The sequence below is a fragment of the Girardinichthys multiradiatus genome, chromosome 22, assembly GCF_021462225.1.
Source record: "Girardinichthys multiradiatus isolate DD_20200921_A chromosome 22, DD_fGirMul_XY1, whole genome shotgun sequence".
In the NCBI taxonomy this organism is placed as follows: domain Eukaryota; kingdom Metazoa; phylum Chordata; class Actinopteri; order Cyprinodontiformes; family Goodeidae; genus Girardinichthys; species Girardinichthys multiradiatus.
In genome coordinates this window covers 23880898-23952986 of record NC_061814.1, presented here as the reverse complement: position 1 = coordinate 23952986, position 72089 = coordinate 23880898, and the positions used below count along the sequence as shown (strand labels likewise).

At 39.3% G+C, this 72089-nt stretch overlaps 4 protein-coding genes across 8 annotated transcripts in view; 1 reads left to right on the top strand and 3 right to left on the bottom strand.

Moving 5' to 3' along the window:
* cuedc2 (CUE domain containing 2) overlaps positions 1-1767 on the top strand; it is a 5812-nt gene extending 4045 nt beyond the window's left edge. For all 5 annotated transcript variants that reach the window (XM_047350614.1, XM_047350618.1, XM_047350615.1 and 2 more), the window contains exon 9: positions 1-1767. This exon is cut by the window's left edge and continues 456 nt beyond it. The gene's annotated coding sequence lies outside the window, so the exon portion shown is untranslated.
* Positions 1768-2556: 789 nt separating this feature from the next.
* hif1an (hypoxia inducible factor 1 subunit alpha inhibitor) lies at positions 2557-19653 on the bottom strand. The gene is made up of 8 exons (XM_047352391.1): positions 19218-19653; positions 11069-11319; positions 10519-10667; positions 5874-6019; positions 5676-5782; positions 4633-4696; positions 4440-4550; positions 2557-4137 (listed from the first exon to the last, which is right to left on the bottom strand). The coding sequence occupies exons 1-8, from the start codon at positions 19371-19373 to the stop codon at positions 4081-4083; spliced, it is 1041 nt and encodes a 346-aa protein (XP_047208347.1). The 5' UTR covers positions 19374-19653; the 3' UTR covers positions 2557-4080.
* A 29260-nt stretch (positions 19654-48913) lies between these two features.
* On the bottom strand, positions 48914-56695 carry wnt8b (wingless-type MMTV integration site family, member 8b). The gene is made up of 6 exons (XM_047352092.1): positions 56495-56695; positions 55210-55243; positions 54165-54303; positions 52332-52457; positions 52095-52237; positions 48914-50063 (listed from the first exon to the last, which is right to left on the bottom strand). Exons 1-6 carry the CDS (start codon positions 56563-56565, stop codon positions 49494-49496), a joined length of 1083 nt encoding a protein of 360 aa, XP_047208048.1. The 5' UTR covers positions 56566-56695; the 3' UTR covers positions 48914-49493.
* Positions 56696-61070: 4375 nt separating this feature from the next.
* Positions 61071-71315, bottom strand: scdb (stearoyl-CoA desaturase b). Its single transcript, XM_047352107.1, has 6 exons — positions 71165-71315; positions 69049-69281; positions 67284-67414; positions 65673-65878; positions 64963-65195; positions 61071-62565 (listed from the first exon to the last, which is right to left on the bottom strand). The coding sequence occupies exons 1-6, from the start codon at positions 71296-71298 to the stop codon at positions 62366-62368; spliced, it is 1137 nt and encodes a 378-aa protein (XP_047208063.1). The 5' UTR covers positions 71299-71315; the 3' UTR covers positions 61071-62365.
* Between the last annotated feature and the right edge of the window lie 774 nt (positions 71316-72089).

Genomic DNA, 72089 nt, shown 5'->3' with positions numbered 1-72089 from the left:
GGTCTGATGTCGCACTGACAGCTTTGTTTTTTTTGGGGGGGCGACATAAAAACTTGTGAACATTTCTATCATCTTGTGGTGCTGTCCAAGTGGTGCTGTCGAAGTTGGTTTTGGACATGTCTTAGTATTTGATTTCTTTTAAGCTTTCATCAATTGATTTTTTAGTCTCATCATATACCATCATTGCTCCAAGTTCTTTCTTGTAGTGATGAAGGCTTTACCAGAAAGCTACATTAAAAAATGTGTAAGTTTGCTGCCCAGCAAGTAGATTTTTCTAGAAGTGAACAAACTATAACCCCTTCTTGTGTAGAATATCAGAATAGAGGATTGTGGGTTTCCCCAAAATACTCAGTAAAATATGATCCTGATGGGCTTCATTTTAAAGATCAGAATATTTATTTTTGATATATAAATGTTTCAATTTGAAAAATCTTAAATCCTGTGGAACTGAATTTCTGAAATAAGTTTCTTGGCTTCATAAAATGTACATGGCAATGATTTGCAAACCAACTCTAAGCCCTTAGTTTCATTTAAAATAGCAATGGAAATGGCACATCTGATTTCCACATTCAATTTGATCTATCTGTAATATTTCAACAGACACCCCAACAACTGTACGTGCTAAAACATTATCAGGTGTTACAATTTCCTTAGCCTCAAGAAAACAGTAAATCTTCATAACTGATAATGCTGTATGGGTGAAGAAGTAACCAATGCATCTAGTAGCATAAAGGAAAGATAGTGTTAGGCACAGGTGCGTTTAGGACAAACAACCTGGATTGCATATTTAGAAATCGCTACGATCAGTGAAAATAGTTTATGGTTGCAGATATAAATAAAAATTTAAACTCTACATGCAGTAAAAGAAGTACATACAAAAAAGATATAGAAATATTACTTAAGACATTTAAGTTATTCTAAAAAAAACACTACCAACATGGGAGGCCCTTTGTTGGCAGCTTAAAATAAAAAGCAAAATTAGGATAATGTGCGCAAAACAGCAGTTTGAGCCCTTGGTCTCTAAACACATTTCTGCGTCACGATATGTAAACATCAAATCTCTATCTATAGGGTTTCTACAGGGTTTGCAAATCATTGTTTTATTTAGCTTGGAAATTGGACTGTGTTAGCAAAGATTTAAGGTAGTGTGCTTTCAGGTAAAAAAAAATACAGCTGTGGTTCTCATCTCATTCGTGTCTGTGTGTGAATTTTGCTTCACTTGCGACTGTAAAAATGGGTGAACTCTTTTAATGTTAATTGTACCTTTAGCTGATCTGATTTTCTTTCCCAGGATTTTACCTATTTAGTGTAAGTAATACACAGCTATTTGAAAACTGTGATATATTGTTTCCCTGACTGTAGTATAACAGAACTGGATGTTAAGATGATGTGATGTTATATTTATCATGCAATGGTGTTACTGTTGAGCTTGGAGTGGACCTCTCTGAAACTGTTAGCAGATTTATTTTCTATCATGATTTGAAGAAATGCCTGATAAACAGTTAATAGTAAATCCTAATTTTTGTAGGCTACCATCAATACAAGTTATTCAGATAAATCGGAGTGAAACATTTTACTCTGCATATTCAGTTGTTTCCAACTGACAGGGTTCCTACACAATCTTGGAAAGTATGGAATTAGCTTTTTTCATTTTCAAATCAAAAATCGAGTTTGGAGAAATTTTTTTCAAGACTGTTTTTCCTCCTTCCATTTTCTAAACGACAAAGGCCTATTAATGCTTAATAAATGCAGTTGTTTTACATAAAATCTGCATGCTTTCTAAGTTTAATTTTTTAATTTTACCCATCACTATTTTTGTTTTTGACTTACTGACTGAATGCCATTTTACTTACAGTGGGGAGAACAAGTATTTGATACACTGCCGTTTCTCCAGGTTTTCCCACTTGCAAAGCATGTAGAAGTCTTTAATTTGTATCATAGGTACTCTTTAACTCTGACAGAATCTGAAACAAAAATCCAGAAAATCTCATTGTGTGATTTTTAAGTAATTAATTTGCATTTTATTGCATGACAAGTATTTGATCACCTACCAACCAGTAAGAATCCCGGCTCTCACAGGCCTGTTAGCTCTTCTTTAAGAAGCCCACCTGTTCTCCACTCATTACCTTTATTAACTCCCCCTGTTTGAACTCTATCTGTATAAAAGACACCTGTCCACACACTCAATCAAACAAACTCCAACCTTTTAGGTTGAACTGGGTCTGAGATAACAAACAAAGCACTAAACTGCTATATTTACAAACCAGAAATTCCCAAACTTCTTCAAAGAATCTGCATTTATCGTAGGATACTACATTTCCTATTTGACAGATCCAAGTCCAGAATCCAATCTCAGTATTGTGTTGTTTTACTGCAAGAAAACATCTCTCTAAAAAGGTTTAAACTTAACATGTTGTATTCAAATGTTAAGGATTTTATAAAGAAAATCTAGAAATGTGGCATTGCCTAATGTAGTGGTAGACCGGGCACTCCATAATCAGAAGCTACCAGTCCTTGAAAGGAGATTGCATATTCCAAACTGTATTAATGAAACAATTTCAGATTTAAAGCTTTTTAATGCCATAAAAAAGTTTGAAATTAGCTTCCTTTTTGCCATGTAAGCATCAAGCACATGCATACAGTAAATGATTCACCCTAAAAATAAAACATCTACATTTTTACACATGATTTAAAACTCTCTAAAGAGAGTACAATTAGTAAATACATATGCACGCTATTAAGAGGTTAAGAATCTGTTTCAACCAAATGTTTCTGAATACCAATGAGTCCAATTTGCATGGTTCAATGTGAGTTTGGCGCACAACACAATATTCTGCTCTTTTGTTTCACTCTGCTCTGCCGCATGCAAAAACTGCTCAGAAAGGTTTCAAGAAAGCCATAAAGAAACTCGGATATCAACCTGTCCTTTGGATCTGAGGGACGTTTACAGTGTCTGGCTGCTGGGCTTTAAGTCAGTGTTTACCTTCACACAGGCATGAAAAGAGTTCAGTGCATTGATAACTGAAAAAATGACAATAATTTAGCTTTTTTTTTTTTTTTTAAACAGGAATTGTATTTTTGTACACACTGCTTTTATCTTAGTTGCTATTCTAAAAAAATGGGAGAAGCTTAACAAGCAATTTCAAACCGGACCACTAGATGGTGCTGTAAACCGCACAGCAATGGCTTTTACAAAGCTACATTCCAGCAGATGGCCTTACTAGTTCAGTCAACTGGTAGCATTTAATAATATTTATCATTTGTACCATTTAACCCGCTGTAGTTTTGTTAGATTTTAACAGTGACTTGTACTAGCAACTAAAGTTGCAACGCATTTATTTTCAGCACTCCACCTTTTACTGGATTGCTTGACTCCAAACCCAGTAAAGCTATTAAAATACAAATTAAACAAGCAAAAACATTTAGAAAAAGCAATCACACCTTCAGCTACACCCCACTGTTTTACATTCATACCATACCATAACTGAGATTTTTTCTTATTTTTAAATCATGACAAGTCTTCCTGGTAAATGACTGCATATTAGTATGAAATTACACAATGTAGATAAATTACACTAAAGAACAGTCATTTGTGAAGTTGTTTTGTGATGAAATAGAAGAATTTAATGTTGTATTTTTAAATTAAGTGGCAACTGTATTATTCCTTGTAGATAAAAAAAAATCTCTCTATAGGTCCTCTTTATAAGTTATATTTTATCCCTCATCTAATCCACTAGTGCTCCAAACACTGAGGTTTCCTTGAAGGTACAAAATTAAAATTTAAGGCCAAAAGCAAAAATTGTAAGACTTGATTCAAGGAAATATATCTTCATGTCTTCACTCCAACGGCAAAAAAAAAAAAGAGCTTCTTCAAGTTGGTTGAAATCCCAATGGTTTAATTCATTTCCTTCCTCCTTAATTGGTGCAGTTGTTATGGCAACGGCATTCTGAGACTGAAGCAGAATTATTTCATTATGGCTGATTGCTGCCGTGCACTGCCACTTATCTCCAATGACAAAACACTCTTCACATGCAAACAGTTTGTGGAGCAGTCCATTCAGCAGCTGCAAGGCTGGAGCTCTAACTGGGGCCCTGGTCATATCTCCCTTTGATAATTGTTTTCAGTAAAGGCCCAACCTGCAGGGGACAAAAAACAGGATTTTACTGCAGGATGAGGTTTATCATGGAAGCTCTCTGTCCTAAATGGCGTCCTCTGTACAAGATTAAATTAGCCATGAATATTCACAGTAACTGGGTTGTTAGGGGGGTGTCAGCATGCCTGAGGGATTTCAATGTAACGTGACCTAAAGATAGATCCTATTGAAATATTCCAGAAATAGACAATGTGACATTCATGTGCATAAAGTACTCTTGATAATAGCTGTAATACCCTGCTTTTTTTGATGGCAGTAAAAAAGGGCTTAAAAGTACGCTTTTACCTCATGGGGATCTCCAAGTGCTTCTCCAAGCATCTTTTCAATATTCCTCATGATGGCAACCTTTTGATGAGCTCGCAGAGGGTATTCTATCTTCTTAGGTGTGGGAGCACCCTAAACAAAAGACAAACAGGTTAAACAGATATGAAGTGGGAACATTTTAAAAACAGCAACATAATGACTCAAAGATACGTACTTTGTACCAGAAGTTAACAGTGATTGTCACGCCGCCATTCAACAATGACTCAATGTGATGCCACCTTCAAAACAAGAGAAATATGATATGACCTGAGAGGTGAGATATAAAAAAGGTGGGTTTTTTTTAAATATGTGCTTGGAAAATGTTAACATAAAGGTGGAAAGGAAACATAAATAGAATTAAATGTAGAATTATTTGATTCATTTTTTAATAATCTGAAAACTGAACATAATCTGAAGAATTTTAAACAAGATCTCTCAACTTTTACAAAATGTAAGCTTTCTTATTTTAGCAATTTTAAAAAACGTATTTCAGTTGTGATTCATGACAAACAGAAAACAGATCTGGACTGCAAGCAGAACAGTAAAGCTTTTCATGATACCGCAATGTTAGAACTACATGTTATCTGCACTACCCTGTTAAGAGGTCTGCAGACATTTAAGGAAAACAGCAAACCGAATGTGGTTTTAATGATATTTACACAAATTTGGATGTCGAGAACACCAAGGACTCTCCACCCAAACTCTATCTCAGAAATGTGTTTTATAGCACCTAAAACAGCTTGGATGGTCTCCTTTATTTGGGCATGTGGAACATCTGGTTTTCTTAAAAAAGCAAGACGAAATATGGACTTGTCTGATGCAGAATTAGTGCCTTTTTGTCCATCTAGAGTTAGCTTGTGCTAAGTGAGCTCAGCTGTGTTTTTTTCCACAGAGTTGCTACATGGCTTCCACCTTTTGTGATCCATTTTCAGGTAACACCAGACTCTGATCACAGAGAGTAAACAAAGCAAAAGCTATTTTTAATCCAGTGCTGCATATTCTGTATATAACGTAAGAGCTGAGCTGATGTGAGAACTCTTTCTCAGCACAATTCCAACAGTGTTAACAGTTTGTTTGGTTGCTAAATGCAGAGAACATAAAGACCAACTCAAATAGGGTGTAAAAGAACTTTGTGGTTGTGGAACAGAGGAAAGCTGCTACTCTGAGTTAATAATGTTGCATAGTTTTATAGTAAGATCAAAGAGAATCACATCTTACCAATACATAGGGATGTAGAGAACATCTCCAGGTCCCACAACAGCTTCATAGCCAACAACATTTTTAAAATTTGGAAACTTCTCATAGTTAGGGTTATCAAAATCAACCTAAAAAAAAGAAAAGAGTAAATGGAAAAATATGAATGTATCTTTAAGCAAAATGACCTGAACTTAAAATCATGTAAACTGCATAACTTACTTGGCTCTGTCTGTCACAGGGGTGATGGACAGGGTAGGGATAGAGAAACTCAAACTGGTCTGGAGGGAAGAGGATGCATCTTTTATGGCCTTTTATCTGTGCAAAGAAATTCTGCTGCTCATCATAATGTGCTGGTGTCACATTGCCTGAGAAGATAAAAAACATATTACATGCAATTCTATGTGTAGTGTGGTATTTTATGTGACACAGCAACATAAACTTGTGTTTAATTCAAAGCTGAAGAAAATGAATCATTTTATTCAAAATTCCTTACAAAAAAAAAAACAAATCGCCTCTAACGTCACCTGCAGTCCTGGGGCTTGTCTGGGATGTGTCTCTAAAAGCTTTGGGGTGTATCTCTACCAGCTTTGGGGTGTATCTCTACCAGCTTTGGGATGTATCTCTACCAGCTTTGGGATGTGTCTCTACCAGCTTTGGGATGTGTCTCTACCAGCTTTGGGATGTGTCTCTACCAGCTTTGGGGTGTGTCTCTACCAGCTTTGGGTTGTGTCTCTACCAGCTTTGGGATGTGTCTCTACCAGCTTTGGGATGTGTCTCTACCAGCTTTGGGATGTGTCTCTACCAGCTTTGGGATGTGTCTCTACCAGCTTTGGGATGTGTCTCTACCAGCTTTGGGGTGTATCTCTACCAGCTTTGGGTTGTGTCTCTACCAGCTTTGGGATGTGTCTCTACCAGCTTTGGGATGTGTCTCTACCAGCTTTGGGATGTGTCTCTACCAGCTTTGGGATGTGTCTCTACCAGCTTTGGGATGTGTCTCTACCAGCTTTGGGATGTGTCTCTACCAGCTTTGGGGTGTGTCTCTACCAGCTTTGGGTTGTGTCTCTACCAGCTTTGGGATGTGTCTCTACCAGCTTTGGGATGTGTCTCTACCAGCTTTGGGATGTGTCTCTACCAGCTTTGGGATGTGTCTCTACCAGCTTTGGGATGTGTCTCTACCAGCTTTGGGGTGTATCTCTACCAGCTTTGGGTTGTGTCTCTACCAGCTTTGGGATGTGTCTCTACCAGCTTTGGGATGTGTCTCTACCAGCTTTGGGGTGTGTCTCTACCAGCTTTGGGATGTGTCTCTACCAGCTTTGGGATGTGTCTCTACCAGCTTTGGGATGTGTCTCTACCAGCTTTGGGGTGTGTCTCTACCAGCTTTGGGATGTGTCTCTACCAGCTTTAGGGTGTATCTCTACCAGCTTTAGGGTGTATCTCTACCAGCTTTTGGGTGTCTCTACCAGCTTTGGGATGTGTCTCTACCAGCTTTGGGGTGTGTCTCTACCAGCTTTGGGGTGTGTCTCTACCAGCTTTGGGATGTGTCTCTACCAGCTTTGGGTTGTGTCTCTACCAGCTTTGGGATGTGTCTCTACCAGCTTTGGGGTGTGTCTCTACCAGCTTTGGGATGTGTCTCTACCAGCTTTAGGGTGTATCTCTACCAGCTTTTGGGTGTCTCTACCAGCTTTGGGATGTCTCTACCAGCTTTGGGGTGTGTCTCTACCAGCTTTGGGGTGTGTCTCTACCAGCTTTGGGATGTGTCTCTACCAGCTTTGGGTTGTGTCTCTACCAGCTTTGGGTTGTGTCTCTACCAGCTTTGGGATGTGTCTCTACCAGCTTTGGGATGTATCTCTACCAGCTTTGGGATGTGTCTCTACCAGCTTTGGGTTGTGTCTCTACCAGCTTTGGGATGTGTCTCTACCAGCTTTGGGATGTGTCTCTACCAGCTTTGGGATGTGTCTCTACCAGCTTTGGGATGTGTCTCTACCAGCTTTGGGGTGTGTCTCTACCAGCTTTGGGGTGTGTCTCTACCAGCTTTGGGATGTGTCTCTACCAGCTTTGGGATGTGTCTCTACCAGCTTTGGGATGTGTCTCTACCAGCTTTGGGATGTGTCTCTGTCTCTACCAGCTTTGGGGTGTGTCTCTACCAGCTTCGGGATGTGTCTCTACCAGCTTTGGGGTGTGTCTCTACCAGCTTTGGGGTGTGTCTCTACCAGCTTTGGGATGTGTCTCTACCAGCTTTAGGGTGTATCTCTACCAGCTTTTGGGTGTCTCTACCAGCTTTGGGATGTGTCTCTACCAGCTTTGGGGTGTGTCTCTACCAGCTTTGGGATGTGTCTCTACCAGCTTTGGGATGTGTCTCTACCAGCTTTGGGATGTGTCTCTACCAGCTTTGGGATGTGTCTCTACCAGCTTTGGGATGTGTCTCTACCAGCTTTGGGATGTGTCTCTACCAGCTTTGGGATGTGTCTCTACCAGCTTTGGGGTGTGTCTCTACCAGCTTTGGGATGTGTCTCTACCAGCTTTGGGATGTGTCTCTACCAGCTTTGGGATGTGTCTCTACCAGCTTTGGGATGTGTCTCTACCAGCTTTGGGGTGTGTCTCTACCAGCTTTGGGATGTGTCTCTACCAGCTTTGGGGTGTGTCTCTACCAGCTTTGGGGTGTGTCTCTACCAGCTTTGGGATGTGTCTCTACCAGCTTTGGGATGTGTCTCTACCAGCTTTGGGGTGTGTCTCTACCAGCTTTGGGGTGTGTCTCTACCAGCTTTGGGGTGTGTCTCTACCAGCTTTGGGGTGTGTCTCTACCAGCTTTGGGGTGTGTCTCTACCAGCTTTGGGGTGTGTCTCTGCCAGCTTTGGGGTGTGTCTCTACCAGCTTTGGGATGTGTCTCTACCAGCTTTAGGGTGTGTCTCTACCAGCTTTGGGATGTGTCTCTACCAGCTTTGGGGTGTGTCTCTACCAGCTTTGGGGTGTGTCTCTACCAGCTTTGGGATGTGTCTCTACCAGCTTTGGGATGTGTCTCTACCAGCTTTGGGATGTGTCTCTACCAGCTTTGGGATGTGTCTCTACCAGCTTTGGGATGTGTCTCTACCAGCTTTGGGGTGTGTCTCTACCAGCTTTGGGGTGTGTCTCTACCAGCTTTGGGATGTGTCTCTACCAGCTTTGGGATGTGTCTCTACCAGCTTTGGGGTGTGTCTCTACCAGCTTTGGGGTGTGTCTCTACCAGCTTTGGGGTGTGTCTCTACCAGCTTTGGGGTGTGTCTCTACCAGCTTTGGGGTGTGTCTCTACCAGCTTTGGGGTGTGTCTCTACCAGCTTTAGGGTGTATCTCTACCAGCTTTTGGGTGTCTCTACCAGCTTTGGGGTGTGTCTCTACCAGCTTTGGGGTGTGTCTCTACCAGCTTTGGGATGTGTCTCTACCGGCTTTGGGGTGTATCTCTACCGGCTTTGGGGTGTATCTCTACCGGCTTTGGGGTGTATCTCTACCGGCTTTGGGGTGTGTCTCTACCAGCTTTGGGGTGTGTCTCTACCAGCTTTGGGGTGTATCTCTACCGGCTTTGGGGTGTATCTCTACCGGCTTTGGGGTGTGTCTCTACCGGCTTTGGGGTGTATCTCTACCGGCTTTGGGGTGTGTCTCTACCGGCTTTGGGGTGTATCTCTACCGGCTTTGGGGTGTATCTCTACCGGCTTTGGGGTGTGTCTCTACCAGCTTTGGGGTGTATCTCTACCGGCTTTGGGGTGTGTCTCTACCGGCTTTGGGGTGTATCTCTACCGGCTTTGGGGTGTGTCTCTACCGGCTTCGGGGTGTGTCTCTACCGGCTTCGAGGTGTGTCTCTACCAACTTTGGGGTGTGTCTCTACCAACTTTGGGGTGTGTCTCTACCAGCCTAGGGGTGTATCTCTACCAGCTTTGCACATCTACAGACAGAAAAGGTTGCTAATTCTTCTTTAATTGTCCAATCTCAGTCAATCTGTATAGAGAGCATCTGTGAACATCAGTTTTCCAAGTCCTGCCACAGATTGATTTGAGGCCAGTACTTCATGTCAGACAAGACTGAGCTATTCTGACATGAATATGTGATCTAAACCCTTGTTGTATGTTTTAGGTAATTCTCGTGCTGGAACCTCCAAGATGTTTTCTTCTAGTACTTTCCTACAGTTAGATTCATCTATTTTCCAATTAACTGTGACCAGCTTCCCTTCCCCCACTGAAGAAAAGCATCCCCACAGCATGATGCTACCACCAAGTTTCACAGTAGACATGGTGTGTTTAAGGTGATGTGCAACATGGGTTTTCTGCCACACAGGCCATCACCTTCAGTGTTGGTCTGATCTGACCAGAGCACCTTCTTCCACATTTTCTTGCCGTGTCCCCTACATGGCTTTTTGCAACCTGCAAACCAGACCTCTTATGGTTTTCTTTTAGCAATTGCAGTTTCCTTTCCACTCTTCCATAAAGGCCAGATTGGCAGGGTGCATTACTAATAGTTGTCCGGTCAACAGATTCTCCCACTCGAGCTGTAGATCTATGCAGTTCCTCCACTGTTGCAACCAATCTCTCGGCTGCTTCTGTGATTAATGGTCTCCTTGTCCAGCCTGTCAGCTTAGGTGGGCAGCCGTGTCTGGTTAGCTGTGTCGGGTTTGCTGTTGTGGTACACTATTTCCATGACTGAAATAAGCTATGTGAGATGTTTAAACTTGGAATATTGTTTTATAACCTAACTGCATAAAATTTCTCCACAACCTTATCTCTAACTTGTATAGTGTGTTCCTTGGACTTCATGTAATATGAAGAAAATGGGAAAACCTTAAGGGGTATGGGTACTGTTGCATTACAGTTGCATTACAGAAAGGAAATGAGAAGCTCACCCTCCATGCCAACAAGCAGCAGGTTGGATGTCAGCTGTCCCCAGTTCCTCTTGGCTTGCTGCTTGTTGATCCAGTTCCAGTTGAAACCAAGGAAATCGAGAACAATCTTCTTTCCTACTGTGTCATTCAGCGTTTGCTGCAAATAGACTCTTGAAACACACAAGGAAAGGGACATGCTTTAAGTGTGAGTGACGTCATTTCACAATCAGAGGGCTGAAAACAAGCCTTAGTCCTGCTCATTTTAAAAGTGCAGCAAATAAGACTGTAAAAAAAAACAACAAACTGAGGGGAAATATGGCATTGAACGAGGCAGACAGTGGAAATCCTACTAAATAACAGCCACTTTGAGGGTCACCAGGTTTAACAGCGATGTCTCTTGGGTATCTGATCTGAGTATGGGCTGCCAGATCAGTCAGGTCACAGAAATAAGCCTCCCACATGTAGCTCCTGTATAACTGCTTAGTCACAAGCTCTGTATAACAGAGGTCTATATTTTCCTCAACACTTTGCAGTACTGTGCATTTCTTCTGTCTCATTCCTCAGACCTTACCTCTCATCTTCTCCCGCTTCTTCTCTTTTATGCATGCTATCCACAAAGTCAGAAAATTTCATTTCCATTCGACGAGACTTGGGAACAAAGTCCATAAAGTGGCACATTTTCTTCTCGTCATAGTAGAGGAACTTGTGGTTTTCTGAGGTGTAAACAGAGAAGTCTCCATTTCCAATGTTCTCCAGGAGGTATGGGATATCCCACTTGAGAGCCGGATATACGAGGTTTGTGTCCGTTAAAACCACTGGTTCCTGGAAGAAGATCAGGAATACTTAAACAATTAGTTGCTAATCCTTAGATAACTGTTTTATATGTAAGAATTCTGGAAGACAGGCTACATTTTCATTAAATGATAAACAATGTATAATCATAAATAATGTTAACAATAACAAATATGGATCAACAAGAAATAGCCCCTTGTTTAGCGCCTCAGTTTACGATGCACAGAGGGGGAAATGACAAGAATTTAAATCACAAAAGCTTTTTTTTTTTTCATCCTCTTGCTCTCGGTGGAAGACACGCGTTTTCTCTCCCTCCCTCCCTGCTGATCCCTGCTTCTGCTTTTTGTCTGTATTTTTCTCAGAGCCTTGCTTTGCATATCCTCCAAACTTTTAAATTATGGATTTGGTCAGCTGGACTCTCAACGTGATTGATCTAATTTTTTTCTCAACGGGAAGACAGGGTAAAGGAGACCCTTTTGTCCAGGCGGGACGTTCTTCTCTGGATACACAATGGATTCTTGGCAGCAGTGGAAGATTGTGTGCCTGACTACGATGTCGGTCGAGGACATAGAAAATGTGTACATATTTGAACTTTTGATAACAGGATTTCTGCTTTTTGGAGTTAGTGGTCACCTGGCTTATCGAGTGATTCGCAAAACGTGGGCGGCTGTTCAAAGCATTCCGAAGCGGCCTGCAATGTTGGATGGAGTCTGTAGAGCGATCAACACTCGGACTGAAATGTTAAGAGAGCAGAATCGCAAGCTGGACACGATTCTTAAACAAAATCGCAGCCTGGCAGCGGTTGGACTCAGAGGTTAAAGGATATAATCTTGGAGAAGTCGTATGCTCCAGATCTGCGGAAAATACCAGAAATTTGGCTATTTGAATTTGCAATTGAGACATACCAGTAAAACTCTTAAGGTACAGGTCCTTCTCAAAATATTAGCATATTGTGATAAAGTTTATTATTTTCCATAATGTCATGATGAAAATTTAACATTCATATATTTTAGATTCATTGCACACTAACTAAAATATTTCAGGTCTTTTATTGTCTTAATATGGATGATTTTGGCATACAGCTCATGAAAACCCAAAATTCCTATCTCACAAAATTAGCATATCATTAAAAGGGTCTCTAAACGAGCTATGAACCTAATCATCTGAATCAACGAGTTAACTCTAAACACCTGCAAAAGATTCCTGAGGCTTTTAAAACTCCCAGTCTGGTTCATCACTCAAAACCCCAATCATGGGTAAGACTGCCGACCTGACTGCTGTCCAGAAGGCCACTATTGACACCCTCAAGCAAGAGGGTAAGACACAGAAAGAAATTTCTGAACGAATAGGCTGTTCCCAGAGTGCTGTATCAAGGCACCTCAGTGGGAAGTCTGTGGGAAGGAAAAAGTGTGGCACAAAACGCTGCACAACGAGAAGAGGTGACCGGACCCTGAGGAAGATTGTGGAGAAGGGCCGATTCCAGACCTTGGGGGACCTGCGGAAGCAGTGGACTGAGTCTGGAGTAGAAACATCCAGAGCCACCGTGCACAGGCGTGTGCAGGAAATGGGCTACAGGTGCCGCATTCCCCAGGTCAAGCCACTTTTGAACCAGAAACAGCGGCAAAAGCACCTGACCTGGGCTACAGAGAAGCAGCACTTGACTGTTGCTCAGTGATCCAAAGTACTTTTTTCGGATGAAAGCAAATTCTGCATGTCATTCGGAAATCAAGGTGCCAGAGTCTGGAGGAAGACTGGGGAGAAGGAAATGCCAAAATGCCAGAAGTCCAGTGTCAAGTACCCACAGTCAGTGATGGTCTGGGGTGCCGTGTCAGCTGCTGGTGTTGGTCCACTGTGTTTTATCAAGGGCAGGGTCAATGCAGCTAGCTATCAGGAGATTTTGGAGCACTTCATGCTTCTATCTGCTGAAAAGCTTTATGGAGATGAAGATTTCATTTTTCAGCACGACCTGGCACCTGCTCACAGTGCCAAAACCACTGGTAAATGGTTTACTGACCATGGTATCACTGTGCTCAATTGGCCTGCCAACTCTCCTGACCTGAACCCCATAGAGAATCTGTGGGATATTGTGAAGAGAACGTTGAGAGACTCAAGACCCAACACTCTGGATGAGCTAAAGGCCGCTATCGAAGCATCCTGGGCCTCCATAAGACCTCAGCAGTGCCACAGGCTGATTGCCTCCATGCCACGCTGCAATGAAGCAGTCATTTCTGCAAAAGGATTCCCGACCAAGTATTGAGTGCATAACTGTACATGATTATTTGAAGGTTGACGTTTTTTGTATTAAAAACACTTTTATTTTATTGGTTGGATGAAATATGCTAATTTTGTGAGATAGGAATTTTGGGTTTTCATGAGCTGTATGCCAAAATCATCCATATTAAGACAATAAAAGACCTGAAATATTTCAGTTAGTGTGCAATGAATCTAAAATATATGAATGTTAAATTTTCATCATGACATTATGGAAAATAATGAACTTTATCACAATATGCTAATATTTTGAGAAGGACCTGTAGTTGGAAATTCACAACTGCCTGAACCACAACATTTATTGTTTTTCTAAATCTGGCTGCCCAATGTGGCCTTGGCAACTTCTGCTAACTGGCCATCGACAAAATATCTCCTGGGTGTTATATAAACATGATGCTCTTCCTCAGCACCCCCCCTACCAGCTGTGTGCTGATAGGACTATGCGGCCAATTAATAAAACTTCCACCTCTCTTCTCAAGGACAATTGAGCTTCTATCAGTGTTGACAGTCTAATTCTTGCAAACACACTCAGACTTACATTTGCACCCTCAAGATTCCACCGTACCCTTGCTGAATCTTTACTTATGTGTGTGTTGCTTACCCCTGCTGAGGTTTTTTGTACTATTTCAAACTGAAATATGATTTTTTTTCCTCCTATCTTACTTTACCTAAATGTGTGATTTCATTACGTTTCATAGATTTTCAGATTTCTCAGAAGGATTACCAGTAAAAGCAAATTATTAGTAGTAATTTGGACTTTAGCTGCTCTTACACCAATGACCCAGCTTTCTTAATTAGACTACAATGGACTGTTATTACTTAGTTCAACTTCAGTACCAGTAAAAGCAATATATCATTAGCACCTGAAAATGTGGATCAAAGCTGTTTTGTACCAGTGACTCAGCTTCCCTAGTTAGAATTCAGTGGAATGATGAGACTATTAGATTTCTCAGGATTCATAGATTTTTAGATTTCTTAGAAGGATTGTAGCTGTGTCTGTATCTGTTTATTTTCTTTGTGATTGTATTGTAATTGTATGTACAGCACTTTGAGTGTCTCGTTACTGAAAAGCGCTATATAAATAAACTTACCTTACCTTACCCATCAGGATATAATGCACTGAAGTGAACATATTACATTTAAATAATGCCCCTGCTATCAGCGCCTTGCAGACATCACACAAACAGCAGCTTACAGGGCTACATTACGTTATCAGATAATGGCGCTTTTAGAAATGTAACTATATTTTGATAACTATTGGACTTTATTTGTTTCATTAAGAAGTAATGATGTCACAAATGTATGCAATAAAAAACAGTTGGAAAAGAAATACTAGCTTTTAAGACCGAAATTCTTTCATGCAGCCAGCTATCGGTGAGTGCTTCCATTTTTGCTCTAATCACTCTTTTGGTGATTATACTGCATAGACCCCTTAAAGACGTTTTGGTTTATTGGTTATTGCTACTTGCAGTTCGAAAAACTCCTAATGACATCCTAAAAGAAACATATCCAGAAAACTTTTTTGTGACTATTAAAGACATATTGAATTTCTCTTTAGGGTTAATTAACTATTTTTAAATTAAACTGAACTGAATAGTCAGAGATTGCTGCTGATCATGGCTGTATTTCCTTTACCTGGGAACATGCAGAATTTTAAATTAATATTTTCAGGTAGATACTAAATCTGGACTGATTTCATAGATAAGCACAAGCTTAAGTAGCTCTTGCAACGTTCGGATTTCATGAAAAACTGGAAATATATATATGTTTTTACTGAATTTAAGGATTTGCCCATAGTGTGCTTCAAGGCAGAATGTTCTCTGTGGCTGTTTTTAATAGTAGAAATATCATATTCCACGGTAATAAATGTCAACCTTTGTATAAATCTAAATAAAATAACCTTTACAAGTAATTAACTCATTTATTGAAACCACAAAAAAAAGCTCAAAATCATTTGAACTTTAATTTTCAAAATAAAATAAAATTAAGCATTTTTTCCTGATTTTCGATCTCTACTCTTTTACAAGTTTCAAAGTAAACTAAGGGACATAAATTTCTCCAGAACGTGTGCTTTTAAAATGCATTACATGCTTCGTTGTGGAACCATATGAAAGTTCTTATAAAGCTCTCTCAGGTGAAATTATTATACATAAAACTCTAAAAACGCACCTAGCACACATTTTTACATAAAAACAGCAGCAAAGCAAAAACATGCATATGTGGCATACAAAATACAGTGAAGACTCTTTTGGGGAGATGGTCGATTTAATATGATAAATTATATATTTTTTAAAAAGGTAAAATCATTAAATCATGTTTTAAAAAGTGTAGTCTCGCGATCTACATGTACGTGAGCCGCGGTCACGCGCGCAGAGCTCCGAGGCCTACGTGACTAACTGAACGTAGGCCGCTGTGCGCGCTCCCGCTGCCTGCACCGGCTCTTTTCACTTTCGCCGGAGGACGCTGAGCTCTGCGCTGTGGAGGAAACGTGCGATGCTGCTCCAGGACCATTTTGACGCACCGGTCTGCGTTCAGTTCGTCTTTTCCGTTTATTAGCAGCAGTGATAAAATATTACATTTCCCGACAAGTCAGTCTCGTTCATATTAGGTGATTAAATGTCGCAGAGGTCACCCCAGATGCGAGCATCGTACCCATTAATGTGATGCATTTATTCAACCTGCATGTAGAGTATCGCAGGTGTTCAAAGAAGCTTTCTTTCCGCATACCGATCTGATAACAATCAATTTGGGTGTGCTTTCAATTATTAACGAAAATAAACAGCTTCTCCTGAAATGAATGAATGTCTTGATGAGAGAAAAAAAAAACAGCTTTCAGCTTTAAAATGCATCCTTCAAACCTAACATCTGTTATTCAAACTACTGCTGTTGCCCTTTAAACACAGCATTACCTTATAGGTGTGGAAATTTAAAAACTATCTCCAACTGTATTGCTCACAAGAAGGATTTCAGAGAAAGAAGTTTAACATACAGGAGTACACAAGAAAGGCTCACATTCAGCCAAATCAGCACCAGCTCAGGTTGCTTTTCCATCGCTTGTGCCATTTTCTGAAGGTCATTTAGAAAGGAGGAGTTCACTATTACGCAGTGATAAATGCTATTCTTGTAAAACAGTTCTCAGGAGATTAACATTGTAGTAGGTTTGTGTAACTGCACAATTAAAGCAGGGTAGGAAAAGGAAACCTGGTCCGTTTTTGAGAAGACACAGATGTTGAATCTAATTTGCAAGGTTACAACATGCATCTCAGTCAGTACTTGGATTACACAAAAGATGAAATCTTAAGCAACATGTAAGCCTTGGGAGAATGCAAACAGCTCATGGATGCCAGGCAGACTGGGGTGTTTATTCGGGTGCTAAAACAGGACCAGTAGTGTCCTCTTAATTTTTTAAGTAAATGATGTACTCTCTTTAAAATGCGAAGAAAACACTGCCCCTTGCAGAGAAAGTACCATTAATTCATAAAGCAATATCTTGGTGCATCAGAACAAAATGCCAGAAATCCCCCCCCCACCCCCCACCCCCCCCCCCCAAACAACAGCCCAGTCTTGAATAATGAAAGGGAAATGTAAACAAAAGCTTTAAGTTGTCTGTCCTCAACTGGCACACCTGCCAGATAAAAGTGCTTTTTTTTTAAACAGACGACAAATGAAAACAACACATAAGGTGTGTCTATAAATGAATGTTTTAACAGCTTTGTGTTAGGCATGGGCCGGTCACCAGTAGCCAGGTATATCAAAATGCTGTTAAAAATGGCTAAAAGTTTAATCCATACCTTTCTTATGGTTGAAAGTGGATTTTTTGAGATGCCAGAGATCAGGTCGGAGAGATCATCTGTTGATGTGCACAGCTAGTCAGCTGGCTGAAAGAAGGGTACTACCTTCTTCCCTAATATACAAGGAAGACCAACTCAGCTATTTGTAAATATTTCTAGCCACAAATAACACAAAGTCAAGATGTAGAAACTAAAGGAGTGCCACCCATCACAATTATTAACACAATGCTGTTTTGAAACTACAGTAAAGCAGCTGACTGCAGGCTGGCAACCCGTGCAGATGGACTCACTAATATAACCAGCTTGTTTGAAAAAAGAGCAGGACAACAAAAGTTGCACATTACTGGGTGCAATAAGAATGTCTATTTGAAATCCAATACTAAGTTTAGCTCATGTTCATTCTAATACTTTGCTTAAGTCTACATTAAAGTAATAAATATCTGCTATAGATGATTTTTATAAATATTACAATCCATATATATGTTTTTGGCAGTAGAAATAATTAAAGTAATTACACCATGCTAAACATTTAAGGTTTTTTATGTATTACTATGGTACTGTTGGTGTTAACTCTTACTGGCCAATGCTTGCTTTGTAATCCTCTCCTTTATACAGAGGACAATACCATCAATCATACATTAATAACAGATGGATCAAGCATTTACATTTGCTTTCCATGACCTATTTGGTTTATTTGGCTTAATGAAAAAGGTGACAATCCTCCCAGATCTGCTACTAGTTGTTCTGTGTAAACTCTTCAGGATTTAACATCAATGTGGCCCCACAATGGTGCCTACAGGTGCATTTAACCACTTGATGTGTAATCAATACCCTGGATTTTGCTGGCCTAGATACTCAACAGGCTTCAGTTTTCTCTATATGAAAGAAAGTTAAAACAATCTGACTTTCCACACATTTTCTAAATTCCTTCATTCTCCAAACTGAAAATGGCCAAAATAAAATGAATTCAACCCAGTTCAACAGTTCAGAACATTTACCTTTACTTCTTTGCACAGAATATGGGTGTTATTATGTGTATGTTCCCCATAGTATAAAGCACCAATGCAGAAGTTATCTTCTGACTCAGATCTGCAGCACCTATATTTGTCAAATCAATACTGGAATATCTTACACCAGTGCTCCTCAGACTTTTGACCCACAAATATAACAGCGTGTAAGACCTGTGACCCCAACTACTGATTTACCTACTTACTTGTAGGTCAATTTCACAAGGACGTAAAAGAAATAGCAGAAACAACAAATATATAGTTTATTTATATTAGTAATTTTGTTATAATCTGATGTTAGATTTATGGGATTAATATGATATTTGTGACCCAGGCTTCGGGGGCCACTGTCTGACATGACAGACCTTTCAAAGCACAGTTCAGATCTGTGATATTTTTATTCGGTTAGTAAAAAAATTTTAATAAAACACCTATTTTAGTACAGTGCTCTGCACTAAAAACGAGACCTGTAGTTGAGGTACCCCAGGTCCAATTTAAAGGGGGTGAAATGCTATTTTTATTCTAACTATGAATGAGGTTTAGTGTCAGTCAAACGATAAACCCAGGGTGTAAAGAGGCAAATGAAACATTAATATACATTTATAAATAAAACATTTTTGTATGTTTTTGGAAAGATGGACAGGGAATAAAGTCTGAAAACTTGTGGGATTTTTTTCTTACTACTTTCGCTATCGTTACCCTCAGTTTCCGTATTTAAGCATCTTTATATTTAGCCATACAGTAAGGTTTACGGTTCAAGTTCACTTTTTGCAGTTTAAAACATTAAATGTTCGAGAATCCATTCAACTACAGTGAAAACAGGATTTGTTGAAATCAAAAGTTCCAGCAGCTGTGTTACCTCGTTGTTTATAAGCATCTCTGCCCTGGGATCCGTGTAAGACAGCCGGGGAATGGACTTGGTTGGGAAAGGGTATTTCCGGAGCTGGGACTCATCCCAGCCCCGGCTCTGGATGCCGGAGAAAGCCGCTCCGCAGTCGCTTGTCGCCGCTGCCATGGTCGTTCAACGAGCCCCGCTTTAGCTGCTGATGTATCGGTCCACCAAACAATGACAGCGTCCAACTGCTGCTGCTTTCTTTCCTTTTCTATGTAAATATTTAGAAACAGTTTTGCTGCAACGGAACTACCAAGACAGCCTTCTGCCCTGCTCACGTTTATTAGTGAATAAATTAAATTAATGGGCTCCTGCGGGGTTTCACCGCAGCTCTGTTCCGTGTGTGAATGTTTACACGCTGGTGACAGGCAGCAAACAAAACGACACAAGCTCAAAAAAATCGCAGGAAGACGTTCAGATGAGTAGCCCAGAATATTCCACAGCGACACCTAGCGGCCCGGGTCATCTGGTGCGGAACACAGATTGGTCCTAATAAGTTATAAATAATTAAAAAGTTAAATTATTTCAGCTATTCAGCTAAAAAAAAAAAAAGTGAAACTCATACATTTTAAACATTTATTACAAACCGGGTGATATATTTCAAGAGTTTATATCTGTGATTATTTTGCGGTTATGTCTTAAAGCGGATGAAAACCCAGAATAAATTTCTGAGAAAATAACAGTATTTTACACAACCGAAAATAAAAATATTTAATATTTGGAGTATATGCCCTCAACACTTTTGAGTAATTAATGCAACAATTTCGCATTAATTACTCCATCAATGTGGAGAGGCCTACAGGTATGGAAGCATATAGCTGCCACCCAGGCCAAAGAAACAGAGCTCTATCACATTATAAATATAAAACTTAATAGTTCTTACAATATACGTTTCATATTAGTATAATATACCATCAGGTTATTGCAATATTTACGTTTGAACCATATAATATCAGGTTATTACAATAAACATATTTATCCCGTTATTACAAAATATGTTTTCACATTCTTGCATTATAAATATTATATTGTATTATATATTGTTGAAACATGAAAATTAAAGAGATTTCACCCTGTTGTCTATGCCATTTGCACAACATATGTTAAATTGATTGTCAATCAGTGTTGCTTCGTAAGTGGACAGTTTGATTTCACAGAAGTTTGATTTACTTGCAGTTATATTGTGTTGTTTAAGTGTTCCCTTTATTTTTTTGAGCAGTATAAATGTAGCGTCTGATATTGTTTCGAAATGTGAAAGGTTTTTGATTGTAGCCAGAAATTATATTGTTCTAACAATATCTATTTGACATTTGCACTAAATGAAAAATATACATGTAAAAACATGTATATTGTAATGACATGATAGTATATTGTACTAAGATGAAAAGTATATTGTTACAATAATAAGGTTTTCTCATTATAATGTGACATAGCTCAGTTTTTCTTTTGCCTGGACAGCAGTTTTATGTAGGAATCTGATCAGCCTGTGGCACAGCCGCACTGCTTAAGTATTAGGGAAGCCCAGGTTGCTTTAATAGCAGCCTTCAGCTTATCTGCATTGTTGGGTCTGGTGTCTCTCTCTTGACAAAGCTCCTAGATTCTCTAAGGTTGTTGACCAATCAAACACAGTGATAAATAAATCGGATAATAGTACTTTTGGCTGTGTGGTGAGATGGTAAGTCCTGCTGGACAATTAAAACAGCATCTGCGTAAAGTTTGTCATCAGAGGAAGCAAGAAGTGCTATAAAGTTTTATTGGAGATGACTGTGCTGAGTTTGGACTTAAGAAAACACAGTGCCAACACCAGCAAATATCATAACTCTCCAAGTGATTATTAACTGACCACCGGACTTCAAGAAATGTGTGAAACTGCAAAAGAAATCATTGTAATTTTAGCCAGTCTACTGTGAACATTTTGCCCATTGTTTGTTCTCTTATTTGTTTTTATTTTTAACTCTATGCAGTATTTTGCTTTGTTTTTGTTGAATTAAGTTTTGCCATGGCCAGAATCTGCATCTATGTATGTCTGCAAAAATAAACAAAGCATTTATTCCGAAAAGGTTTCTGGGTAATAGATCCGATTGTAATAGTATATTATTACCACAAGAGGGGGCCATTTCTTATTTTTCCTTGTCAGTTACAATAAGTTCATGATTTAATATTACAATGAGCTGGTCAATAAAATACTTATTTTCATCTTAAGATATAAAATGTATCAGTGAATGTTTATATTTAATATAAAAAATAGAGTTCTTTATTTTGTTAAACCTTATTCTTTTTCTTTAAAAAACAGTGAGGCATGTAGTCAGGGGTGAAAATAGTTTTAAATTTTTGCCGGTACTAAGGGGCGGAGCTAGAGGGGGTCTGGGAGGCACTGGGGGTATATATATATATATATATATATATATATATATACAGGGGTTAGACAATGAAACTGAAACACCTGGTTTTAGACCACAATAATTTATTAGTATGGTGTAGGGCCTCCTTTTGCGGCCAATACAGCGTCAATTCGTCTTGGGAATGACATATACAAGTCCTGCACAGTGGTCAGAGGGATTTTAAGCCATTCTTCTTGCAGGATTGTGGCCAGGTCACTACGTGATACTGGTGGAGGAAAGCATTTCCTGACTCGCTCCTCCAAAACACCCCAAAGTGCCTGAATAATATTTAGATCTGGTGACTGTGCAGGCCATGGGAGATGTTCAACTTCACTTTCATGTTCATCAAACCATTCTTTCACCAGTCTTGCTGTGTGTATTGGTGCATTGTCATCCTGATACACAGCACCGCCTTCAGGATACAATGTTTGAACCATTGGATGCACATGATCCTCAAGAATGGTTCGGTAGTCCTTGGCAGTGATGCGCCCATCTAGCACAAGTATTGGGCCAAGGGAATGCCATGATATGGCAGCCCAAACCATCACTGATCCACCCCCATGCTTCACTCTGGGTATGCAACAGTCTGGGTGGTACGCTTTGTGGAAATATAAATGCCTTATCATTAGTAACTAAAGCTAAGATATATTTGGGATTTGCTGCTTATAGATTGATTATTATTAAGAGTTTTTAGTTATGCTTTTGAGAGTTAGAAAAATCCTTAAACAGTATCTTCTAGTGTGGTCACACAATGAGTGTTTATTATTTAAGGTTAAAGCTTGGAGGTGTTTTCTGTCTGTATCGTGAGAAGCTGGCAGTGTATTAGGGAGGCATGGTACTCCTCTCCCTGAAGATTCCTGAAGATGTGTGAGAAAACTGACTTCAGCAAAAGAATGTGTGAGAAACTGAGAAGGGCTGCACAACAAATGTAAAATGTATATTTCCTGTAGTATGTGTGTGTTCAATAAAAGAACGGTGCAGGGGAGAAAAAAAGCAGAAGTGTTCCTGACTACACAGAGACAGCACCTCTCTCCCCGGCCGGGTGAATCAGCTTCAACCTCTAGTCCGTGTTTTGTTTTCTTAAACATTTAAGTTTAGTTCTTCTCGCACAGAATTAAGATGCTTTGACCAAATAAACGAACGCGCAGGAGTTTAGAAGGACACAACTCCAACAGCTTCTTTGGGGCTTCTCCACACCGTAACTCTCCCGGATGTGGGTAAAATAGTGAAGGTGGACTCATCAGAGAACAATACATGTTTCACATTGTCCACAGCCCAAGATTTGCGCTCCTTGCACCATTGAAACCGACGTTTGGCATTGGCAAGAGTGACCAAAGGTTTGGCTATAGCAGCCCGACCGTGTATATTGACCCTGTGGAGCTCCCGACGGACAGTTCTGGTGAAAACAGGAGAGTTGAGGTGCACATTTAATTCTGCTGTAATTTGGGCAGCCGTGGTTTTATGTTTTTTTGGATACAATCTGGGTTAGCAACGAACATCCCTTTCAGACAGCTTCCTCTTGCGTCCACAGTTAATCTTGTTGGATGTGGTTCATCCTTCTTGGTGGTATGCTGACATTACCCTGGATACCGTGGCTCTTGATACATCACAAAGACTTGCTGTCTTGGTCACAGATGTACCAGCAAGACGTGCACCAACAATTTGTCCTCTTTTGAACTCTGGTATGTCACCCATAATGTTGTGTGCATTTCAATATTAAAACTGTGCTCTTACCCTGCTAATTGAACCTTCCCACTCTGCTCTTACTGGTGCAATGTGCAATCAATGAAGACTGGCTACCAGGCTGGTCCAATTTATCCATGAAACCTCCCACACTAAAATGACAGGTGTTTCAGTTTCATTGTCCAACCCCTGTGTGTGTATATATATATATATATATATATATATATATATATATATATATATATATATATATATATATATATATATATATATATATATATATATATATATATATATATATAGAAATGTGTGGTGTTGTAATTGTTACTCTCATCTGTGGCCCCTTCGAGATATCTCTCTCTCAGCAAAGTCCAAACTCAAACTAATAAAAATGTATTAATATTTTACTTTACTGTAGGCTGTCTGTATAAGGCAGATATTAGAATCACTTGCCATGGTACTCGACCGGAAAAGGGTGGCTTGTCCTCTTCAGGTTGGAGGGGAGTTCCTGCCTCAAGTGGAGGAGTTTAAGTATCTCGGGGTCTTGTCCACGAGTGAGGGAAGAATGGAGCGGGAGATCGACAGACGGATCGGTGCGGCTGCCACAGTAGTGGGGACACTGTGCCGGTCCGTTGTGGTGAAGAGAGAGCTGAGCCGAAAAGCAAAGCTCTCAATTTACTGGTCGGTGTACGTTCCTACCCTCACTTATGGCCATGAACTTTGGGTCATGACCGAAAGAACGAGATCCTGGATACAAGCGGCTGAAATGAGCTTCCTCCGTAGGGTGGCCGGGCACTCCCTTAGAGATAGGGTGAGGAGCTCGGCCATCCGGGAGGGGCTCGGAGTAGAGCCTCTGCTCCTCCACATTGAGAGGAGCCAGTTGAGGTGGCTCGGGCATCTATACCGGATGCCTCCTGGACGCCTTCCTTGGGAGGTGTTCCAGGCACGTCCCACCGGGAGGAGGCCCAGGGGACGGCCCAAGACACGCTGGAGGGACTATGTCTCTCGGCTGGCCTGGGAACGCCTTGGACTCCCCCTGGAGGAACTGGAGGAGGTGTCTGGAGAGAGGGACGTCTGGGCGTCTCTGTTGAGTCTGCTGCCCCCGCAACCCGGTCCCGGATAAAGCGGAAGACGACGAGTACGAGTACGAGTAGAATCACTTGACAATGTAATATATCAATTGTCAAAGAACTGCCATGTATGAAACAATGATAAACCATTTTCTGATGCGCAACTTTTCATCTTCAGTTTCTGTCTTTTCTTTTGAACAAAGAAGTTATTGTTCTCTGCTTTGTGGTCAAGTTTTGATTTCATTTAAATCAAAAATTTGACAGTTCGGTTGTTTTCTGTAGATTGTAAGTGATTTATTGTTCGTCCTGTCCTAATACAAGCGGAGGATGGGCTGGGACCGACGTTTGCTGGAGAGGCTGTAGTCGGTCTGAAAATACCGGACTCCTTAGAATCCCACAGTGTCAGAGATTATTTACTTATGGAAGTAGCAGTAAAAGGCATAAACTGGTATGTGAATGGTTCAGAATGGACACACAGAAGGACAATATGGACTTTGATGAATGGACGCCAGTAAGTAGAGGGAGAGGACGCGGAAGAGGTAAAGCAGAAGAAGGGAAAATGTTAGACAGCCAAAGGAGTAAAAGGGAGCTGGAAGAAAACAGTTCTGAAGAAGAGAGAGTAGTTAGGAGGAAAATTGGACGGGAAGAATGTAAAATAATATTAAAGATAAAAAATGAAGAAGAAAAAGAGAACCTGAGTCCTATTTCACTATCTAGAGAAATAAAAAAAAAAGATAGGAGATGTTGAAATGGTGAAGGTATTGAGAGATGGAAATATACTGGTGTTGTGTAAAACCGAAGAACGAAGAAAAAAGGCTTTACAAGTTGAAAACATTTGCAAGAAAACGGTGACAGAGAGGAAGATTATAGGAGAAAATAAAATCATTAGGGTGTAATTTATGGTATTCCTCTGGAGGAAGATATAGACAAGTTAAAAAAAAAAGCATTGTTGGTGCAAAGATAAAAAATCTCAAAAGACGGACTAAAAATGTAAATGGAGAAAGAGTAGGAAGCCTGTCAATTTTAATAGACTTTGAAGAAAAGATGTTGCCACAAAATGTCAAAATAGGATATTTGAGTTTTTCTGTGAGGCCTTTCATTCCTCCACCACTAAGATGTTATAAATGTCAGAGATATGGTCATATAGCAGCTGTATGGAAAGGAAAACAAAGATGTCCAAAGTGTGGAGAAGATCACAGAATTGAAGATTGTGGGGAAGAAGTGCAGGAAAAATGTTGCAATTGTGGAGGGCAACATAGAGTCATATTCAGGGGATGTGAGGCAAGGAAGAAGGCAAAAGAAATCCAACAAATTAAAATGACTAAAAACATAAGCTATGCTGAAGCAGTCAAAAATGTCCAGAATGAAAGATCAAGGGATGAAGGTCAAATTAGGATTCCAGAATATCAACAAAGAAAAGTAGAATCAGAGGAAAATGTTACAATGTCTGTGGAAAAACTGATATTATACATAGCTTATGTCATTAACTGCACTCAACAGGCTAAACACAAAACAGAAAAGATTAAAATAATAGTCAGAGGAGCAGAAAAGTTCTTAGGGTTTAAAGAAGGATCTTGGGAAAACATTAATAAAAAGTTGGAAACAGATGGAAGGCAAGGAGGAACCCCAGCTGATAGAAACATATGATAATATTACAGTGGAATGAAAGAAGCTTAATAGCTAATGGACAGGAATTTAAATGGTATATAGTTGGAATTGAAGAAAAACCAGAAATTATATGTATACAGGAGACATGATGATAGGTATTATTTAGTCAACTCAGAGGTAAGGAAACGACACAGTCAGTTATACTTGCGGCAAGGGTAGGTCACACTCTGCAGTGCAAAACTACAAAGTATTAACACTCCTCCCTCTTTATTTATACATGCTTGGTCACACACAGTTCAAACAACATTCAAGGTGTGTGTGTGTGTGTGTGTGTGTGTGTGGGGGGGGGGTCAGAAAGGTTAGGGTTCATGTGTCTTGATTTTAGAGAAAGGAGTGAGGATTGGTGCCAGTCCCTAGATGTTGCTGATAATAGCATAACTCACCCTTCTCTCTTATCTCTTTGTCTATGGCATGTGGGGCAAGAAAGCACTTAGAGCAGACACAAGTGATAAACAATATAAAAAGTCATAAAAACCCTAACAGTTCCCCCCTGTTTTATCACCAATAAGTCATGAGTAAATACATGTAAAATGAAACACTCTGTGTAAGCACAAACCCACAGGACGGAAAACAGATTATTTCGTGGGAAACACTTACACGGTTCCTCCGCCCTAGGCAACCACCAATCATGGCAGAGTGAAACAATATAATAAAGCAAAGAAACAAAATGTAATAAAAAAAAAAAATAAAAGAATTAAAACAAGCCTTGTTCATATCATCATTGCACTTTTTCTCATTTCACTTAAACAGCAACTTCTTTCGATTTTCTGCTATAAGGTCATTTTATGAAGTACAAGTATGAATACACTCAGGCATTGAATATATATTCATTTACAGCATGTCATCATAATCATCTGCTTTTTGGGTCCAGTGTTCATCTTGTCCATCTCTTCTCGTGTGATGTTACATCCTGTGGATCCTGTCTTAAACAGAGAAAGAGCCCTGCTACCAGGTTTAAGCTCAGGCTTATCAGTCCTGTCCACATATCACAGAAAGCCATGCTAAATTGGGCACAAGTCAGTTGTTTTCTTCGCTGGTTTGAGATGTTAGACCATATGGATCAAACCCCTTTGTACCCGGTCATTCCCCTGTTACCCCGTCGGTTGGTTTGGCTCCTGTAACGGTGATATTAGCTTACAGTGGCTCTTGTGGATCCAGGATGGTCTTTCTGCGATTTTCAGAGCTGTTGGTGTGGTCAGAAGAACATGGTATGGCCCTCTCCAGCAGGGGGTGCTCCAGTCCTTTCTGTGAAGTGTCTTAATCAGGACCAGGTCCCCAGGCCTCAGGTTCTCCTGTGAAATCGGAGCAGAATTTACTGGCAGACTACTGGACAACTGTACTTCTTTTGTTTGTAACATCTTATTCATCCATTCAGCTAATGATGTTTCCTGCTGTGCTTTTCCTATGTCATCCATTTCTGATGGCAATGGAAAAGGTCTGCCATGTACTATTTCAAATGGAGTGAGACCAGTTTGATTTGGAGTTATTCTCATCCATAATTTAACCAGAGATAGACATTCAGGCCATGGCCTCCCTGTTTCTTCCATTGTTTTCTTTAATCTATTTTTTATTGTTCCATTTGTTCGTTCAACCAGCCCAGCAGATTGTGGGTGGTAAGAACAATGGTTTTTTAACTGAAACCCTAATGCTTTAGAGCACAGTTCTATTACATTATTTACAAAATGAGTCCCATTATCTGATCTTATGATTTGTGGGATACCATATGTAGGGAAGTAATGTGTCACTAAACTCTTCGCCACTGTGAGCGCATCACAGTGTTTTGCAGGATACATCTCAACCCACTTCGAAAATGCATCTATGACCACTAAACAATATTTCTTTCCCCCTGACCATGATAACTCTATGAAATCCATGTGTATCGTGTGAAAGGCCTCTTTTGGGTCTCATGTTCCCCTGTGGATTATGTTTGCAGCAAATAATACATGATCTACAAAAAGTTTCTTGCATAGTCAGAAAAATTTATGGTATGGAAATGTAGATTTACTAAGTGTATCATTCCCCCTCTCGACACATGGGAAACCCCGTGTGTCGCATGGGCCACCGTCTTGTATAAATTCTTTGGTAATATTGGCTTATTTCCCAAATGATAAATGTCATCTTTCTTTATGGCCCCTCTATTCAGCCAAGATTTAACTTCTGCAGCTGGTGCAGATTGTTGTGAATATTTCAGCACATCTGTATCTATAAATAGGAGATCTGACATTTTCAAAGTGAGGGGAAGCCTCGAAGCTATTTTAGCAGAAATATCAGCAAAGGTGTTCCCCTTCGTTTCCATGGTTTCATTAGATTGATGCGCTTTACATTTACAAAGTGCTATCTTTGCAGGTAGTTGGATAGCTAACAGCAGTCGTTTTAACAGATTAAAATGTGTCAATTCTGTTCCAGCTGATGTTTTAAACCCTCTATTTTCCCATATTTTAGCAAAATGGTGAACAGAACCAAATACATATTGGCTGTCTGTATAGATGGTTAGGATTTTTCCTTCATATAATTCACACGCTCTGATAACAGCATACAGCTCTGCAGTCTGTGCTGAGCATGTATGGGGCAGGGCCTGTGATTCTATAATTTTAGTTTCAGTGGTTACTGCATAACCAACTCAGTTTTTTCCATATTCATCTTTTGATGCTGATCCATCTACAAAGATTATTTGTGAGTTTTCCAGAGGAGTCTGAGAGATATCTTGCCTAGGTTTTGTATCTTCCTCAACCTTTGTTTTGCAAGAATGTGGTTTTCCATCTTTTGCTGTTGGAATTAATGTGCTAGGGTTTAGTGGACCACATCTTTGCAGAGTTATATTTGGTTGTGAGAGTAGCAATGAGGTCAACGTAATATGCCTTGCATGAGTCAAGAAAGGAAGTGAAGTTTGTAGCAATATAAGTGACACTGAATGAGGAACTTTCAGTGTGAGCGGGTGGCACAACACAATTTCAGCTGTCTGCTTCACAGCTTCTGCTGCTGCGATGCAGCTCTGCAGACAATTTGGAAATCCAGATGCCACAGAGTCCAGTTTTTTAGAATAAAATGCTAAAGGTCTGTTTTTGGAGCCAAATGGTTGGGTTAATACAGCTTTCATATAACCCTTACATGCATCTACACAAAGTGTGAAAGGCTGGCTATAATCCGGCAGAGCTAAGGTGAGCTAAGGTTGTTTGAAGCAGATTTTTTAGCTCTGTGAATGCTACTTCTCCTTCCTTAGTCCATATGATTTTGTCTTTGCCATAGATCATATATTGCAAGGATTGTACAATGGCTGCATAGTCTGGTAGCTATTCTCTGCAAACATTACACAGTCTCAGAAAGGACATCATATGTTGTTTAGTTTGTGGTTTTGGGGCTTCTTGTATGGCTGTTTTTCTACTACTTAGGAGGGAACGACCATGTTGTGATAACATATGTCCCAAATAAATCACTTTCTCCTTGCAAAACTGCAGTTTATCTCTAGAGGCTTTGTGCCCAGTCTGGTAGAGATGTTTCAAAACTGTTATAGTAGCTTCCTCACAGTGTTGTTGAGTGTCTGAAGCTATGAGAATATAATCTACATACAACAGGACTTGACTATGTTCAGGCACCTCACAGGTGCTCATAGAGTATCTTAAGGCTTGTGTATATACATGTGGACTTTCACTGAAGCCTTGTGGTAGTCTGGTGTAAGTGTATTTTTTCCCTTTAAACTTAAAGCCAAATAAATGCTGTGACTCTTCATGCAGTGGTACTGTAAAGAAAGCATTGCTAAGATCTACCACTGAGAAATATTTTTTATCTGGAGTTAATGAATGCAGTAATGTATGTGGATTTGGGACGTCTGGACTCGCATGTCACACTATTTTATTTATCGGTCTAAGATCCTGAACAATCCTCCACTTTCCTGTGCTGACTTTCTGCACTGGAAAGATAGGTGTGTTGCATGTGGCATCAGGTGCTTCCCTTAATATTCCTGATTTCAACATATCCTGTATTACTGGCTTAATACCCTCTTCAGCTTCTGGTTTCAAGGGATACTGGCGAACTACTGGCAGTTCTTCAGATATTAATTTAACCTTATATGGTGGAAACCCCTTTATAAGTACTACATCAGTCGATGATTGGGACCACAGTTCAGGTGGGACAGCAGCTAGGGCAGGGTGCCTGTTGCTCTCTTTGCTTTCAGCTAGGCCCTATATCTGTCACTTTGCCTCATCCAAATGTGTCTTTGGATGAACTTTGACTATCCACCCTAGAGTGAGTTTCCAGATTCCTGTGTTAGGATCTACTTTCCAGTCAGAGCTTGTTAATGCCTCATATCTCCCTCTTTCAGCACGCTGTATAAAGTTTTCTAATTATTTCCACTGACCCCCCACAGGTTTAGTTAATGACAGATGAGGTGTACTGCCTTTAAACTGTTGAAGCTGTCTTCCTGACAGTATGATTGAGGTGGAGGATTTCCCTGTTTTGGGGTCAACATACAGATGCTGTATGGTAACAGTCTGATTATTTTCTCTGTGAAAAACAGTATCATACTGATAATCTGGCCCTGCAGTATTTTTATATCTCATGGTTACATGGAGTTCAGTATCTAGCATGTACTGTGCCCCCTGGGAGGTTTGTTTTTCTCTGGTTCTCCTCAGCAGTTCTCGAGCTGTTGGTGTGGGGCCTAGATCGAGGGACCAGTAATAATGTGGCTGTGAGAGTTCATTTAGGACTAGGGCATCTTCTTCCACTACAGCTTTCATACCTGTTTCTGTTGATACTATATTTATATGCAACTTTTGCATAAGATCTCTTCCCAACAGGTTTACTGGGCATTTTTGACTTATCAGAACGGGAGCCTGACAAGTACGTTTTGTCTCCGGTTCTGTTATTGTTACTGGTGCACTTAGGTAATGTACCTCTGATGTACCAGCTACTGATCTAACATGCACTGCGGTGTTAGAATATTTTACTCCGAGTGGAGGTTTAGTTAGCACAGTTCTACATGCCCCTGTATCACACAAAAAGCTATATACTTTGCCATTTATTATTATGTTTTTATATGGCAAATCTTGCGTCCTACTTAGTGCTATAAGTTCCAGTGCTGCTTGTATGTCAACTTCCTCCATTTCACTACTGTTTTTCTCTGCTAGTGGGGGAGGAGGTGGGGGCTGTGGCTGTAATTGTCAATTCTGGGTAGAGTTGGGGTTATACACCCGCTTTTCATTACATTCTCTTGCAAAATTTCCTGGCTCATTGCAGATCCAGCAGTTTTCATCTCTTGCGCCAGGGTTTTGTAAAATTGTCCTACATTCTCTAGCATAATGCCCTATTTTTCCACACCTCAGACACACATTGCTCTGTGTGTAACTGTGTCGTGGCCCTCCTCCTCCTCCTCCTCCTCTGTGACCTCTAAATCCCCTCCGTCCTCTTTGCCCGCTTGCCCCTGAGCGATGCAAAGCCATTAAACTGACTTGCATTCCAAACATATCTGTCTTCCTATCTCGTTGTGTTTCATGAGCGTGCTGCGCGTATTCTAAAGCTTGTGTAACAGTTCCTGTATTTTGATGAACCCAGTGTTTATCTATATACCGTCTGAGTTCAATTCTAAGGCCTTGCAAAAAGGCTCTCTTCAACTGTTGCTGATAGGCTCCTGCCTCTGCTTCATCATATGGTATAGCAGAGTTTGCTCTAAAAACACGTCTCATCCTATCCAAGAAATCTTGTGGGTCCTCTTCCTCCTTCTGTTTGCATTGTGAGATTTTACCATAATCTGCTGTCTGTATATAAACTCTTCGAATTCTTTCAAAGAGTAAGCATAAGGCGTCCCTTAAATCTGGTGAATTATGTGCTAGTATGTCACCATTGTCATCGCATCCAGTGAAACCTCCTGCTACTCTGCACCAGTGATGACCAAACAGCTGGGTAAAACACTGGAGCATCTCTCTGCCATTAAGATTAAAACTTCCTCTGAGTTCTGTAATAGCGTCTAGAAATTCTTCCACGCCTTCTTGTATCAATGGGATACTTTTTAAAGCAGCAGTTCTGTCTTCCTATGTCCATGGTCTATATACTAGAATAGTTGGCGGCTGTCGGTGATTAGTGTCACCTATGTTTGGATTTGCTACCTCAACTAGAGGGAATGTGTCTCCCTCTAAATGTATTTCAGATGGATGAAATTTTTGTTCGTGAGCCATTAACGCTTCGCCTGGGTATATGCTGGGGGTAGTTTTCTTATTTTGACTCCTAGTTCGCACTCCTGTGTCCCACCAGGAATTAGGAGACCAGGGCTCACTAGAAGAGCTCTGTTCTTCTGTTTTAGAAGGATTACTTAATTTTTCTTGCTTACTTATAGGAGTTTTAGGAACAGCTCCTTCTATCTCTCTTTGCTGTGCTCCAGCTGCCTGCCCTGCAGCTGTCTGCATGGCACGGGGCTGAACACCTCGCTGTCTGGATGCGACCACTGTTTCCTCATGTGGGCGCACCAAGACTGCGGCTGTCAGCTTCTCCTGTCGCTTCTCCTTCTTATCTCGCCTCTGAATGTTTCTTAATTTACTGTGTTCCAGCCATTTGTCTGAAAATTTATACTCAACCTTTCTCTTTTCCTTTTTAGTTGGTTTCTTGGTTTTTATTATTTCTAATTTTAAATCCCTTTGCAATTTTAAGATATCGTTAATATTTAGTTTACCCAAGAAACCGTGTTTTTTGTTCCATCTATGACAGATCATACCTGCTCCTTTTTCATAATTCTCCATAAACTTTACATCCCCTTCTAAGTTAGTTAGTTTACTTTGTTTCTTCCCCATGATGTTTAATTTTAGTTCACAATACTATAAATGTCCCAAATAGAAGTTCACTGGCATGAGATTCAAGGAGAGGACATTAACACGCCCTTCTACTGCGACTAATTCACAGCGGTGTTAATTTTCTGGGATTAAACCCGACCTTTATCTCCAAGAATCACCAATACGTCTTTCTATTCTGGGCAAAAGAAAACACAAGACCAGCAGAATCCTAAGATTCTTCCAAAATGCTTAGTCTTTCAAACACACAAAACAACACTCACACAGTTAGTATTTTAACATATTTATGTCCCTTCAGCAATATGTATGGTCGACCTAGTTTAGTTGATGAGCTCCCTTTATTATTTAACACTTAATTTCATTCCCTTCCGGCGGAATGTTACCAACCAAATTATCCAGTTCACTTTACGGCGCCTAGTCGTTTTTAATCTCTTTACGGCGAGATAACTACCTAAATTTATCACTATTTCTTTGCGGCGAAATAACACCTTTCCAATGCAGTCTCCTTTCGGCGACACACTACCAAACGACTTGTAAATACTTTTCTTCTTTCATTTATATAGCGCTTACTCTTATCTCATGTACTGTATTTTAAAACTGTCTCACCTCGGAGTTGACTTCTAGGTGACTCTGTCGGACCTCCAGAGTCACCCGGCGCCGAGTAAGACAATAATCCACCGGCCAGATGCGAACGTCACACACCGGGACTTTCAGCCACCAGGCCTAAATGCGGCTGTGCGGCAGAGCTTAACTCGACGTCAGGCTGCTCCCGGAGATCCGCCAGTCACTGCAAAGAAAGATAAAATCAGTTTAGTTCTTATAATATCCGGCTCCGAAGGACCAAATTAATTATAGGTATTATTTAGTCAACTCAGAGGTAAGGAAACGACACAGTCAGTTATACTTGCGGCAAGGGTAGGTCACACTCTGCAGTGCAAAACTACAAAGTATTAACACTCCTCCCTCTTTATTTATACATGCTTGGTCACACACAGTTCAAACAACATTCAAGGTGTGTGTGTGTGTGTGTGGGGGGGGGGGGGTCAGAAAGGTTAGGGTTCATGTGTCTTGATTTTAGAGAAAGGAGTGAGGATTGGTGCCAGTCCCTAGATGTTGCTGATAATAGCATAACTCACCCTTCTCTCTTATCTCTTTGTCTATGACATGTGGGGGAAGAAAGCACTTAGCAGACACAAGTGATAAACAATATAAAAATATAAAACGTCATAAAAACCCTAACACATGGTTAAAGCCAAACCTAGATTTTGTAGTTAAAGGGTATAATAGTATCAGAAGGGATAGACAAGAGGGAAGTGGAGGAGGATGTGGAATATTTATAAAAGAAGGAATACAATATCAGATATTAGGAAATGGGAAAAATTTAGAGGCTGCACGGTGGTGCAGTTGGTAGCACTGTTGCCTTGCAGCAAGAAGGTCCTGGGTTCAATTCCCAGCCTGGGGTCTTTCTGCATGGAGTTTGCATGTTCTCCCCATGCATGCGTGGGTTCTCACCGGGTACTCTGGCTTCCTCCCACAGTCCAAAGACATGCCTGTTAGGTTAATTGGTCACTCTAAATTGCCCTTAGGTGTATGAATGAGTGTGTGTGTGGTTGTTTGTGTGTTGCCCTGCAATGGACTGGCGACCTGTCCAGGGTGTACCCTGCCTCCCGCCCATAGACTGCTGGAGATAGTCACCAGCTCCCCCACGACCCACTACGGAATAAGTGGTAGAAAATGACTGACTGACTAAAAAGTTTGAATACATAGTAGTTGAAATTTACAATAAAAAAGAAAAATGTAAGATAATAAATTTTTATAATCCATGTAAAATATTATCATTCGAGTTGATGGATGAATTAATGGGGTATTTAGAAGGAAAAGTAATCTGGTGTGGAGATTTTATTGCTAACAGCACATTATGGGGGAAATGTAATGATAAAAATGGACAAGTTATTGAAGAAATAATGAAATAAAAAATTTGGTATGTATAAATGATGGAAGAGGAACAAGAATTAATGTAAAAACAGGTACAGAGTCTGTGATTGATTTAACAATAGTATCAAATTGTTTAGCCAATAACTGTGAGTGGGACATTGACAAAGATACAACAGTAGGCAGTGATCATTACCCCATTAAAATCATAACAGGAATATTAATAAATAACAGGAATACAGAATTATATAAAAGATGGAACTTTAATAAGGCTGATTGGGAACATTTTAAATATTTAAGTCAAAAGAAATTGGAAGAAATAGATGAGTCAATTGACATAAATAGTTTAAATATAAATATTTGTAAAAAAATCTTACAGGCTGCAGAAGAATCAATAAAAAAAGGAGGAAGAAAGAACGATAAAAAAATTGTGCCATGGTGGACAAAAGAATGTAGTGAAATAATAAAATTAAGAAATAAAGCATTTAAAATGTTAAAAAGTAACCCAATTTATCAGAACCTAATTGAGTACAAATGAAAGCAAGTAAAAGTGAGAAAGATCATTAAGAATGCAAAAAGAGAATATTGGAGAAACTTTTGTAATACTGTAGGGACACAAAAATTTATCAAATTTGGAAAACAATTAAAAGAATGAAGGGTATTAGAAAAAAATATGGATATCCTATATTAAAAATAGATAATACAACTATAACGGAAGATAAAGAAAAAGCAGAAATATTAGCTAAAACATTTAGAAAAATTCATAGTTCAAATAATATTAGTGAAGAAGGAAAGAAAGGTAGGGAAATCATAAAGATGAAATATAAAGATTTAATGCGAAATAACGTAGATACGAATATATTAATAAATGAACCATTTACAAAAGGAGAATTGAACTTTGTTACCAGGAAAACAAAAAATACAACACCTGGAAAAGATCAAATTTACTATACAATGATAGAACATCTCAATGACAAAGCAAAAGACAAAATATTATAATTATACAATAAAGTCTGGGAGGAGGGAGAGCTACCAGGAAGCAATAATTATTCCAATAGCTAAACCAGGAAAAGATAACACAAAACCAGAAAATTATAGACCGATTGCCTTAACATCAAATATTTGTAAAATAATGGAAAAAATGATTAATTATAGATTAACATATTATTTAAATATTAATGGATATATATCTAGAAATCAAAATGGGTTTTGAAAAGGGAGAAGCACAAATGACTGCATTATGTTTAGAATATGAAATTAGGAGAGCACAAATAAACAAAGAAAATGTAGTAGCTGTATTTTTCGACATAGAAAAAGCATATGACATGATGTGGGTTGAAGGATTATTAATTAAATTAAATTAAATGGGTATTACTGGAAAAATGTTTAACTGGATTAAAGATTTTTTATCAAAGAGAACAATACAAGTAAGAATTGGTCAAGAATTGTCAGGTAAATATATAATAGATATTGGTACTCCTCAAGGAAGTATTATAAGTCTGTTATTGTTTTGTATAATGATAAATGATGTATTTAAAAATATTGGTAAGGAAGTCGGTTGCTCACTATTTGCAGATGATGGAGCTATATGGAAAAGGGGTCGTAATATCAAACTTATTGAAAAGAAAATACAGGATGAAATTATTAGAATAGAACAATGGGCAAATCAATGGGGATTTAAGTTCTCAGTGGAAAAAACAAAAGTAATTGTGTTTACACAGAAAAAGAAAAGAGAAAATATCAAACTAAAATTATATAATCAAGTTTTAGAACAAGTAAAAAATATAACATTTTTAGGTATATGGTTTGATGAAAAAATTATATGGAAAGTACATATAGAAAGAATCATAGATAAATGCCAAAAAATATTAAACATTATGAGATGTATGGCTGGTATTGATTGGGGAGCAGATCAAACATCATTAAAAATAATTTATACAGGATTAATGAGATCAAATATTGATTATGGAAGTATAATTTATGGATCAGCAGCAAACACACATCTTATAAAATTAGACGATATACAACATCAAGCTTTAAGAATTTGTACAGGAGCAATTAGAACCAGTCCAATAGCAGCACTTCAGGTAGAGATGGGAGAGATGCCATTAGATTTAAGAAGGAAACAGTTAGCAATAAATTACTGGATAAACTTACAAAGCAATAATCCGGATCATCCCACACGTGATATTTTAAAACCATGCTGGGAAAAAGAAAAAAAAACAAGTTAAGAGTTTTGGTTGGATTATCAATAGTATAGCAGAAGAATTTCAAATATATGAAAAAGAAATAAGTTCAATGTTGCCTTTGCCAGTAGTGCCACCGTGGCTGTTACCAGAAGCAGTGGTGGATATGGCATTGATGGAAAAGAAAAAGGATACGAAATGTAGATTAGATTCAAGTATAATACAGGAATATATAAACAATTACTATCATTATGTCCAGATTTACACAGACGCATCAAAAACAAATGAAAAAATAGGAGTAGCATTTGTAATACCAGAATTTAAAATAAAAGTAGGAAAAAGAATTACAGATGGATTATCGATATATTCAGGAGAATTATTAGCCATATTGCTAGCAGTACAGTGGGTGGAGGATATAAAACCATTGAAAACAATAATTTGTTCAGACTCAAGTTCAGCATTATTAAGTTTAAAACATCATTCAGAGGGTAGACCAGACATTTTGTTGGAAATAAAACATACTTTATTTATTCAAAGAATGGGATTAATATTAGTGTTTTTATGGGTACCAGCACATGTAGGAGTTGGAGGGAATGAGATGGCGGACAGGATAGCAAAGAAGGCAACACAGAACCATATTAGCTTTATAATTAATATTAGTAGGTCAGAGGCAAGAAATATAATTAAACAGAGAATCAGGAAAGTGTGGCAAAAAAGGTGGGATGAAGAGAGGAAAGGAAGATGGTTTTACAGAATCAACAAGGTAGTAGGAGAAGTAAGAACAGGAAGAAGGAGCAGAAAAGAGGAAAGGTTAATTACAAGATTAAGACTTGGACATACAGGACTTAATTCTACATTGTTTAAAATAACGAAACATAATACAGGAAAATGTGATCATTGTGGAGAGGAGGAAACAATAGAACATGTAATAGTGAAGTGTCAAAAATATGAACAAGAAACAACAATTTTAAGGAAAGAATTTGTAGGTATTAAAGAAAATTTTATTTTGATAGATACTTTGTAAAGAAGTTTAGGTAGCAAACATATTCAAATTATAATTAGATTTTTCAAAAACACTAAATTAATAAATAGAATTTGATTGTTGTAATAGTAAATAAGATTTAAAACCATGAAGAACCACACTCCATATCAGTCGGTGGCGGTAATGCACATCATAAAGTTATTTGCCAACCGCCAATAAATAATACAAGAAGAAGAATGCAAGCAGAGGTTTTTTATGTCTGTGCACCACCTGTGTAAAATCTCCCAGTCCATTAAATCGAACACACCTTGGCAACCGTTCTGTTTCGTAGGTAAGTGCGCATGCGCTCTCGTGTAGCGTATGTGAAATCTCTGGTCGTGTTTTCGAGTTGTACTGTGTTGCTGTAATTCAGCAGAATTACCTGAACCACAACTAGTTTCTCTCCCTTTGCTTTTCACTGGGGTATTTAGCAGCGAGCAGACAGACATTAAATGTAGCGGTGCTCGTTTTAAAGGCTGGCTGTTCACAAAAACCTCGAGCTCCGAGGAGAGAGAAGCAAAGAGCATTGAGGCTCCAGGATAGCAGAACAGTTCAGAAACTATTTGGAATGAAGGGAAAAAAAACTATATTTATGTTTTAGACTGTCTATTGGTAAGCGGATCTGATATTCTTTGTGTGCTTGTGAATTTGTGCAGCCGTAACTGGTTCTGGATGAGGGCTTCATAGCAGACCGCCACAGAATCTTTTAGTGGTACGCAGTACAGCTCACTTTCACCCCTGCATGTAGTGTACCTGCATTGTCACACTCAGTTACCCTGTCTGTGATGTTGAAAAACGTCCCAAATTTCACTGTGGGGATTGTGTTTTCAGAGTGATGTGAAGTGCTAGTTTCTCCCTACACATTGTGTTTTGCATTTACACTTGAAAGTTCAACAATAACTTCCTCTGACCCTCCATGTGTCCTCTGCATGACTTGTGACAAACTACAAACACAACCTCTAGAGGATTTCTTTCAAATGGCTTTCTTCTTGCCATTGTACCATGAAAGCCAGATTTCGGTAATGACTAGAATTGTAAGGCGTATTCGTCACTTCCTGTTTTCGCTGTTGCACTTGGTGAATTGTTTGGTGTGTGAAGGCTCTCTCATTTGATCTGATTTCTCTCTACTGTGATATCTCTTGTTCTAATATATAAGCACGTTAAAACACATACTTTCTGTTGCTACTTTTAACGTTTGGGGACTCTCCATGTCTTACATGGTTTTTCTAGTAGTGGTAAGGGGTCGCTAGCTTAGCTTTAGCTCCACCATGGCTACCCGTTCTGCTGTTTCTCTCTCTGAGTCTTCTCCTTTCTCCTCCTCTCTCTGTCAGATGTTCAGTTACTCCTCTGCCTCCTTTAGTGATAATGGGACGTGTAATAAATGTAGCATTTCTGTAGCTTTGGAGGCGAGGGTGTCGGAATTGGAGGCCCTGCTCCGCGCTGTTGAAAAACCAGCAGATAGCCGAGGCCCCTTAGCCAGCGCGGAGCCACCGAGGGTAGCTCCCCGTAGCTGTCCTCCAGCAGAACCCACGCAGCCGGGGCCTCAGGTCGGCTGGGTGACGGTACGTAGAAAGCATAGTCCTAGATCCCAGCCCACAGGTCACCACCAACCCGTCTGCGTTTCTAACAGATTTTCCCCGCTTAGCGACACACCTGCTGAGAAACCAACTCTGGTAATTGGCAGCTCCATAGTCAGAAATGTGGCACTAGAGACACAAGCAACCATAGTCAAATGTCTGCCATGGGCTCTGACAACCCAGGGTTCAGACCAGGAAGCAGGGTCGTAGTTTAACACTCCCCTCTGCAGCTTCTGTACTGCTACCCACCCATTACCCTATTAAGACAGTGTCTCGCCTACGGCCAAAATTGAATAGATTAAAAAATAATCTAAAAGGAGGAAATCAGGAAAATCTAATAACAATAAACACAACTCAGACTAAAAAGAAAAATAAAACAAATGTGGCTTACTGAACATACAATCTTTTTCTTCAAAGACTTTGCTAGTTAGTGACCTGATTTGTGACAATCAGATTGATTTATTTTGCCTCAGAAACCTGGCTGCTGCAAGAGGATTATGTTACTATAAATGAGTCAACTCCTACTAATTATTTAAATTTCAACATTCCTCGATATACTGGGCGTGGAGGAGGAGTAGCAACCATCTTTCAGTCGGATTTATTGATTAGTCCCAGACCAATCAATAGCTACAACTCTTTTAAATATTTAATCCTTAGTTTTCCTCATCCAAATTGCAAAGCACTAAAACTACTTCTGTTTGTTGTTTTGTACAGTCCACCAGGCCCTTACTCTCAATTTTTAGATCAGTTTTCAGACCTTTTATCTGATTTAGTGTTAAATACAGATAAAGTTATTATAGTGGGGGATTTTAACATTCATGTTGACACTGAAAGCGATAGCTTAAATATAGCCTTTAATGCTATCTTAGACTCAATTGGCTTTGCTCAAAACATTAACAAACCTACCCACCTTTGTCTTCATTCTCTAGACCTTGTGCTGACAAATGTGCTGACATATGACATAACAATATTTTCTCATAACCCTGTCCTGTCTGACCATTTCTTAATAACCTTTGAGTTTAATTTAACCGAGTACTCCACACCTAAAATAAAATTTCATTATAGTAGATCATTATCAGACAATGCTCTAATAACCTTTAAAGAATCTGTACCATTTTTTAATTTCTTCATTATCACTGAAAAACACAGTGGAGGGCAATAATTTTGTTTCTTCCCCTTCACAAATTCATTCTCTTGTTCATAGTGTTACTTCATCATTGCGTGATGCATTAGACAATGCAGCCCCCTTGAAAAAGAAGGTAATTATTCAAAGGAGGCTAGCTCCCTGGGTTAATTCAGAGCTGCGTACTTTAAAGCACAATGTTAGAAAATTGGAGAGAAAATGGCGCTCTACACACCTAGAGGATTCTTACTTAATCTGGAAAAATAGCCTACTGTTGTATAAAAAGGCACTTCACCAAGCTAGAACAGCTTATTTCTCATCATTAATAGAAGAGAACAAGAATAATCCTAGGGGGGTAGCAGACTTCCCATGATGCCACTGTCTGAATAAGAGCACCCCCTCTCCAACAAGGCGACCTCTTCCACTGTTCCTCTTTGCGGGACCAGGATCGGAGAGACAGCGCGCTGATGTCTCTTTGCTGGCAAAAAGACATAACTCTTCAACTGGATCCAAGAGTGTCATAAGATCACGCGATCATATGCACAAGTTAAGCCTGCAGAAGCACACTGTCCCAGAGAAGTTCCCCCTATAGAGAAGCAGTCTCTACGAAGCCGAGCGGAGCGGTCTCCCAGTCTGGAAGGAAGACAGCAGAGACCGCATCACCGTGGTTACGGTAACATGCAGTGTGGTTAGCGGACAGAACGGGCCATCTTTCATCCACAGCCACGGAGGTTAGTTAGAAGCTAACCGTTTGTTCACAGACCGGCCGACAGAACAGCCGCCACTCCCCACAGCTAAGGAGGTTAGCTTGGTAGTTTAATTGGATTGTTTTAGCATAGTAAAGAGTTTGTTGATTGAAATATGTTTGACTTTGAGTTGACTTATTTTTGTTAATAAATTCTTGTATTTTAAGAAATTGTGCAGAGTTTTTGCTGTTCAATAATGTCAGAGCTTGTCTCACACCTTTCTATTTTGTCCTAATACCATCGCCTTACTGGGCTGGTATTCACAGGACAACCCTTAACAGACCGAAATATTATTTGATAAAATGTCAGTCAGTCATTTTCTACCGCTTATTCCATAGTGGGTCACGGGGGAGCTGTTGCCTATCTCCAGCAGTCTATGGGCGAAAGGCGGGGTACACCCTGGACAGGTCGCCAGTCCATTGCAGGGCAACACACATACAACCATGCACACACTCATTCATACACCTAAGGGCAATTTAGATTGACCAATTAACCTAACAGGCATGTCTTTGGACTGTGGGAGGAAGCTGGAGTACCCGGTGAGAACATGCAAACTCCATGGAGAAAGACCCCTTGCCGGGAATCGAACCCATTACCTTCTTGCTGCAAGGCAACAGTACTACCAACTGTGCCACTGTGCTGCCCCATATTTGATAAAATATTAATATTAAATATTAAATAATATTCTCAGATTCATAATCCCAACATCAGTCAATCACTTAACCTGGATGGCATTAAATTGACCTCCGGTAATAATGTTAAAAACCTTGGTGTTATTCTTGACCAGGACATGTCATTTACATCCCATATCAAACAGGTTTCTAGGATTTCCTTCTTTCACCTCTGGAACATTGCCAAAATTAGAAATATCCTGTCCAGGAGTGAGGCTGAAAAACTAGTCCATGCATTTGTCACTTCAAGGCTGGACTATTGTAATTATTTACTATCAAGATGTCCACAAAATGCAGTTAAAAGCCTTCAGCTGATTCAAAATGCTGCAGCAAGAGTTCTGATGCATATTAAAAAGAGAGGTCATATTTTTCCTATTTTAGCTTCCCTTAATTTGTTCCCTGTTAAATCCAGAATAGAAATTAAAATTCTCCTCCTCACATATAAAGCCCTTAATGATTTAGCTCCATCATACATCAGAGATCTGATTGTTCCATATGTTCCTAACAGAGCACTTTGTTCTCAGACTGCAGGTTTACTGGTGGTTCCTAGAGTCTCTAGAAGTAGAATGGGAGGCAGATCCTTTAGTTATCAGGCTCCTCTCCTGTGGAACCAGCTCCCAATTTTAGTCCGTGAGGCAGACACCCTGTCTACTTTTAAGGCCAGGCTTAAAACTTTCCTTTTTAATAAAGTTTATAGTTAGAGTGGCTTAGGTTATCCTGAGCTATCTCTGTAGTTATGCTGCTATAGGCTTAGGCTGCTGGAGGACTTAATGACCAGTTTCACTCTCTTCGCTCCATTCTCATACTACTCTCCATTTTTGCATTATTTGCTGTTATTTCAGCTTTTAACTTTATGTTCTCTCTCTTTTCTCTTCCTAGAAGCTACCTCTGGCCTGACTCTGTGTCTACCTGTGACACCTTCATGGAGGGGGGGCATCATCCAAGCTTCTGTTGGCAACAACTTAATGCTCACCTTCTACTGATGATACACTTGGCCCTGTCTTTCAGTGTATAACCCTGTCTCTCCTACTGACTGAGCTTTTACTGTGAATAACTGTATGTGCTCTCTTGCATACTCTAGCCTTGAAGACTGGCTCAGAGTTTATCTGTTCTTTCTTCTAGGTAAAATGACTAAAGGAACTACATGAATTAACATTTACTTTTCCTTCCCATAGAGGAAAGGAAGGACTCCTGGATCAGTGCTTCTTTGTTCTCTTTGTGTCTCTGCTCTGTTCTCTCAAACCCTCAGTTGGTCGTGGCAGATGGCCGCTCACACTGAGCCTGGTTCTGCTGGAGGTTTCTTCCTGTTAAAAGGGAGTTTTTCCTCTCCACTGTCGCTACATGCATGCTCAGTATGAGGGATTGCTGCAAAGTCAACGCCAGTGACTGTCCACTGTTGCTACATGCTCATCTGGGAAGAGGGAATACTACAAGTCACTGACTGGATGCAATCTGCTGGGTTTCCTTAGATTGAAAAACTTTTTATCCAATTTGAATAAATAACTGAATTTGACTATACTGTTCAATGGTTAGCTGTTAATTGGAATGCATGTGCCTGACTTGAAATCTGTATGATTTGATTGAATTGACTTAGCCCATTTTAAAGTTACCCACCTTTCACACAATGTAACAGGAAACAACACTCTCCAATTAGTCTTACCTCTGCCTTCCTCCCTTCTTGTTGGTTGGAGTAAGGGAGAGTCAGGTTTAGCCTAAACCGGCTCAGTTATGGTTGAGGTGCAAACACACCCTCCATTTCTGCTACCTGTGCGTCCCCTTCTCTTTTCCAATGGTTATAATCAGTCTGATAGAAAGAGGTACCCCCAATCCTTGTGGTTTTTAATATAACAATGGCCACCAGTGGGTTCTAGATGGACACACTTTATCAGTGTATTATTTTACTTAGTACCCCTACACATACTTGTTGGAATAATTGAATAAAGATTTGTCTTATATTGTTGTTATTCTTTAACTTGGCTATTTGATCTTATAATCATTCAAGATGTGTGTGAGTAAATGATCTGATGAGTTGTCTGCAGGCAAAGATCATAAATTGGAGCTAAGGAAGCAGTCCAGTTGAGGAGGTCATAAAGATGAAGGCTGATTACACTGAACAAAAGGCACAACTGACCCTGGAAGCTGAAAGAGGACTGTGGAAATATGTTGTTAATGGATAAAGCTGTTTATGACTTGTTTATGATGCAGCTGTTTTCCCATCCTTTAGAGATTAATGTTTTTGTAAACTAGGGACCCCCAAAAGACAATAAAAAGAAGGAGCGGTTAGATGGGTTTCAGAACGGTGGAGAGTTTGTAACTGAAAGCAACTCTGACCGTCTCTCCTCGCAAGCGAGTAAAATAACTAATACTTTGTCTCTCTCTTCTTTTTGTGTTGTTATACGTATTGTTAGGTTGTTTAAACCTGACAATACCCCATTCTAAAATGGCCAAACTAACACTCAGTAGTTTAATCTAACCTCCCCAACAGCCCTATATCATTTCAAACCCTTTGTGAAGTGCCTTGAGACGACATGTGTTGTGAATTGGCGCTATATAAATAAAACTGAATTGAATTGAATTAAATTTATGGATTGCTCTATTATAGTTGTTATGTCAATGGGTTCTTCCACATGAACTGTGGATCTCTGCAGCTCCTCCACAGTTACAGAGGGCCACTTGGCTGCTTCCCTGATTAGGGATTTTTGGCCTATCAGTTTAGATGGATAGAAATGTCTTGGTAGGTTTGCCATTGTGACGTCCTCTCTTCATATTTGAATGGTGGACTGAACAGTACCTCATCAGATGTTCGAAGCTTGGAATACTATTTTTTGACCTAAGCATGCTTCAGACTTCTTCATTACTTTATATTTGTCTAATTCACTTATGTTTGCTACAAACTTGTTCACAAAAAAGCTGCATTTATACTGAGATTAAATTACACAGGCAGACTACCAATTATAAAAACTGCAACAAAACCAGGAGACCACAATCAAATCTTATATATAGCATGCGATTCAGAATGACACCTCATGAAGAGTAGAACAGATACAAAATGATCTAGAATGAGTAAAAATCACAAAGTGGCTTAAAGGATAATCAAGGACAGTGTTTTGTATGCTTATTCCTTTCTTTAAATACAGTTTTGATGATTCTGCCAGAGCACACCTGCCAACACACATTTTAACTGATCCAGCGGGATAGACTTACAACATATGAGACAGCATGGTATGTTGCAACCTGGCTTGTCTATTTCTGGACGAAAATGTTTGGATAACAAAACTGAGCAAACACCTTTGAAATCCAGAACCAATATTTACCCATGGTCATCATAGCTCTGGCATTACTGTTCAATCACTGTTCATGTAATCATAGCAAGAAGTACGCTCTGTACCTTGCTCCTGTGTACTGATTAACTGAAGAAACCTTGCATTAACTGGCGACCTATCCAGGGTGTACCCCGCCTCTCGCCTATAGACTGCTGGAGATAGGCACCAGCTTCTCCGCGACCCACTATGGAATAAGCGGTAGAAAATGACTGACTGACTGACCTTGCATTAAATATCACACTAGCTTTGATGTATACGTGACACATCCTCTCAGCCACTTTAATCATTGCCACATTGTCGCAGTTGAGATCTTTTGGGGATGGAATAAGCATGCATCATTTCAGTTTGGTGATTTAACAGTATTTCATGGCAGGTCATGTGTGTTTTCTCTTGAATAAGGATTTAGGGGCAGATTTGAATTGCAGGCACCGGGTGAGGCTCCCTGATGGGTTCCCATGCCCAGTGTTTCCTGTGCAGATCAGTGAGCTGACATGAACAGTGCTGATCCCCCTCACCCTCACCTCTCGCCCCCATTCTTTAGAGATACCAGTAACTAGGAGGTAGGACACCCAAGCGAGCCTCAAGAAGCTCAAACCTCAATTCTGCAGATTCCAATGCATTTTATGCAACTTTACAGTCTTTTTTCCGTCAACTGAAACATCGTTTAGAGAGCAGCTGAATGCCTTATAGAGGCCTCATTGTAACAGAGGCAAATACATTTCATTACTAATCCTGTCAATTTTAAAGATTATGTAAATGGCAAAACGGAAGTGACTGTCAATTTTGCAGAATTTTGTGAATCATAATTTGTCGTTCAGGTGCCTTTTCATCTGTACTCATCTGCTTTCTCTCACATTCACGCTGACCCTCGCCCCTTGAGGTGTTGTGGGTCTAAAACCACTAAGTCATAAATCCCATTAGTCAAGGATTCTGTGAGGGATTATGAGTCATTTTCCCAGCTTCAGCCATACAAATGATCACCCATTACCTGAAAGACAGAAATTCTTCATTTAAAGTTTAGTTTTTTTTCTGGAGAACTTTACATTTTTAAAGAATATTCATATAAATAAAACAAAACTTTTTATGTCTTATAGTTTCGCAAAGACTTTCTGAACTATGTAGGACAATAATCTAACATCTAAAATCTCCCTACATGTTAGGCTAAAATTGCAGTTCAAATTTCTACCTGAATTCCCTGCGTTCCTCTGGTTTTGTCACCTCTCCTCCCATCATCTTGCACTTACATGTCATCACAGATTGGACACGGCAGGACTGGTTTGGGAGACGGAAGTTTGGATCCCACGGTCAGAGGTTGTGTAATTCTCTGGCTGGGGTTAGATTGTGCGTTTGACTCATAATCGGTACTATGTGCCGTTTCACATGTTCATTCAGCTCTACCTAATTACTGAATGGAATAACTGTGGAAACTATAAGCAATACACTGCACAACATCAGGTTTTGTGAAGCAAACCTCGGAAATTAACTTTAAAGAAAAAAGAAAAGAAAGCCTAATAGATCGTGCATATTATCCATAAAGGTGGGATCAGGACCCCCTTTTCATCTTAGATAAAGTGAAGATATTAAAACTCAATTTCCAAAACATGTATACTCCAGAAAGAGAATCAACAAAGTAAGAAAAAGCCAACAATAATTAAAACATTTGAAATGACCCCGAAGAGACAAAGTGACTTAAAATGTGCAAAGCCATAAAGGCCCTCGTGTCTTTATATGTTGCTTTGTTAGAATATTTTATATTGTGTTGTCTGAAGGTCTTTCAAAATGTGTCTTTGAATGTTGGCTCATATTCAGTCTAGAACCTCACCAGTTTTAGAGAATTTAGTTTTTGGTTTGTTACTTAAACCCAAATCTCAAATAATAAACCAATGTTTTGTCGACACACAACTTGGTTAAAAACACATTTTGAATTGGATCTTCAAGACTTTTGTCTCCAACAACCTGCCACCAACACAATTTCTTCTCCTTAACAGAATCTATACAAATACAGTGTGTTCCAGACTTTGATGCAAACAAACAAGCAGATTCTTGTGATTTTAAATAGTAGGTAACAATTTTCAAGTCAACTCGCCAGATAAATCTCATGCTCACAAATTTAATTCAATTATTTGTTTCACAGAGGACTGGATTGTTTTAGACTGCTATTCTCCCTTCATAAATTCAATCATCAGTTTAAAAACAGGGTTTTGTATTTACTCATGTGCTCTTTCTTTTACATTACAGTTGGTTTGATTGATGTGAAACATTTATGAGTGACAAAAACCAAGAACAAAAGAAATCTGTAAGGGAGTCAAATGTTTTTTACAGCACTTTGCTTTTACAAGACACTGGACGTATGCCACATTTACAATAGCTTAGACAAGTCTAATTCAAAATGTTTGCTCTTACTTTAGTTTTAAATCCCTTTTCATGGTGCTGAAAGACATTTGGTTCCTTTTCTGTATTTTCTAAGATAACAGTTTGTTGAGGTTCTACAGTTCCACAGGGTTCCTTTGTTAGCACGCCGCTTCCCTGGCAGAGCAATCCAGTCGGCCCACAGGGGTCATCAGAGGAGAGACAGGTTCCAATTATGATCATTATTTGGTAAATAAGATGTCAACAAGGTGTTTCCTTGACACTTCGTTGTGTAACAGGGGGAAGGTGCAGAAATGAACGCCCCCTTCTCAATGGGACCTCTAATCTCCCCTTTTATGTCCCCTCCTCTTCTGAAGTGCCTCGGCTTTGGCTGCCATGTGCAGGTCCAGGGCTGGCGCTTCTTAATCGCAGGCGGGGTGAGTGTCCTGGCAAGCATGTGTTTATAAAACTCACTTGTTTGGGCACAATACTTGAACTAACTTCTTTTGAGCGAACAGTGTGAATCTGTGCAAAGCCTTTTCCCAAAGTTCTTTGGGAGGCGACAGCCCATTGAGAGGAGAGGAGAAGGGATTACCTTCTTCGACAGTGGTGCATTTCCGAGAGAGCTGATTAGCTCTGCATTCATTGTTAAATCGAGCAAAGGAAGGCCCTAGAGGAGTGAAAGGATCCAAATAGGTGGGCCCAGAAAGAAAACAGCCACAGGAAGCCTTGCACAGGCAGACCTAAAGTTTTCCCAACATTTCTTTCCCCCCACTGCTGAGGAGGCGCAGCGTGAAAAAGGAGATTAGCATACAAAATTAGAGGCAGAATGATTTTTAGGGGCAACTTGCTTCATGCCATCCACCCCCACGGCCCTGCTCTGTCTGGACAAAGTTAATTAAACTAGTATTAAACAGCGAAGAAACTTCCAAGCGCTCAGCGAGGATTACAATGATGAAGGAGAGAATATTTGAGAGGTATTTGTTGGGGCGTAATTGAGAAAGGCGTGAAGGAAGGAGAGTTTGCTGGATGGCTTTCCTTTCTCTTTGGTTCACCACAGTGGGAGCAGAGTGAAAAGTGAGGCTGTTTGCTCTGAACCATGAAGTATTCATGTCAAAGACAGTATGTTAAAGAAGGATGAGCACTTTCTTCAACTTAAATGATATGCACGATTAAGGGATTTAATATTCTTTCATTACACTTTAATAAAGAGGGAATGAAAAAGGACACTAACAACAAAGCAAAGCTAGAAAGAAAATGCTGTGCAATAAATTAACAATATACAGTACAAAGTGCTTCATTTTATGTACAATTAAATACAGCAAGAGGGCAAAGTCAGGGTGAGCCAGATGATAGGGGAAACAAAAATGTAACAGGTAATATCTGCATGCATCGTAGAATTATTTCAGAATTAAACAGGGTTTTTAAACAGCTGTTGCACCAGATTATCAACTCTTTTTGAATAAGTATGAGAATAAATAATGTGAGTAATTTAAAAGTCATTGGGAATTGTTTCAATGCCATGCCACTTTTCAAAATGTTGTAAATAATATAAAAATATATCTTAAATACATTGTCTGTTTTATCATGAGACTCTGTGTTCGTTTCTGGAATAAACCTTAATACGAGGATAAATGTGACATTTTTGTCCAGAACACGTGTTATCTGCAGAGTCCAGATGTGTGATGGAGCTGCAGAGACATGAAGACATGGATGCACGTGGGGGAGTGATGGGGATGCTCAGTGCTTTTTCCTCAGCCTGAGGTTTTTTCGGCGGATGGCGGCGCTCTCATTTCTTCCCCTCTGACCTCCCTTCTTCACACAAAAGTACTTGGTCACAGTCTTTCTGCACTGATCGCACTTCACTGCGCAGCACCAGTGGAACTTGCAGTTGCAGCTTGAAACCATCTCGGCCTTGCGCTCCTCCACAGCCAGCCCACACTCTCCACACAGCCTCTTGCAGCTCCGCTTCTCCCACTTGTTTAGGTTCTTGCCTTTCTTTAGGCATTCGCGGCCCTCTGTGCCTGGCAGGCCCAGGGTGCGGTTCTCCAGGCAGTAGTCGGGTGACTCTTCAAGGTGGACCAACTCCTTGCGGGAGATGGAGTTAAAGGTCTCTGCGATGGCACCCCGGCTGGCTGCGCTGTTTCCAGCACCTCGGAGGAGATCCACCTTCAGGGCTCTGTGGTACTTCTCCTTCAAGTAGTTCCCCACCTCCCTGAACTCTGGCAGCTGTAGCCAGCAGGTCTGAGTGGTGCAGCTTCCTGAAACACCATGGCACTTGCATGTCTTCTGCATGGTCCCCTTCACAGCCTGCAGACACCAAAAACAAAACACTAATTTCAGGCTAATGTACCCCAAGTCCACTAGATTTTAAAGATACTGTTTCCCATAAAGATGTTTGAAGATGATGAGATAAAGAGGTGTTTGAAAGATACTATGAACAAAATTTGAGAAGATATACACTTTTTCAAGAGTAAATCACATTGTTACGATCATTTCATGATGAGTGAAATACTATTTTATTACAACTTTATGAGCAACAGTGTATGAGGATTCTGTTAGATTTACATGTGATGTTTTTTAACAACAGTGCAAGGTCTACAGTGTCTTGCAAAAGTATTCTTGCCCTTTGAACCTTTTTCACATTTTACCACATTACAACCATAAACCTCAAAATATTTTTTGAAATATTTACTGTGATAGACCAACACAAAGTAGTGCATAATTGTGTAGAGGGAGGAAAATAATGCACGGTTTTAAATGTATTTTTGCAAGTAAAAATATAAAAAAGGTGTCATTCATTTACATTAAAATCCAGTGCAACCAAATGCCTTGAAAAGTCACCTACATAGTGAATATAGCCACTGTGTGTAATATAATCTCAGTGTGAATTCAGCTGTTCTGTGAAGGCCTCAGAAGTTGTTAGAGAACATTAGTGGCCCAGTCAAAGTCCAAACCTAAATAGAGGAATGTTAATCTGACGCAAGACTTGGAAATTGATGTCCCCAGATGCTGTTATTTTGAAAAGTAAAATGGGCAAAAGATAAATATGTTGCATAAAAGATTTGAATCTTTATTAAAAGAGGAAGTTGGTTCTACAAACCACACTTTTCGGATTTCTATTTTTTGAAAAGGCTTAATTTTTCTTCTATTCTGTATTGATCCATCACATATAATCCCAAGGAAATCAGTTGAAGTTTGTTGTTTTCAGACAAACCTGGCTCGAACAAATACAGTTGGAAGGTACTGTACATGTGAACTTTTGTGCTATGTTGTTATGTCTACGTGCAGATGAAAGTGAGCATACAAGTGAGTGTGAAATTGCTTGTGTCTGTTGATTGATGTGTTGTCAAATTAACAAACTATATTGTTAAAGCTTCTGACATGAGTGAAAAAGAATAAATGCACTGAACAGAAGACAGCTTCAAGGTCCACAGCTAAGTGTCTTTGTCGTCCTCTGTGTCTCCTGACTTTGACCGACACAAAACAGATGTCTGTTAAAAAGGAAGGGCGCTTTCTTTTCGTGAAGAGGCAATGAACTTTACACCGATGTGAGGCTGGATCAAAGTTTCACATCAAGTCCCATTGTCCCTCCCAGGATAAATAGGAGTATTTATTTAGCATGTTCCTTGTCAACATGTTTTCCTGTGAGTGGGGACCCAATGGAGAGTCCCATTGAGTTGAGGAATAAAGAAAAAGTACTTTTTTTCTCTCTTTCTATCCCCATTTTTTTCTGTTACAATGATGCTCCAGGTGCCATAAGGATCCCAGGGCCCTACGGGGGGGAGCAAAGGCACCATAAACAAAGAGCACTTCAGCTGCACGCCTGTGGTCCCCTCAGACTCCCCCAGGGCCAGACAAAGACCAACATAAATGTGGGATCCTTATTGCAAGAATAAAAACTAAAAACACTTATTTTAAGGAAGTAGGATAATACCGAATGCTTTGCAATGTCTGGCTCCCCAGGATCTTTAATTAAGCCTGCACCGGCGATCCCGGGATTCTTGAGCTGAAGTATTGTCATAAAGTGTATTCAGCACGGGTAAATAGGCCCTTCTGGTACACCGAACACACTGTTATTATTGGGGACGAGTGGCACCTCACTTATAGAGATCTGAAAGGGATGCTTGGGTGGCACACTCAGTGTAATGCTGACCAAGAATAAAAATTATTCAAAGGGTGCTTTACACTACGCACGCTGTTGGAGGACCATAAGGGATTCCCAAAATTTCAACCAGGTTACCACCCAGTTTAAAACTTGGTTCAAGTTAAGTCTCCCACAGCAACCTATGCTGGCGCATCTTTCATTTTAAAACTGATGGAGTAAATTCAGAGCTCTACCTTTCGCCCAGCTTCATTGTTGTGAAGATTCATGGCCGCCCGGGCATCCTGCCCGGTCTCCAAGGCATCCACAAACTGTTTGGAGATGGCCTCACCAAAGCCGACATTATCACTGCAGCCACCCCAGAGCCAGCCATGACCACCTGAAGTGGACAAAAGGAAACAGATTATTCGTTATTATTTTAAGTCCCACAAATCTTCTGGATGTTAATGTACAAATTCATCAAAGTTTCTGACCTCGTTGTCCATTCCTGCTGTCATCACAGCCACAGTTGTCAAAGTCTCCAAGACTGCAGTTCCTGGTTAGGGTGTACATAACCCCAGCAGAGCTGATGGCATGGACGAATGCAGTCTCTCGATTTGCTGTTTGTAGAAACAACTCTTTCATAATTGTTTCTTATAAATGCATCTCTGCCAACATATTATGTTAATAATCAAATGTTTCAGCTTTTTTCTATAATAAATAATCAAAAACTGAATGAACTAATGTGTGGTTTTAGTTTTTGGGACTGTTATTTCTTGTTATACCTTGAGTTATGTAGTGAGTGGGAAAAAGTCAAGAGAAAGAGATCTAGCAAACAGGGACTCCGTGCCTGGATATAAACACTCATGGTACCAGGCCCAATTTGTCTGTAATTCACCCCTGTGACAAATGACTGCATGTGACAAAAATTGTGATTTGAGACACAAACCTTCTGGCGGAGTTCAGATATATGTAATTTCTGCTCTGGTTCTGACCAGTATTGTCACTCTTATGTATATACAGACATGGGTCAGCAAGTTCCTCTAAGAACTGTATCACCAGAATATTCTTCTTTATAATAGTGAGCGATGCAGTGGTTGTGCAATATTTACTTTATACCACCTAATCAATCCATTCAGGAGGATGGAACTACAGTTATACAACTGTCAAACTGTGATTCCAAGAACATGGTCTATAAGTCATTTATACTCAATAGGTCTGTCAGCACTACAACAGACTTGTTATTTTGCCCCAAAAAGGCACTTCAGTGTAATGCTTCACACATTGTGGATATCAGAGAAGTTAAAACACTGACATGCAATCAGACTGCAGCCACAGTCAAACCCTCCTCATCTGTCTCAGACGTGGAGAAAAAATATAAATCATACCTGAAGCTAAGCAGTTAAGCAAAAGGAGAGCAGCTATTGGCTTAATGCAGACTGTACACATCAGCAGATGCTTTGTTCTGACAGAGAACACATAAAAAGTAAAACTAACTGTAAAACAAAATTTTTTTTTTCCCTGATAAACCTAATGCTCACAAAGAATAGATTTGGTCATCTTGGTGGTATGGCAGTTTACTCCCTGCTCAAAGTAGTTGTCTTTGCTCCCCCATGTTTTCTGCATAGATGATCTTTGTGGCTAAAGTTATAACTCCATCCTTTTACAGTGTTCCTAATAAGCAGCATCACACCCATTCAGCATATTCAAGGAAAGCAGTCCAATGTCCCACAGATGACACATATGTATTCATATATGGAACTTACTTCCTGTTTTTAAGAGAGGTGTGATTATAAAAGTTTTTTTTTATTGTCAAAGAGTACTTTTAAAATTACCTAAATGCCATGCAAACAATGAAAAAGCTAATTAAGATGTACTGATGTGTCATATTTTCAATATTTATAGGTTTATGGCTCTAAACTATGACAATATTTGCCCTATGAGGTTTTCCAAAAAACAACTGACATTCAAAAACATTTCGTAATCAAGGCCTTGGATTGTCAATACTTAAAAACTGCTGGTAAGCTTTCTACAATCTGTTCAGGACTACAACACATCTGTGAAGGTATTTAGTTCCCTAAATATTACAGAATTCATATTAGCAAATTAATTTGATTATTTGTTCTTCTAATTCTCAATAAATTGATCTTATAGGCTGAACTGTATCTATTGGCAGAGTAAACATTTTTATTTATCAACAGAAAAGACAACACCATCAGAATGAAACCATAAAAAAAAAAACACAAATACAATCACAATAGCCATTTAACTTGCTGCACAGAGATACTGGAGCTGGTTTTAAAGGTTTGCGAAGAGTGTGCACTTACCACTGCGTAGGCTGCTGTGTGTGGACAGCTGCAGAGCTCTCTCGGGGCAGTTCCAGCGGTCCCATGCAAACTGGTATTTGCATTCCTCAATGCCACTCTGAGCTCCTGCTGCCACACTGCTTGAGTAGATCAGGTATGCCTGCAGCAGCGGCACAGACACAACATGGTGTCACACCCATATAACAACAACACAAGCATCTTACATCATGCAGAAAATCATCAGATAAAGCCATTTTAAGGAGCCTGATGGACTTAATGCTCACGACAAAGACAAGCCCTCTCGTTGAGAGTGTTTTCTACGTATGGATCACACATCAAATGCAGCATAGAACAGCTATGCTTGCAATTTTCAGGAGTAAATAATTATTTCAGATAGATTTCAGGCAGCATTTTCATTCCTTCCGTTGCATTAAAATTAATGAGCAGTTCAAATCATATATTGGATAAAATAAATTTTAAGTAAATCATATGTGAAGACAAAACTATAGACAACACTCTTTCCTCTTGAAAAATTTAATTGAATAGTTTATTAAGAAAAAAAAACTAAATAAGAAAAAAAAAACATGGCAAACTTTAAAATCTATCTGCTGTTTAAGCTCCATGAACTGATGAGTTTTCTCAGAGCCCTGCACTCTGTGCCTGGCTTTCGCCTGCTGCTCCAGAGCCTGCTCAGCCTGCATGAATGATAATATAACTAATATGTCTCAAGTGGCCTTCAGGGAGATGGAGTACCACCTCTTTCACAGGGATCTGGCTCTCTAATGATGACCACCCAGAACATCGCTGCCTGCCCTCGCTTCTCAACACACTCAACCCTTGGACATACACAGAGCTTCTGAATAAGGTCAAGTGTACCAAGAGGGGAGGAAAAAAAATCACAAAAGGCCAAGAATATCACTGATTTAGTGCCTTTGTTGTATGCAGACAGGTACCCAGAGCTTGTCAATACACTTGAGCTTAGATAACACAGGGAGTGAGGTTTATCTTCCTCTTTTGCCAAAGGGAAAAAAGAGAGGAGGAGAAGATCAAAAGAAGCCTGGCTTACCTTGGGTCCGGTCATCAGGAAATTATTCACTGACCTGGAAAAGGAGACAGCTTATTTCAGTCGGGAAAGCTCAGTGTCCACCACAAATTCCTCCACTAGCATCTCTCATTAGTGTGCTTTGGTACATGTGAAACTGTGACACCATGTGGGCATCCAAATCTTGGTGAACAGCACTGAAGAATGTGTTCAAATTATTCCAGGCAAAACGAACCATTGCTTAAAGAAAGGCCATGGTTCTTTTTTTTTTTGGCAATGTTCTTATCTCCTTTAAAATCTCGCTAATAATTTTATAGCTGCAAATAAATAGATTTCTAACAGTCCCAAGTCTCTGTTTGGAAGACGTTGCGTAATTGTATAACATATCAACTAATCTATGACCAAATAGGGTGTAAATTAATTTCTGATTTTAGTTCAAGTCAGCCTATTTACACAGCACCAGTTCACAACAAAAGTCATCTGACTGGGCTTTATAAGACAAACAGGTCCAATTCATATCCAATTGTATATAAATATATAATGCAGAATATATAATTATATATAATTAATCTATAATTAAATAATCAGACTCAGCTACATACAGTGTATCTATAATGTTATATCAATAGAAGCAGCTTTGAAATGGTAGTTATGGCTTTCCGCTCAGGGCTGCACAGACTAGGGGGCGCCAAATGTCAAGAATTTAAAATAGAAAATGTAAAAACTACTTTTCACTTGATCCCCCAGTTAGTATTCTTGTTGCTTATTTACATGTTTACTGCAGTTGGTTTTTAAGTGGCAGCTTATGTTTCAGTGTAAAATCAAAGGGCCATTTCATTGTTTGTAAGGAGTCTGGTACAGTGATCACAGATGTGAAAGTTTGTGATTTGTGAAACTTTTACTCTGTTTTTTCAGTTCTATTTTTGAAATATACCTCTTGATATTTATCTGTATATCACCTCATATTAGATCAATATTTTTTAGTTCTTAATGCTTCTGACAAGTTACAAAGTAAATGGATTTTGTGGGACATAGCCTCTATGTCTCTTTTTTCATTCAAACATCTAAAGGCAATAATGCACAATCTGGCAAACCCAAAAATATCTGGTAAATTTAAACATTTACATTTACCAGAAAATATGACCTTTATGGAAGCACTGAAAACTCAAAAGGTATTAAATAAATCAAGGATTGGGATCTAATTTCTGTAATTTTCGCATTCCATAATCCATATGTCTTAAGTAAACTATTTAGGAATTATTATTTAAATGAGAAAAAATACTAATAATACTTTGTAAAGTCAACTTACCAGCAGCAGTAGGACCTCATGTGAGTCATCAGAATAAAAACGTAGAAGAAAACCTCCCAGTGTACGAACATCCTGACAGGTGAGGGGTAGCTGCGGACAGAAGTAGGGATGCAGAGGAGACTGAGCGCACGGAACTCCACCAGGAGCTATCAGGATTCAAGGAGGGGGCTCTGAAATGGAGCCGCTCTCGTCCCAACAAGAGATTATCTGCTTAATTAAAGATTTTCCCCCCTTCTTAGTTCCCTGGCCAATCAGAGGTATTGCACCGAGGAGACTGAAATGATCAAAAGGGCACCCTGGGCCTTCAGGGCCGGACAACGGTTGTTCCCCTGCCTCCATTCAGCAGCAGAGGAAGATCTATTTAATCCTATAGGAAAAGTGTAACAATGATCCCTCGAAATTCTGCTCAGGAAAAAATGTTTACTTAGGATATCTATCGGAGAGCTGATTACAGAGATTAGTGGATGATAGTGAAGTAAAAACTGATTGTTGGGATGATGAGGCCTCGAAAGTTGTAATTAGGAAGTAGTTTGAGCTTTAACAAATGTGTGATTTAATCAGGGTATATCGCCCCGAAACTCAGAGGCTATTACTCAAACAGATGCGCTAAAATTCGGTTTATATTTCAAAACAAACTGCATCACCGCCGGAAACAGGTAGAAAAGTATTTCAGCAACTTTAAGCGTCAAACAACGCCAAAGCAGATTATTTCTTGCGTCCTTCAATGGGACATGCCAGTGGTCTTAAAAGAATATAAATTAACAACATGATTTTTTTCCTTTTTTGTCATCCTATATTGAACATTTCTTTTTTTTTTTTTTTTTTTTTTTAAGGTTTGTTCCACTTTATTTAAGTGGCTGTAAAGAGCGGTTGCAACATAAAAAGTGAAGTGGGACACAGCGAAGTCCGAGCTATGAAACCACTTCCAATACTAATCCAGACGATCCTTTCCTGACACAGGATGAAGGGTTATTCCCCAACAACCTCGTCTGACCCCCAGGTCTCTTTCCTTTTGGCTCAGGCTGGTTTTTTGCAAACTTCTTGTGTCCAAATTAGGATTAGAGAAAGACACAGAGAGAGAAAGGTTATTTAGAAGGTGATGGTGGGGGATTTCTGAGTGATGTTTGTGGATTACGGTTTAAAGAGAAATGATAAACAAGAGTAGAGAAAATAAGAAAGCATCCTGTTGTTTTTGTTGTGGAAAAAATCCATAAATATATAAAAAAATGTTTCTCAAACAGCAAGAACACAGCACATGTATCAAAGTTATGTATTAAAATAGTCAAAGAGCATCTAAGCTTTGTGATAGTTAGGGAATAACTTATTTGAGATTACATAAAAACGCTGTAACACTTCTTCACTAAGCTGTTGGTGAGCTGAGATGCAAGTCTAATGGAAAACACTGTGGTGCAGTAATTGATAGGACAAATAAATACATACATACGATTTCAAGAAACTCTTTGTGGTGTTAGAGTTCTCTTTACAGTCATAAATAGCTACACAATGCAGGATAATCTTTTGTTCACATTTGCTATACAACTTTAGATTTTTTTTAAAGTTTCCAAAAGCTCCATTAGTTGTTCCCTAATGTTTCTTGGGTGTTTCAGTTACTGTTGTTGTTTTGTTTGTTTGTTTGTTTTTTTCATTTAGCAGATGTTTTGTAAAGAGCTTTGCTCATTATTCTTTGACATTTTTTCTGTTTTATGCACACAAATATTTAAAGATGTGATAAAGCATCATGCTTTTAAAAAATGAATTGTTATAATAATACCATTACATGGTGATGATAAAAGTAATCCTGATAATCATTTGAAGCATTCATTGTTTTAGACATTATCATTTTAAAATGTTTTCATAAATAAACAATCAACACATTAGCTGATAAAATGCTGAATAAATTATTGCTTGAAAATCATCTTCACTTAATATTAAATTATTACAAACGATTTCCACATCAGAAAAATTGATTTTGTTGGAAATACTTTGACAAAGTTTTATTAACAAGGTATTTGTTTTATTTTTTATAATATAACATTTTCAATCATAGAACATGTAAAAATTATATTTTCACATGAGTACAGTGTGGAACTAGTCTTTTTCTATTACTGTATGTTTATAGTTTGTTTTGAAGCGCTTTGTAAATAAATTTAGTATGGTATGGTTATTAGCAACATAACATAAGTGAAAAAACAAAACAAAACAAACAATAATATGATTTTTTAATCATAATAAAACAAAAACACAATTCAAATTATGTTGTTTTGAACCCCTACTCAAACACAGCTTCCTCCACACTTATTGGGATTAGAGTCCCAAGAACAAGATGTTTTCAAAGGAAACTGTGAATTAAAAAGGTTCTTATTATTCAGTAAATCTTTATTTTAAGGCTTCATTTTACTGTTATATTGTGTCATTAAAAGCTGCAGCTGAAATTCTGCCCTATGATTTAGATTGCTAAAATAAACATCAGTAGGTATTAGTTAACTCGCCTTCTTACACAAGTTTATCAGTATCCCTCTGAAACTGTCTGGCTGGCCAGTGAATTGTCAGGGGTGTTGCATGGCATGAAAAGGATGGCCTGACAGTCAGCAGCCAATGAATAGAGGGTTGATGTCACTGTTAGGGTGACAGAGGTCAGCAGCGGTGGCTCCACTTACAGATATGGACCAGGCTCAGACTGATGGCTGCTGCTCACAGTGACACAGACACAAAGAGGGAAAACTATTGCAACAAGTAAATAGCCTCTGCTGCTTTCTGACACAATACACAGAGGATCGACTGTGCATTACTGTTCACTTGCCATTATGTCCCAAACAAATTGAGCAAGAACAGGAATTCTTCAGATGTTTGGACAGTCTTGATAGCAAACGCCAAAGACCATTTGCTGACCCCAGCAAGGGAATTATCTTCCACCTCTGCCCACCTCTGAGCAAGTCAGGCTTAAACACTGGAAACTGAAGGGGATTTGGTGCTGGAAACAAACCTGATGACAAGAAGATTCAAACTCCCTCACCACCTATAAAGACAAATAGTGTTAAAGTGCATCCCTGGTTTTAATGCCACTGAAAAAGCTTTATAGTAATGTATCTGTACATGCCGATTTGTTTTTGTACACAAAATGAGAATTAAACACATCATTAAACCTTCCTGTTGTGAGGTAAAACTTGAGTCTTCAGTCCTCAAGAGTGGTCTCCTAAAGTTTCAGATTCTTTTGGAAAAACAGTCAAACAATATTGTCTGTCTCTTGGTTGCACCACAACCTATTTAAATCTCACCTGTCAGATGACAGGTGAGATTTAAATAGGCAAATCAAGACAGAGACAACAACCACTAACAAGTGAGAAACAAAGAGGTTTTCTGTTTGTCAAGAGGTCGGTAACATAGATTCAAAAAGTCATATAGTTCACTAACATCTGGTCCAAAGTGTGGGCAAAAATGGTCAAAAAAGACCTGTTAGACAAATGTATTGATGAGCAAAATGTTTAATGCAGACATGGAGGTTTTTAGTAACCTGTATATCATATAGTATGATCTAAAACTACATGAAAACATTGAATCCCTGTGTGTCACCAAAAATCTGGAATGTTAAAAAAATATGTACTTAAAGAACTTACATTCACTGTCATCATAAAAGGAAATTACACTCCCTTCAAAGTCTAGCTGCAGCACCACTTAACTACGAAGCTCCACAAGGCTCCATTTTAGGCCCTGTGCCATTTCCTTTATTTTGCCTTTGAGTTCCGTCTGTACTAGTTATGATATGGCCTTCCAATGATTTGCTATTAATATTCAGATCTATTTCCACATAAATTAAAACATACACATAAAGTGACTTCTTTAAACTTATATTGCTTTATCCTGATCAATTCAACATTACTTCTTCTGTCCAAAACCCTGTAATATTTATATCCTTAAGATTTAGAGAAAGTTAGTCATGGGTTTATTATCTTTAGTCTACTGTAAATCGTTATATGAAGGCATCGATCAGTCATTTCTTCATCGCCTTGTTGGTCCAGAAATCAGCTGCATGACGTCTTACAGGAACCAGCAAAGGGAAACAAATACTATATGTAGCCTTCAGGCCTAACTTCACTGGCTTCCTTTTTGCTACAGGTTTTAAAGGTTTACAGGAGTCAGTGACAGCTGCTGATATTAACCATATTGGCAGGGTGCCAGAATGACACTAGAAAGGTGGGGGTGTAGCATGGAGGCAGCAACCACCTGATAAAAAAAAGTTGCAATCTGAACATGCTTTGCATTTCTTTTAAGCATGTGCAGTCAGTGGGGAAGTTGGTGGCCTCCTTGGGTTGAGTGGCCACCCCCTGCTTGCTGCTGAGAATAGGAAGACCGGGTTATATGCACTGAGTGGAGTTGCAATAAATTTCATCCAGCCCCAGAATCTCAGATAATGCCCAGCATTTTTATTGGTTGGGGTTGACGGGGGGGCAGGAGTGGCTTGATGGCTGCCTCGCATATGCAGGATCTTATATATATAGAAAGAGAGAGAGACAGAGAGAGACCTAAATATATAATTCTAGAAAGTTACATAGGCTCAGTAAAATCAAGTACAACTTTGTTGCATAAAAGTTTGGTTTATTTATCTTACATACGGTAGATACAAAACATTCATTTGAAATAAAAGTGCCATTTCCCAACACAATATAAGTGTTGCTTTATTATAGAGAACATTTGATAAATATTACAATGGTGCTTTCAAAAAATGTCATAAAAAGTTTTATTTGTATTTTAGGCAAATTCTTGTTTTCTTAAAGAAAAGTCTAAATAGATTATTTTCTTATTCATTGTCTTTCACTTTAAACAAACATGGATAATAATGGCTGTTTAAAAGCTAAAAGAAACCAAACATATCAGAAGTCCTGCTTTTTTTGTATGTTGCACTATGAGCTTTAAGGATGTGTATAACCATCATAAGGCATTTGGGCCAAACATTTCAATACCGTGACACATTAGAAAAAAATAAATAATGTGCCTTCTCCATCTCTCATAGGCCGACTTTGCTGAGTTGGAGAACATCAATAACTTAAAGGTCTTTTTTCAATGCAAGAGAAAGGCCTGCATCTATAAAGTAGGCTTACAGATGGAGTCGGATGTGGCCTTCTATCTAAATGAGTGCAGAAATTTGTAATCCTTACACTACAGGTGTTGAAGCATCCCCATATATGACACTTTGGAGCTGTCCTCTTCCAGGGCCACAAATGGCAACAGCCAAATGGAGAACTGACTGTGTTGATGTTAATTTTCAACCTGCCAGCTCATGTTTTAGACTAAATTACCAAAAGCAAATTAAACCTTAGCGAAAAATACACAAATACTACATTAAAAATCCACATCTTACTGGGTGAAATAAAGCACCACTGATTTAAAGCAGAGCGACTTCTGCCTTGCTTGCAGATAAACCATAAAGGTTTTAATAAAGCTTCCAAAGTGCAATAGACAATTAATAACTAGCAAACAAATATAATATGCAAAACATTATTCTGTAATTACTGCCTCTACACATAGCTTACACACTTTTTATATGTTTTATATGTTTTTGTTGGTGCTGTTTTCATCTGGCCAAATATTTTACATCCATTCTCTTAATGACACTGTAGTTTTATGATGAAAAAGCTGTTTTGCACATGTAGTCAAATCTCCACTAGTAGCAAACACTTGGTGAAGACACTTCAAAACTCAAGAGTTTCACAACTTTTAATGGAAACAACTCTTTGAAGCTGATATTAGTCTCACAAAGAAGCTTGGTAATCACCACCACATTAGTGAAATGCTGCTGCACTTGTTGCTACGTTGTGTCTCGGTTCGGCATGTTGGATTGCTGTGAGAGTTTGTAGCGCAGCCTCCCCCTCGTACTCAGCCACTTTTATAGCTGCCGTCACCTGTTCGCTGAATGCGAGCAGCGATCATGTCACTGGAAACCCTCTTGCGATCTCTGGCCAAACCCAAGAAGCACATGAGGTTGATAAAGGCAGTGGTGATGTTGAACTTGCAACCAAACTCACTTGTAGCGTAGTCGAAGGGAAATGTGTGATGGTAGTTGTGGAAGCCCTCTCCTGGAAAAAAAGAGATATTTTATATAATATATATTGATTTTAATCTAAACTATTGATCCAAAATTACAAAACATTCAGCACAGTAGTCATTTGCCTTGGATGCAAAGGACTACTGTGCTGAATGTTTTATGGACTTCTTTTGACACCATAGATCATGAAATCTGATGCCAGAGGTTTTCAGACATGTCTTTCAAAATGAGCTACCATTCAACTAACTGGTTTACAGACACTCTATCCAGCTTCCTGTACATTATCATCTGAAGGACCTGCTCACCACAGATTCAGCTTATTATTCAAACTGGTTAAAAGGTTTTTCTAAGGAAACCCAGCAGATTGCATTTAGTCTGTAACTTGCAGCATTCACTCCTCCGGGATGAGCATGTAGCGACAGTGTATCATACGTTTAAGTGTAAGATGATGTCAACCAGAATGAAATAGCGTGTTTCAGTGGGATTTATTTGTACAGATAAAAGTAAAAAGAATCTACTACATGACTGTAGCTGAGCTGCAAACCACTGCATGCACCATGTAACGGATAATTTGATGCAATATTGAGACTAGCGTCAGAATCTGGAAGACCAAAAAAGGTGGACTGTCTTATAATGTAGGTCACAAGCCTCCTAAATCTAATTTCACATATTATATCACATGTAGACCCTACCAGCTAAGGCTCCTCCAGCATGATGAGGGATACATGTAAAGTCAGATGATCACTTAGCTTTGATGACTTGGCATCTCTTTTAGAGACACCCACACAGTTGTATATCACCAGTGTAATGAGTAATTCTGCGTTTATCCATCATCATCACATCATGCTCACCTTAGCTGGTCACTATAGTTCAGGAGCTTCTATCACTTATTTTTAAGCCAAAGGTAAATAAAAAGACTGGAGAAAACAAAGCCTTGAGCTTTGAACAGTGAAGTCAGCATGCAGGAAAGATGAACTTGAGCTCTTTGAAAAAGTACATCAGCTTCTTTATAAATCTGTAAGAAAATAATCCTAATTACATGATTTATTTATTGACTAAGTAAATTTACATTATCCTTGTCACATCTCAGTCAGATCAATGTGGGTCCTGTTTAAAATAAAACAAACAATAAACAAAATGTTTTTATCCATAATATACTTACCTGATTTATAGCAACACCCAACAATTTAATCTCCCCTTCATAACATGGTGAAGTATCCATCTTTTATAGCCAGCCTATACATCTTCCTCATTAATCATTGGAACATGCTATCTACATTGCGCCATTCCTCATTTTAATTCAAATGATTCTTAATCTGGTACAGTATTTTCTAGAAGAAAAAACAGTCTCCTGAAACTACTGATTCAGAACATACTTACTAGAAGAGCTGTTTTTTGTTGAGGAACAATGAAGTTATTGTTAGATTTGTTAGTTTTAAAGTCAGTAAATCTTCACTAACTAAGAATCTCTAGATGTGTAGGGAACAGGAAAGTAATGTGGTGAAATTAAACTCTTAAACATAGTGCAAGAAATATGCCAAAATATGTATGTTCTGCTAAAAAAACTATCTTAATGGAACAAAAGATTTGTCTTTTTCATTGAAAAAGCAGAACGTCAAGCCCAAATCATGACCCCTCCGCCCCGTGCTTGACAGTTTTTATTGAGCGCCTGTGCTAATGTGCTGCAAACATGCTACAGTGCATTAAGACCAAAAATTCCCTAATTTGGTCTTATCTGTCAAAAATACATTATTCTGGACATTTTGTGGTTGATTCAAAGACACCTTTGCTAACCCAGAATACACCATAACTTAATTTTGATTAACAATACGCATTAAAGTATTTTCCTGATTGTATAGAAATTAACATTTAACATCCCAGATAAGGCATTTAGAGCCTAATATGCAGCTATTGGGCTTTTTGCAGTTTCTGTGAGCATGGCGCAGACTGGCTGTGTTGGGAGGTTCATTCCAGGGCAGGTTGGCAACTGTCTTAAATATTTTCCTCTTTTGAATAATCCATCTCCTTGAACTTGAACTACACAGAGTCCTGCTTTGATAAAAGTGACCGTGCTTGCTGATGATCGATTGATTAAGCTCATAACCAGCAGCACTTGGCTGCTATTTCACCTCTTTAAAACTGAAAAAGGCAATGCTATACACACTGGCTTTTGCTCTATTCGTTCGGATTAAAGTTTAAAGTTTAGCTTTAGAAGCCGATACAAAACTGATATTACTATTGTGTCCTGATACATAAAACCCTTAAATGGGCAAAGACTACTGCACATTTGACCTCTAAAGCTGGTCCAGCTGGACCAGAAAAACACAAATGTTACCTGAAAATGTTTTTGACGGAGCCCCAACCTGAGTGACTTTGAAAGACATAAAATCATTATTGAAAAGCTAAAAAATGAACAATGAATGCTCACCTATGGCACTAATGGCAACAAATGGATTTTCCCTAGGGTTAATGGTCTTGTCATAGGGCCTGTTGCCCCACATGTGTGCAGCGCTGTTGACCAGCCAGGTTGCATTGAGCACCACGGTGTACCTCAGAAGTCCAGGAACAAAATAACCCACCGCCAAGGATTCCCCCCAGACGTACCAGGGCACCAACATGGGAATGAGGAAGCAGAACAGCACTACAGACAGCTTGTAGTACCTAAAGGGAAGTAACAAGATAATGTCATGAGTCAAAAAATATCATCAAGACCATACAAAACTAGAAATGTTGAACAATGTGGAGCTAATAGGTATAATAAAAGCATCTGCTGACATAAAAATCTACTGTGAGACCAGTCCATAGCACCTTGTACAAAACTATCTTCCAGTTTTCCTGAAAAATGACTGAAATTCTGGGATTGCTTCCAGAGGGTAAGGAATGATGAAGTGTCCACTCAGTGGAGACAATGTGGTCATGGTCATACTATGACCATATTGGTCATTTCACCAGATACAGTGTAGTCACATGAATGACAGGATCATTTGTAACTCAGACTGCATTGCATTAATGTATGTGGTACATCTTTAGTTGCAACTTTTATTACTATTGATTGTAGCAAATTAAAAGCACGACTAACTATTGCCTCTTGTTTGCATGGATTGCATATTGAAACACAACATTCCAACATTTCCTCACCGTTTCTGGAACATCACTACTTTATCCACCTTCAGATCTCCCAGCTCCAGCTTCTTTCCCTTTTCGATGACGTCAGGATGTTTGCGGACCAGCAGCCAACCAATGTGGGAGAAGAAGAAGCCCCGTTTGGCGTTGTGAGGGTCTGCGTCTGTCTCTGAGTACTTGTGGTGGACACGATGGTCCCTGGACCACTCATAAATGTCATTCTTTACATCCAGAAAAAAAGATATAAATTATGGATAACACTTTGCACTAAAGATGTGAAGAAAAACAGAAATTGTCTATTAGAGTTAAATCAGCAAATTTCCACCTAAATGTATTTTATTTGGATTTCATGTGATAGACCATCTCTAAATAAGTTATTTAATTTTAACGAGCATTTGTACATTGTATTCCAAATAAAAATCTCAAACTTGAGGCCAGTATTTGTATTCAGCCTCCTTTGCTCTGATACACCTGAATAAAAAAAAGTGACCAAATACGTAGTAGTCAGAATCCAGCGATGTCATTTAATTTCGCGAAGGCATCAGAGGTTGTTTAGGCAACATTAGTGAACAAACAGCATTATGAAGACTAAGGATCACAGCAGAGAGATCAGTGGAGTGGCAAGAAGAAAGTTAGTGTTGAACAAAAGTTACAAGAAGACAAGTGAAAGGTTTGCCAGAAGCTCGGTACGGGACACGGCAAACGTGAAAGTAGGGGATTTGTTTAGAAAAGACCAAAAGTGTTTGGCACTGATGCAAAACTAATATTGGACATCACTCCCTCACCATGAAACATGGTGGTGCAAGCATCATGGTGAGGGACTGCTTTTCTTCACCAGGGACAGGGAAACTGGTCAGAGTTGATGCAGAGATTAATGGAGCTAAATATAGTGCAATTATGTAAGAAAACCTGTTAGAAGCTACAAGAGGTGGAGGTTTGCCTTACAGGGCCAAGCCAAAGTTCAGACCTAAATTCAATTGACAATCTGAGCAAGATTTGAGAATTGTTGTTGTAGATAGAGCATCTATCTGTGCTAATGTACTGCAAACATGGTACTTTTTCATTGAAAAAGCAGAACGTCAAGCCCAAATCATGACCCCTCCGCCCCGTGCTTGACAGTTTTTATTGAGCGCCTGTGCTAATGTGCTGCAAACATGGTACAGTGCATTAAGACCAAAAATTCCCTAATTTGGTCTTATCTGTCAAAAAGACATTATTCTGGACATTTTGTGGTTGATTCAAAGACACCTTTGCTAACCCAGAATACACCACAACTTTATTTTGATTAACAATATGCATTTAAGTATTTTCCTAATTCTATGTGCTTGTATCATAACACAAGCACACAAAGGAAGCAGAGCTTTATGTGCTTGGACTATTTTGAGAAGATTCATTTACAAAACAATCAGTTTCTAGATCTAAAAAGAATCCCAGCATTGTTGACCTTCCACTTCACAATTATGCTCGGTTTTGTGTTGCTCTATCACATAACATTTCAGTAAAATGCTTTAACGTTTGTGGTTGCAACTTGGCAAAATATAAAAAAGGTTTAAGGGGTACGAGTTCTTTAGCAAAGCAGTGCAACTAGAGTTGAAGGTTCTGCATTGACATGTCTGTCTGTTTTACCTGAAATGCCATGGAGTTGGCAAGAGCAAGGAAGACTCGCAGAGGAAAAGAAGCCTTATAGGACCTGTGGCTCCACAATCTGTGCGCACCAGCAGTCACACCAAGAGCACTCATCAGGTAGCACAGTGCAGCTGAAAGAAAGCAGAGTTATCTTACAGTGGAACAGTCACTGCTACATCAACATGCCTTTTACACCATGAGAATAGAGTCAATGGAACACCATGTTCTTTTCATAACACTCTGACCCTTCTGTCTGTTTTGTGAAAAGTTGGGAACGTTCTGGTCAGCCCTCGGACTTTGGCTTTTCTAAAACTGGTGAATCCATGTCTCTGTGAGGCCTAGACAGGACCAGCCAGGATCTGAGACTCGAGGGCTGACTGGCAACGAGCATTCTGTGTGGTGCCATGAGCCTCACAATGGAATGCCTTTAGGGGAAGTGATTGTGCTTTGTCTTCCCCTGTGAAATAATATGCAGCTAAGCCTGGAAAAGAGAGGAAAAAATAAGCAGAGCCATCGTGGAAACAGAGTAGAGATTGTTTGGAGACTTGAGTCATGCCACAACAGTCCATATATCTAGGTCACAAATTCCTGTTTATCAACAAACTATTTTGACAACAGAAATTCAAATATTTCTAATTTGGGACATAAGGTAGATTCAGAAAGCAGGGGGTTTGAACTGCTATAGAAAATCTGAATAAATGCGTTAGGGTTTGTGAAGATTTTTCCTATTATGATGTGTACCTTGTATGATCTTCTTATGCATTAGGTTAAATAGGTTAAATGTTAAAGGCTGCATAAATACAGTTGAGACTAGGAAGGAGGTTCACCGTCTAGCAGGACAATGACAGTAAACACACAGCCAGATCTACAATGGAATGGCTTAGATCAAGCAATATCCATGAACTAGAATGGACCAGTCAAAGTCCAGACTTAAATCAAATTGAGAATCTGCACAATTCATCAGTCAGTCAGGAAGGTCTCAGCATGTGTTGGTCTGAAGATCTATTGCTGCTTCAGGGGCATACACTACAAATGAAGGAATTTTGCTCCTGAGGAAAACTTTGTGTTTGTAATTCACAACTGAGTTGTGCTAAAAAACGCTGGGCTCAAGCATAGGAGAGAGTCTTCTTCCTAGGGCCCCAGAATGCTCTAAATTAATGTTTTGGTGAAGCTTCTTAAAAGTTTGCAACCATGCAACTTAATCCAACCACTGGACAGACTTACATGAATATTATTTATTAAACTGAATTTAAGACAGCAGAGTTGCCACCTTTATTTGTTTATTTACACTCATTTTAATCTCCACAGGATACCAGTTTCTATCACTCATTTCTTACCCTGCCCCTTGTCCCTGTATATGATAACAGCTTTATAAAAGTCCTGAAATTCAGTTCTGGCTTTTGGTTTAGGTGTGCCACCCCTAGATTATCTATTCACCCCTTTGAAAACTTTCAGGAGATGTCCAGCTAGCTGTACCATTCAGAGGTGTACAGGTGATTACTTATATACATTTGGGAATACATTGGGCAGGGTGCCTTTTGTCTGAAGATAAAATATATTTTAGAAATGGGTACAAATAAAAAATATAAAAACAACTAGGTGGGTTGGAAACCTTTATACAGGCCCTTCCTCTGAAATTAGGCCAGAGTGACTCATTCTCCATTATTCCCACAGGCTTGATCCCCCCAGGCAGTATGCACCGTGGTTCGCAGTGATTACACAGCATCAGCACATTCAATTCAAACAGAAACCTGCAAATACTCACTCCATCCAAGAGTTAACCATGATGCGGAAGGGATTAGAACCAATCCATAAAGCGCTCCAATATGCAGAAAACACATCAAGATTATATTTCTCCACACCAGGATCCTCGGTGGTTTCTTCCCCTCCTTCTCTCTGTACGTGTCGTCAAAAACGTCTTCCACGGTCGATGTTTCCGCCATGGCATCTCCGTTCTGTTGCTTGTCAGCGTGATGAATCCTGGTCGCGGTCATGTTTCTGCACAGAGGAGCCACAGGGTGAACAAAACAAGGGGATGGTGTTGCTCAGTTTGATGCGCTGCGCACAGCGTGATGCGGACATACAGAGGACAGACACGGCTGGCAGCTGCGCTCCTGCAGCGCCCACAGCGGGCAGCTGCAGCTGGACTGCCACCCTTCAACAGGCATATTATCTCTGCCGTCCAGTGGTTTTTCCGCCTGTATATGATAAATGGCTTGTGTATCGCCAATAGATCTATTTTTATTGGTTAAATCATTTTCCAGCGCACCTAATGTTACTACCGATAGTTTATGTCAGTTTTACTTGAATATTTTCTTATAATTTTTTTTCTGCCTGTTACAGTAGTCCTCTCAGAGAATTATTTAGGACCTTTCCTGTCTTCATTTAAAATAAATAGTCGTTCTGAAGACTTGGTGACCTCCCTAAAAATGTTGACTTTTTAACTTCCTTACCATCCTCCCACCCATCACTCAAATGACATGTTCTTTTCTCTTTCCCATTTCAAAGAGGGTCTCCGTCTTACCATAATTATTCATGAGTGAAATAGGAATTCATGGTGTGATGATTTAAAGTTTCATTGTTGGTTTTTCATGCCTCATGAAGATCAAAACACATCTGCCTTACTTTATTAGGATGCTCTCTTGTCTTTCCTATTTTGAATAGTGGCCAAGAAAGATGGGTGGATATGTCGCATTATAAGTCTACCTCAGAAAAGCAAGAAGTCGCCAATTGCTACATTTCCCCGACTTGAAGAAGAAGATGAAGATAAAAACAGTAAATACGGATTGAACGCGCTTTTTTTCCTAGTATTTTCATTGATATGAAATTCACCCTACATATCATAGCAACCCAAGTCATCCACATACAATGAAATAAAGACAAATTAGTAAGCAAATTATGTGTGATGAAGTAATGGTACAAGAAACAAGTATTGAACACCTGAAAAAAGATGAGCAAAAAGGCATAAAAGCCAAGAAATCTGATGAAAGTCAGTGTTTAGAAAGCACTGCTGCTGCTACCAATCAGTATCAGCTGATTTAATATTAACTGATGTGGTAATGAAATATTTCTCAAGTATTGCACAAAGTGGTGTGACAGGTAAAAGTAAAGAGACCTTCACAGAAAGGTCTTACTGCTGCGAAACATACTAATGGCAATGTGGCAGCTGCATTGATACATTTTTAAAGCTTCGGGAGGGTGGGGGGACACAGCAGCCATAATGCGGAAATGGATTATTCACCCAAAACTGGCAACGGCCAGGTAAGATTTCTAAAAGGGGAGTTGAAAGAACAATCAAGAGAGTTATCCATACATATTAGTATTGCACATAACCACAATGGCCTCTATGTGCACTCATTGCACTAGACTCCATTGCAGAAGTTAAGGGAAGCTGAAACTTGTTTAACATTTGTTGCAGAAGATTTGGACAAGCTACTGAAATACTGGGAGAATAAAGTCTGGTCAGATGAGGCCACAACTGAACTCTCAAATGTTATCACACACACCATGCATAAAGGTGTGCCGGTAGAAACATTATGGTGTAGGTTGTCTTAAAGCAGGTACTGAGGGACATCATATGATTGAATGACGGATGAATTTTTGATACAAGGATAACCCATGTGGATTTTGAAGGCAAAACAATAACCCAAGATATAAAGCCAAGAAAACAAAACTTGTTTTAAATAAAGAAAGTAAAAGTGCTGGAATCGCCCAGTCAATCACATGATTTGACTCCAATTGAAAATTCATGAAATGAACTGAAAATCAGAATCCACAGAAAGATGACTACTACAGATACTTATTTTAGCCTACATTCAAGATTAATATTGTTTTTCTGTTAAAATTATAGGGATTGGAGAAACTTCTTTGAGCCAACTCACCGTTTGTTCTTCCTGTGCAGTGACCCCGCACCAGATCCGATGTAGGCAACAGTAGAAGATGCAATGCTGCTCCTGCCCTGAGGTCCTTTTAAAGCAACATATTGTGATGAGAATATCACCAGTAAGCATCCCATTGGCTGTTTGCTTAACCAATGTTTAACTTTTTTTTTATATAACCCAGAGTGGTTACCCAATCTTCCCTAGCATCTCAAACTCGTGAGGTTGGGATTAATCATTGCAAGAGTTTGGAAACAAAGGTCTTCCATTTCACACCATGATGTCATCCAGCAATGACAATTCTGTTTTTAGGTCAGTATGATATAACTGTGTTTTAATCAGCATTCACAGATCCTACTTGCTTTTTCACACAATGTTCTGCTGCAATTTTGTTAGGAAGATATTTATTTTATTGTTCTCAACTGTGGAAAACAAGTTACTTCAGTACATTCAGCAAACCTCCCTGCTGTACTTAAAATAGCTTGTGTAAAACTTTGCAACCAGAACAGTTGCTCTTGTACAAAAAATACACATTGCCTTCAATGATGTATAAACTAAAACAATTTTAATAAATAAAAATATATATATATCCTTAAATGCTAAACCTGATTAAGATTAGCTAGACTGGCATTTAATATTAACCTTTACTCTGTGCCAGTGCTGACACAATCTCAAAAAAGTCCGTCTCCTTGTCTAAAACATTCATCAACAATATGATCTCAGATGAACGATGGTAACCTGGAACAATTTTTGCCCTCCTACTGCACTCTCCTTATATTCTGACCTTTAGTAAACTGGAATAAGTGGGATTCACTCGCAGTCACTTTGAATCAGATGTTTTAGGTCAGGTTTGTGACTAAAAGAATCTGAAGAGACAACGGCGCCCCCTACTGCATACATGTAGGTACTGCCTGTTCAAAGCAGACTT

Bases quoted from the DNA above. Each gene is read 5' to 3' on its own strand.
- hif1an (XM_047352391.1), bottom strand. From the start codon at position 19,373: ATGGCAGCGGCGACAAGCGACTGCGGAGCGGCTTTCTCCGGCATCCAG. The intron at 11,320-19,217 runs GTAACACAGCTG...ATCTTCTTCCAG, and splicing joins AGATGCTTATAAACAACGAG to GAACCAGTGGTTTTAACGGA. The intron at 4,138-4,439 runs GTAAAAGCGTAC...TGTCCCCTGCAG, and splicing joins CACTTGGAGATCCCCATGAG to GTTGGGCCTTTACTGAAAAC.
- wnt8b (XM_047352092.1), bottom strand. From the start codon at position 56,565: ATGTTCGTACACTGGGAGGTTTTCTTCTACGTTTTTATTCTGATGACT. The intron at 55,244-56,494 runs GTAAGTTGACTT...CTCCTTTTCCAG, and splicing joins ATGAGGTCCTACTGCTGCTG to GTCAGTGAATAATTTCCTGA. The intron at 54,304-55,209 runs GTAAGCCAGGCT...CCGCTGCTGCAG, and splicing joins TCCTGATGACCGGACCCAAG to GCATACCTGATCTACTCAAG.
- scdb (XM_047352107.1), bottom strand. From the start codon at position 71,298: ATGGGATGCTTACTGGTGATATTCTCATCACAATATGTTGCTTTAAAA. The intron at 65,879-67,283 runs GTAAAACAGACA...CTGGATGTAAAG, and splicing joins CCAACTCCATGGCATTTCAG to AATGACATTTATGAGTGGTC. The intron at 65,196-65,672 runs GTGAGGAAATGT...ACTTCCCTTTAG, and splicing joins GTAGTGATGTTCCAGAAACG to GTACTACAAGCTGTCTGTAG.